This window comes from Sturnira hondurensis, unplaced genomic scaffold, assembly GCF_014824575.4.
Source record: "Sturnira hondurensis isolate 20B ecotype Veracruz unplaced genomic scaffold, ASM1482457v3 Scaffold0006413, whole genome shotgun sequence".
NCBI classification, from domain to species: domain Eukaryota; kingdom Metazoa; phylum Chordata; class Mammalia; order Chiroptera; family Phyllostomidae; genus Sturnira; species Sturnira hondurensis.
In genome coordinates, this window is record NW_028079044.1 from 39,913,673 (window position 1) to 39,985,761 (window position 72,089).

Genomic DNA, 72,089 nt, shown 5'->3' on the forward strand with positions numbered 1-72,089 from the left:
AGACGAGAGCTGGTGAGGGTGTGGAGGAAAGGAAACCCTAGCACACCGTTGGTGGGAATCTAAACTGGCACAGCCACTGTGGAAAGCAGTGTGGAGGTTCCCCAGCAAGTTAAAAATAGAACTGCAATATCACAAAAACAATTCTGGTTATTTATTCAAAGCTATTGAAATCAAGATCTTGAAAAGATTTGCACTTCCTTGTTCATTGCTGCACAGTCACAATCGCCAATATGGGAAAACGACCCAAATGTCCATCGACAGGTGAGTGGATAAAGAGCATGTAATGTATGCGTAAGATAAAATACTATGAAACCTTAAAAAGAAGAAAATTCTGCAACATGTGATAACATACATAAACCTAGAGGATGTTATACTAAGTGAAATAAGCCTATCACAGAACAGTCAGTACTTCCTGATTCTACTTATATGAGGTATCTAAAATAGCCAAGGTCATTATAGAACAGTGGTGGCCCAGGTTTGGGGAATGGGGAACAGGGAGTTGTTTGATGAGCACGAAGTCTGGGTTATACAAGATGAGTAACTTCTAGAGATCTGTTGTGCACCATTGCGTCTACGGTTCACAAGGCTGTGCTATACAGTTAGACATTTGTTAAAATGGTAGATTTCATATTAAGCGTTCTTATTTTAAAAGAGTATATGGTTGCTCTTACCAGTGTGGCTCAGTTGGCTGGGCATCGTCCTGCAAAGTGAAACGTCACGGCTCCAATTCCCAGTCAGGGCACACGTCTAGGCTGCTGGTTTGGTCGAAGTTGGGGTGTGTGCGAGAGGCAGTTAACCGATGTTTCTTTTTCACATCAGTATTTCTCTCTCTCCCTCCTTCCCTTCATTTCCTCTCTCTAAAAATAAATAAAATCTAAAACAAGAATTAAAATAAACTTAAAACATTTTTTTAAAAAGTACATTGTTCAAAGAGCTACTCCTTAGGGTGAGTGGAACTGGGTCCTGTTGGGGAAACAATGGGAGACAGCCCTGAACACACATCTCAGTTACTTAGCCGAGAGGGTGAAGTAGCGATGAACCACGAGTTCCCCAGTTACTCATTGATTGTGGGCTGATGGAGGAAAGGAGGGGACATTGGTTCCCCCAGAACTTCCAGCCTTCCCCATATTGGACCAGGAGGGGTTTCCTGGTCAGAGGAAAACCTCAGGCAATAAACCAAAGGTGCTGGCAGTTGGAAGACGGGCTGCACAGGTGAGGATGTGGTACACAGGCTGGACACCAGTGGTAACTGCCGTGTCCTAGGTATGACGCTCATTCCATTTTGTGAGACAGGAGACTGAGCAAGGAGTTGTGGAATCCTTGCCAAGTCTCTGTTTGTTTGGAGTGGAGCTTGGAATGGATTTGGGAGTAAAATCCCAGTGCGACTGAGACAATACTTATCCAATAGGGCTGTTGTGAGGAGTATTCACGCATCAAATGTACCTAACAAGTAATGAGCACTCAGTAGGTAACAGGCATTATGTAATGGCCACGTGTCCTAATCTCAGCAATGCCAGCCAACAACAATTATTTGGGCACTGCGATAAACCTTCCCGTTTCTTTGTGGTATGGTAAAAGAAAAGAGATAGGAAAAGCAACTGTCCTTCCTCTTGAAATAACATTGGAATGATATAAGGAAATACTAATCTTACTTAAAAATCTCATGAATAAGGAAAAAGTAAAAATTCTCTTATGTGATTCTTAGCATTTTTGCATCCTCTCTTCTAATCTCTTTCACAGACACATATTTCATCCGGCTGTTCCCGTCTTTTACACACATTGCTGTGTGCAACACTTTAATGCAAGTTTGAAAAACGATAGGAAAAGGCTGTCTCTCTACACCTTCGGCCGTCCAGTGCATTAGCACATTTGTAAAACCTTTTCTGTCTGACGGATGAAAGGGTACCTCAGTGTAATATCTCCTGCTAGTAAGACTGAATATCTTTGCCTATGTTTAAGGGTCATTGTTATTTTCCTTTTTTAATAACACACAGTTTTTCCACTGTGGCAGAATTCTAAGGTAAGAATTCAGCCCAGCTGAGAACTTTATTTCAGCCTAGTGAGAGCCGGAGCAAGGAACCCAGCTAAGCCATGTGGGACTCCTGGTCTACAGAATTATGGAGGAATAAATGATGTTTGAAACTGCTCAGTTTGTGGTAATTTATTACACAACAATAGGAAAGTAGTGAATCCATGTTCATTTTTAATATCATTACAGAATATGTCATTTCCGCCTGACTTACCCATTTGCTTCAAGTTGAGCATTTCGGATGCTGTGAGTTGAATACTATTATAAATACTGTGGTGATAAAAATATGCATGCACATAGCTTTACAGATTTAAACATTATTTATTGTTTATTTTATTTGCTTTTATGTTAAGTGAGTAACACATTACTTGTTTCAAAATTCAAATGTACAAAATGATTGACAACAAAGAATTTTCTTCTCAGGTCTGCGCCTTGGCCATACACTTTCCCAATCCCCAAATAATCAAAGTATTCGACTATTTTGAATTTTTCTAGATATAGTTTATGCTTAAGTGATAGCATGCCCACCATTCTGTATCTCACTTTTTCAGTAAACAATAGATCTTAAAGGTTGCTCTGCATCAGCACTTGAAAAATATCTTCTCTGTGGCCGAATAATATTCTATTGTATAAGTGTACCATGATTGATGTACATGTAAGGTTTTTCAGAATTTCATTCTTGGTCTTACGGGCAAAACTGTATGGACCAAATTCTCATTAGGACAACCAGAAAAGTTAGATAAATGTTTTTTTTAATGCCTACCTGAAGATAATACAGGGCTAAAAAGAGAGTGAGAAATTACTTGGTGAGGAGCTGAAGGGATTAGGAACCCAGGACTGTGAGCCCAGCACTAGAGGTTGCTTTTTCCCCAGGCGATGAGGAGGCCAAGAAGGTCTTTGTGACTGTCTCACAAAGTAAGAGGTGTTGTAAGCCCTGGTGACCCCCTGGATTTGGGGATGGGACTCCAAAGAGTGAAACACTGGAGTAAAATTGAGTCCCACGTGTTAGCCCCCCAAAGGGACTGATCACATTCTCTTCCTTCCTGAAATTGAATTGAGATGATCTACAATTGCTAATAGCTCTTAGTGGAAGAAAAGGTAAACCTCTGGGAGAGTTAACACACTTGACTTCATGTTATTTTAAAAAACAATTTGACAAATGCAAAGTCTCAGCCACCAAAACCAACCAAGCTGAACAACAGGCACGTGCGGAGACGTGACAATGGGAAGAGAAACTGATGGGAGCAAAGGAAAGTAGGCACTGACCTAGAGCAGTCCCAGAAATTCAAAGGTCATCCTGAAATCGCCCAAGGCAATAAAGGAAGAAAACAATTTCAGCGGAGAATTGCAAACAATATTGTTTACAATCTTTTGCTCTTACAAGTAGGGCAGCGATGAATATACTCGTGCAAATGTAGAGAGACTTTGTAGATGTGTTCTGTGATGTATAACCAATAATTCCCAGTGGCTCTTCAGAACTGTGGGACCAGTCCACATGCCTGTGGAGGAGCTTGAGAATGTTTACACCCCCCACGATCTCTACCACACTCGTGTGAAAAATCCTCTACGTGCTGATTGCTTGTGTTTTAATTTCTCCTGTGTGATGATCATTTCTATATCATTTCTATCTTCATTTTTAACATGTTATATATATAATCTTTATAAAAATATATTGGCAGGGAGATGTCTTAATGTACTACATTAGAAAGATCTGTGAGGTCTCTTCAAGCATTACAATTTTGCAACTTAAAAATTATTTCCAAAAAGATTATTTACATCAGGAGTCTCTACTTTCCGTAAGAGGAATCTACTTTTAATTTTCCCATAAGCTGCCCATCTACATAAAATGGAGACGTAGCTAAAAATCCAGGCACAAGCGAGGAGAGGGCTAAGGAGGGAGCACGGGGATCCCTTCAGAACTATGTTGACTCACTTGTTTAGTAAACAGCTCCTAAACTCATTATGTGCGGGGCACAATAACAAACGTTGATGGCACCAGGATGAGTAAGACGGTCACCTCCCTGGGAAAACACATGTGCAGTGGAGGAGAGAGGCACGTACAAACAAATGAATTGCAAGTGTAACTGCAGGGACATTAGCCAGGCACCAGGCGACACAGGTTTCTTCCATTTTATGACTCAGATGTCCCAGTGTTCATGTGTTTATTATATTCATGACAAACTCACAGAGTCATCGTAGGGGAGGAAGAAAGGAAAAACAGAGATGAATCCATTGATTGTTGGAGTCAGTCAACAAATATTTGCTGAATGACTGGTTTGGTCACTCTGCCAGGTGACTGGGACACAAAAGCAAGCAAGTGTTAAATGATCAACTTCAAAGGACAAAAGATTGCTGTTGAGTTTAAAACTCCCGAGAGCAGTAGTTGGCTATGATTCATGTAGCATAGTGACCCGAAATAGAAAACATATTCCTTAGTCATCTGTGTTGAATGTCAGAGATCATAATAAGTACATATACCTGGGAGTAAGCACTTTAGTTCTGTGGCTTTGGCTACGTGAAGCCAATTCCATCTTGTTTTGCTAAGACGGACAAAGCTGCATTAAAAGGAAGAAATGTTTACCTAAGGCAGGTGGTTCTCCTTGCATGCACAGTGACCCGGCCCTCTTCAAGGTCTCCGAAGGCAAGGATGGAGTGGACAAGGTCAATGTCTTCAGTAATCTTCCGCTGCTAGTCCGGGCAGGGGGGCATCTTCCATGTGAGGGGGCTGGGAGCACGTGACAGCAGAGCAGAGGCTGGTTATGAAGAGCCAATGAAGAACCGTAAAAGCTTGAGGTGATGTAGATTTAGTCATTTTATTCCTAAGACTATGATGGGGTCCTTTGAATCCCAGCAATTCTGGGGAAAAGCAGTTTCAGACACTACTTTCTGTAAATCCCCACAAGAAAATACATTGAATAACAAAGTTGCCTTCCATCATTTATTTCACTCTTCCCACTAAATCAAGAGGAATAATCCTATTTTTCTTACCACACTGACTAGTTCATTGGCAGCCCAAGAGGCCTGCTTGGAGGAGGAGGATTGAACTGGACTTTGAACACAAAGTACAATTTTGATATGTTCTTCACTTTTGAAACAAGCATATGCAAGGTTGGTTCAGGAACTGTGAGCAAATGTTTTTAACTAAAGCAAAATGTTATATTGTCTTTAGTTCCCAGAGTTGCCCAGGCTACTAAACTCAATTCTTGTATTCAGTAAGCAACTTCTGAACAGTACATGGTACTATACCAAGTGATAGGCTTCAAAGGAACCTGTCTTTAGGTTGAGAAACCTCACTACAAAGATACACCCATTGGCTTTAGAACTAAAAGCCCCCTAAACACAATTTGGCACAATCCATTCATTTTCAACCACAGAAATTGTGGCCCAAGTAGCTTACGTGAATGAGAGCAGCAAAGCATGCAGGGAAATGTACAAGTGGCGAGAGTTATTTAAACTTTCTTAATTTCTGTCACTGGAACAGGGGCAGTAATAGCACAGGAAGCCATTGTTGTGATTCAGGGAGAAAGCACATGGAAAGCAACACACACAAAACAGATAGTAAATGAATATTCCCTGTCATTTTCTTTCTTTCCCTTATCAACAGTAGCATAGAATCATGCAAAACAGTCAGGAATCGCTCTACCTTGATTCCAGGGAAGCTTCCTACAGGAAGCTTGATTCCAGGGAAGCAGCCCATTGTTAGAAAACCCATTAGAACAGGCAGACCACAGGGGCCTCAATTTCTCCCAAATGGAGCACGTATATCACCAATTCTTTTCTTATCTCATTGTCTTATGCAGGTACCAAGCTCATTCTCTTCTCTAGGCCTGTGAAAATTGTGATTCCTAATCCCCACTCCTGTAGGAATATCCTCCTTCTCATCCATCTGTATCTTCTCATTCACTCATTTATTCATTCAGACTGTCAGGCTGAATGGAGTCAGTCAGTTATTAAACATTTATTGAGCAGTTACTATGTGCCAGACTCTAGGAATAGAATTTAAGACTACAGCATAGCTCTGTTTTCAAGGTTCTAGCAAGAGCATAGTGTAGTCAGAGCACAGAGCTCACTCCAGGGACGTTCAGGGACGATGTTGTAGAGGTTTGGGCATGATGTCTTGGGAACATTGGATGAGGGAAGACTAGGTCTGCCTGAAAGGTCTCTGCCATTATTCTACCCCAGTTACAATCCATTTGCTCTTCTCTGCCCCCTATTATAATGTTACGTATGGGGATGGCTACACACAATTAATCCCATGAGTTTATATACAGCTTCCTAACATTGCAGTGAAGCCCAGATGTAGATAGATATAAGATATATCCAGCCAAAAAAAAAAAAAAGAGAAAACCTAGGCAACCCAATCAAGCATAATGTCAAGTAGATACCTCAAACTTTCTTGAAAAGCAATGGGTCATGTCCAAGTGTAATGAATGGATGATTCCTCTATAAACACAGAGGAATTGCAGTGCAGAGGCCCTTGTCACTAAAGACCTACTGCAATGTTTCTAAGTCTTGGTTGGACAGCAGAATTATCTGGGGCACATTTGGAAATTGCACATGCCTGGATCCTATCCTAGACTTGGGGAAGGAGGATGTTTGTAGAAGAAACACAGGCACATGAATTTCTGAATGACACATAGTTGGTCCTAATGATTACTTAGCAGAGGTTTGGAAGTGATTGCCTAGTTTGTGCCAGGCATTTGCAAAACACTGAGAATAGAGACATGGATAAAACACAACCAGTCCTATTCCTGCCTTAGAAGACACGTCTTTGTTCTAGAAACACTTACAGTGGGGGGTGGGAGGGAAAGATAGTCAAGCAAAGATTCATGCTCACTCAGATAAGATCTTTGATGGAGACAGGTGGTACAAAGTGATGCATTGGAACACAGTGATGAGAAGGCCCGGCTCCCTCTGGGGAAGGGAAAGAAGTTTTTTAGAGGATGTTGCATTTGAGGTGAGATGCAAAGAGTCTCCTGAGTGAATGGGATGAGGAAGGACATCCTGAACCTAGGACTGAACCTCCACATGGCATGGGGCTTGGCCAACAGGCCAAATGACAGGTGAGAGGAGCCTGAGTGGGAAGGGCTAGGGCATTTGCGTCCTGGGACAGGACTCACGTACGTCTGAGGTGGAGACAGTGATGCTCATGGTATCACTGATTTATAGCTGTCCCATAAGCCATTTTTATTTCCCTCAACAGGACATTTACTGGGTGTCTTTGTTCATAAGAGACCGTCCTAAACAGAATTTGCAATGGAAATTCGCTAATGGAGCAACACTTCTCCTAAAGTTGAAGCCATAGAAAAGATTGCTGAGAAAGATAATGCCGAGGGAAGTCTAAAAAATTAAATGAAGTTACCATAAAAGGGGAGAAGGGCAGAAAGGGGCAGGGTCATTCCGCAAGTGCAAAGCATGGTGATGACAGAGACACATTCGAGGAACTTCCTGTTCAGTGAGGCTGGAGCAAAGCATTGTGGGGGAGAGGGTGGGTCCAGATAAGACCAGGAGGAAGGCATGCACCAAACTGTTTAAAGGCTTCGTATGCTCTGCTGGAGTCTAGACTTCATGTTGCTGGCATCGGGGAATGCCGATTATTTTATGCGGGGCAGTGAGGGGGTCTGATTTACTCTTCTGAAAAGTCACTCTGAGCATCTGTGCATTTTCTTTCTCTAACAGAATCGTAAACATGGTCTCACCAAAGGTCATATCTCATTTTTTTTTCATCACCAATAATGTTTAGCAGAGTGAAGGACGCATACTGAGAGGCCAGTACTTAACAGATTCATTAATTAACTGAGAGACACAAACTTATACTTGAGTTAATGTCATAATATGGCTACTATAACCTGTGTGGTGCCTGATACTTAAAGATCTCAAACACTCCAGCTGTGCTTCTTAATTTTAGCATGCTCACCAATCACCTGAAGAGCTTGCTGAATGGAGATTCTGATTCATGACGTCTTGGGTGGGGCCTGAGATTCTGCCTTTCTAAAAAGTTTCGGGATGGTGCTGTCCACGATATAAAATTGCCCGTTTTGAGGGGCAGAGACCTTAAAATTCAGAGGCCTTATTTGGAAAATTTCTGGGCGCGAGGTCATCTGTGAACTGTGGGACTTTCTACAGGAGTGGAGTTAGAGAGACTTCACCAAGAGAGAATGAAGTCCCTTGGCTGAGACTCGATACAGATCCTCTGGGACGGGTTTTAAAGGCCGCGGCATGACTTTGAGGCTCCTTGGGTAGACACTGAGGTTATTCGCCCGCAGGGAATTTCTGATGTGATGCTGCTGACAGCTTCCTCCTCGGGCTGCCAAGCACTGCGCTCCACCGGAAAATTCATTAGTAACAGTGGAGCCGATAATGGAGCAGCAAATAAAGTCAGAGAGCTCTAAAAACAGCGTGATATCAGTGTGTAATTTGTTTAGGCTTTTGCAGAACCGAATCTTTTCTCGGGAATTTTCAAGTTTGAAATTTGATGATCGGCCCATTTGTAAATTCTTGATAATTTCCTCTTTTTTCTTCTCTGTTTCCTTTCATGTACTCATTGCCATATACTGGCAATCTGGATGTCCTGAGAGCCTCACCAGCTTGTACTCAGAATGACAACCACATGGGTCAGACAGCGATTTTCAACGGGCGTGCCATAAGAACTTCTAAAACATGCAATACCTGACTATTTAGTCGGGGGGCACTGACCTCTTTTTCCCTTAGACTGTCAAATAAAATACAACAACAGCCAACTCAACAATAGCCATCCAGTATAAATGAATCTATATCATACCTGTGTTTTTGTCACATGGGCAAAAAATATATTTTTTGGTGTGTCACAGAATTTAGTAATTAGCTTATGTGTGCCAGGAGATGAAGACGCTGAGAATCACTGGGTTAGGCTAAAGTCTGCTGGCTTGAGGCCACTTGTGACTATCTATGAGCAGGAGCAGGAGTGTCTTCATGTTCAGCTTCCCTGGCTCCCCAGTGGCTCTCAGAGTGGCCCCAGGCCACAGCTCCCATCAACCCCAACGTCAATCTGAGGTTTTGCTTGCATTTCTCCCATCCCTCAGTAATGGATCCAGGATGGCTTCTTTGTCTCAGACAGCTCCCCAGGACCCGCCTTTCTCCTTGGCATCCACTCCACGCCGACAGTGCCCGCTGCTTGCCTGGACCAAAACTGCTACCCCCTCGTGAGCATAAGCTGGGAGGTAGTTCAGGGCAGCAGCTCAGAGAATTGTCTATGAAGACAGAACGATACCTACCAGCTTTATGAATTGGGCTAGTTATTTAACTACACTAAACCTCAGATTCCTCACCTGTAAAATGAAGTTAACCAGAGATCTATATTCTCAAAACTGTTGAGAAAATAAGACAATCCACTTAAGCTCCTAATACTTCATTACTGACACCAGAAAATGCTTGCTAAATGTTAACCATGATTCTCACTGCTTTTCTCTTCATTGCTCTGGTCTGGGCCTGAGCAGGCTTCATTTTCATTTCCCTGCAGCACATCTGAGACCAGTGAGTTAATGAGGTTTCCATGCCATGGCTGATGGCTCCAGGATAAGAGAAAGGGGTGAAAACCACTCTTTAATAGGAAGACTCTCAGAAATAATAGGCCCGAGGGTGTTTCTGGGATCCCTTTCAGGGACTCCTCGTGTGCCTACAGGACTGCCTTTCATGTGAGAAGACATTTTCCTACATGTCACCAAATGTCCTTGAACTTGTCTGGACTTCTTTGAGTCTGGGCTCAGAGATAAAGTTTGTCCTCCTGGGGTCCATTTCCTTTTCCAGCATCAACTTCTCCTTAGGGTTATTGACAGTAGGAGTCCGCGCTCCCTTCAGAGAGCCTTCCTCCTACTCAGGGCTGTCGTCACCTTGCCCCAGAACGTCGGCCCATGTCTGGACCCCCTTCCCAGTCTTGCTCCAGGATGCACTCCCTTTCCTTTGTGGGAATTAAACGTGGGGCTCAATTCATACTCAGGCTCACACGTGTGCTAAGCTCTAATAATAACAACAATGACAATTAATTTTTCTCATTTTCCTTGCTCCACTGCTTCTAAAATAATGTAACATATGCATTTTTAGTATTTTGCTTTCTTATGAAAGCCATCCCTCCCTGCACCCCCCACCAAAAAGAAAAAAACTTTGGAGAAAAAATATTGTACTAAACTTATTTAAAAACTTTAGAGAAAAAAGTTCATTAAAGAATACAAGCGCGCCTTTGCCTGTGCTGGCCTTTCTTCCCGAGATGCCCGTCTCTCCTTTGTTTCCTCAGGGATGCCCATTCAACCTTCAGAGTCCAGTTCAAACCTCACTTCCTCTGGGGGGGTCTTTCCAGAATCTGGCTGGCACCCCGCACCCCCAGACATCAGCCATGCTCCTCCTCCAGGCCCCCATGACACTCTGCACGTGACTCCATTACATTGCACCCCACGACGATTTGCTGCCAGTTCTGTGGCCCCCCTTTGAAAGGAAAGTCCGGGACGGCACACTCCCTATCACAAGAGTGGCCAGTGAATAAACTAATGTGTCCCTTGCGTTTTCCCGAGTTCCTTTTCCCCTCTCTTTCATCTTCCTGATCCCTCCTCTAGGGGTGGGAGATACAGTGGGGCAAGAATTATGTGATCTTCAGTTGATGTCCGAGAAGAGGAGGTCCCGACAGCCAGGCGACCGGTCCTCAGACACCGGAGCGAGAGAACAGGAAAGTAAATTCAGAGTGAGCTGCCCGGGCTTCACCTCCAATACCCGCTCACACTACTCTTTATAGCATCCTTTCGACAAAACGCTAAACCCTGGTAGAGAAAAGGATAAGATCTCAAGGAAGCAGGAGACTGAAGGCCGAGGAAGACTGAGAGGGGATGGCCCCACCCGGAGAAGCCACAGCTGCAGATCACCCACGGGTCACGGGTTAGGCCACTGGACACGATGTGAACCCCGCACACCCTGTCGACTGACTTTAAGATTGAGGAAGATGCTCTTTGACTCAACCAAGGTGGATGGGAGTGGGGTAAAAAACCAAAAAACCAAAAACAAAAACAGATTCCACTTAAAATCTGGTCTCGGGCACCACCTTGCACTCGCCCTTTCCAGCAGCTCTCTGGATTGCTCTAAGTGGCCATAGATAATGTCATAAAAGCCTTGGACTGCTGTTAAGAGTCCTTTTTAAAGCTGAAAGTAAAACAAACAAGCACGAAGTTTTACAGAGCCGAGAATAAGCTGCAGAGGGAGGGAGGGCGCGGAAACAGTTACTGGGATGGAGACCGAGATCACCGTGTGCCTTGTGTCAAACCCCACAAGCGTTGTCACCTCACCCACTAGCAAGCCCTGTGAGCAGTCTGAGCTCCGCGGAGGGGGCTGGCGGGGAGACGCCGGGCTGGGAGGGCTCAGAGCTATTTCAGTCTCAAGGCCGACATCCACCAAGCCCTTTGAGTTCCGTCATCGAAACTGTCTGGACTTTATGCCCCTTATGCCAAATGCGGTTTCCAGAAAAAGGATCTGGCGCATATTTGGAAGCTCATCAACCAAAAGTCGTCTCGTCACTTTTGTGCATGCGATCTTTTCATTTGCGCAGAGTATATTATTGTGCTTAATTATGGGCTTTGAGGAGATGGCACAGGGCAGCGGAAAAAGCACGAGCTCGGAGTCAGAGAGTCCTGGGTCTGAACCATGGCTCTGCCTTCCCCGAGCTGTGGGGCGCTGGCTGGTGGGCCTCAGTCCCCTCCTCCGTGACCGCATGTTACCTTGTATAGTAGTATTTACCTGTCGTACGGCAGTTGTTAGGGGTAGATTGTGAGTGCATGTCAAGAATCTGACATTGTTCTTCTATTCAGACACTTACTAACCAGTAATTAGTATGAAAAGTGACGTTTATCACAGTAACATTTGGCAAATGAGAGTTCATTTCCACTCCAGGAGTAGTACCTGTACAGTGGAATGTTTATACATATATGTATATATTTTCTTTTTGCTTGTAAAAACTACTGTGTATGTATATTCAATTTCTACTTCCCAGTGGAACTTGCCATGATTCAGAAATGCCTTCCTAAGCTCTCCTTTCCGAGGGAGCTTTTGGATGGAGCCTTACTGGTCCCCTGTGGATGCTAATTTTCATCACCTGGGCAATTATTTTGTTTTTAAATACTTATAGTTTATTTCATAATCGTCTGTGTCATGAATTCTACTTTTGTTAAGGAAGAAGGGATCCAGAATGTGAATAAGGCCAGAAGCCTTTTTCTCTATCACTTACTCACTCACATACATGTATTGACTCTCCACCTCAGGTATGGGGAGACTATTGGACCTGTAGAACTTACCAAAGTTTTCATTTTCCATGGAAAAAAATCCAGCTAAGATCATAAGCAGGAAAAGATTTTATAAATTAAACTAGATATGTCCATGCGAGCTAGGACAACTTTTGTTATAGATCGTTCTGCCGCAGATGGGAAAGTCCTCTGTGCTGCGGCCACCTGCCCAATGCTGTTGACTGGCTGGCGTTCGGGGCCTGGGAGTCAGTCACCTTGAGGTTACTTGGAGCCTCTCTCCACCACCGGATGTCCGGAGATTGGGCAACTTTCTTGAGTAATTGTCTCCTCTGACTCATGTTCCTTGCAGTCCGCATAATGACCTGTGTACTACCCGGGGTGAGCAAGGAGTTTCCTCTCAGGAGTTGTTGAAGGAAGAGCCCCAAACTTTTAGCTTAGTCTTCTTTTATACCTCTCTGATGCTACCTACCTGAGTAGCTACAGAACAAATCTGTGCTGTTCTGGATTTAGGTTTGCCTAAAAGTATTGGGGGCAAATACTCTGGGAAGGGTGCCAAATCTCCACTCCTCTAATCAGATTATGTTCAAGGATATCCATGTCTTCTGAAAGGCCTACTGGGAATGGAAGGACATAGTTAATATACAGAGTGCCAACAAATGGTGAGGAGATACATTTTAGGTGTGTGTGACTGTCTTTCTCTGTTTCTGGTTTCTCTTTTGTTTCGAACACCTTTTTTCTTAATTTCCCTTTATTATACTCTCTTATAATAAATAGACCTGCCATGGTATTCCCACATCTAAGTCATTAGCTTCATTAGAAGTACTCAGAATGCAACACTTGTAGACATGTAGACCAGGTCTCAGGTTCTCATCCTTCGCTGTGTATTGTAATTACCTGTGGAGCTAAAGGATACTGATGCCTAGGCCCCCAGTGAGTTCATATCTCTGGGGGGCAGTCCCTGGGCCTGGTGATTTAAACATTTCTGAAACAATTCTAATTTGCCTCCAGGTTATACTGGTTAAAGATATTTGGAAAGTGAAGACATAACCAAATTCTTCTAACAATAACATGAAAAACAGATTTATGGCTCAAATAGCTGCAACCACATGGCTTGGCCAGGCTTGCTTGTTTCAAATACCAAGCATTTTGGGGGAACCACAGAAAGAGGGGTTGGTGATGCCCAGGCAAAGCTTCTAGGTGTGTTTCAAAGAGAAGGTGAACAACCATGATACTATTAGTATTGTTTGGGAGCAAACTCTGAGCCATGAGCTATACCAAACACTTTTATGTACATTATATCATGTCGTCTTCTCAACAATCTATGAGGCATTATTATTCCTCCTGGTTTACAAACAAAGATACAGAGGCACCAAATGATTGCTTAAATAGCTCAAGATTGATCATTAGTTAGAAGTGGAGCCAAGATTTGAATACAGGAAGTTAGATTCCAGTCTTCCTTTTAATCATCTTATGATACCTCCTCCCTACACTAACAGATAAGATGAAAATGCAAAAATTTAGTGGACTATTGGTTCTCAATATAGGGTACATACTAGATTCTTTGAGGGAGCTTTGTAGAAGTCCTTCGCTCAGGTCACACCCTAGACTGATTTAACCCACACCTCTCAAGGATGAGACCCAGGCATCAATATATATTTTTTAAGTTCTGTAGATGAATCCAATGTACACACAAGTTTGAAAACTACTGGATTAGAGAAAAGAAAACACTGCACGTGAGAGTTATCAGAGAAAGCTTTCTATTTAATATGTTTCCTGAACTTGGCATGAGATCGGATAATGCCCACCACCCCCACCAAAAATGGCCATATCTTATTTTCTGAGACCTCAGATATGTTGCATTATAAGACAAATGGGAAGTAGGTGTGTAGATGGAATTAAGGTTGTTCATAAGCTGATATTAAAATGGGGAATTAGCTTGGATTGTCCAGGTGGACCCAATGTAATCACATGGGTCCTTGACGGTGGAAGGAGACTGAAGAAGAAACAGAAAGATGACAGCCTGAACAGACTTGACCCAAGGTTGTTGGCTTTGAAAATGACCTCTAGAAGCTGGAAAAAACAAGGAGATAAGTTCTACCCCAAAGCACCCTGAATGAACACAGCCCTGTGACAACTTGATTTTAGCCCAGCGAGATACATTTTGGGCCTCTGTCCTCCAGAACTGTAAGAAAATAAATTTGTATTGTTTAAACTACTGTTTATATGAATATTTCAGTAGCTAGAAAGTTAAAATAATGCCTTAAAAAGGAAAAGTTTAGAGAAATGTGTGGTAAAAGTGAAAAATACCCATTTAAACTGAAGATTAGATTTTTTTGTGTGTCTAATCATCTATGTACTGAGTAACTTTCATCTCTGTCCTATGCGATGCCTCTACAGTGTAGGCATCCATAACTTGAAGTGGAACCGGGATTCAAAGCCAAGCCTTCTAGACTCTAGCTTCAACGCTCATTCCAGTTACCATACTGTGTGCTCTTCTTCAAGACCATTTGGAACTCTGGTGGTTTTCTATTCTCCCTTGAGCAAAAGGAAAGGAAGCTTGTTGTCACAGGGGACCTCATGCTAGAGAGAGAAGCTTTCTCATACCGGTTGCTTAATTACTTGGCTGTTTTATAGAAGATTGGCCTGATAGTTGCATGCGAGAAGGATTGAAGTAAATGAAGCTGGGGGCAAGAGATTAGTCAAGAAGTTGGACCAACAACCTAGGCTCTGAAGGTTGGAATTCTGGGAGCAGTGTTAATGGTGGTAGTGGACGTGAAGAGTAGAGGACGAATCCAGGAAGCCTGCAGAAGAAAATCAGGCCATCGGAAGTTATTCTACTTGAGAAGGGCAAAGGAAAGGCAGAGTCAAAGACAATTCCAGGTTTTCAGGTGTGGCTGGCTGAAGGGGTGGTTGGTGGTGCCCCTGACAGAATTGAGGATAAAAGGGGAGCAAGTTTGAGGAGTGGGTTGGGATAGAGACTAAATCCTTGGACTCTCCCAAGTGACCAAGAATATCTTTTTATGCTAATGGAATGACTCATGATAGCCCTCTAGATAAGTTTAGCATGGGAGTTAGTTACAGGAAAGACCAACTGTGTTGCTTAAAGTGTTGGGAGTTTGAGCTACCTTGCCTTGTGGGGCATGGGAGAGGACTGGAAATTGAGTTTGAACAATCATGCTCATGTAATGAAGCCCCAATAAAAATTGAACAGTGGAGCTTTCTGGTTTCTAAGCACATTATTGATGTTCTGGGAGGGTGGTGCATCTGATTGCACATGGAAAGGGCATGGAAGCTGTGTATCCGGGCCTCTTCCAGATTGTGCCCCTAGGAGTATCCTTTATAATAAACTTTATAACAAGCTTTCCTGAGCTCTAAGAGTCGTCCTCACAAAGTCTCAAATCTGAGGGTGTTGTGAGAACCCCTTTTTTGTAGCCAGTCTCTCAGAGTACAGGTGGCCTGGGGACTCCTGAAACTTGTGGCTGGCAGCTTGGCCTCTGATCTTGTGGGGGACTTTGCCTTCACCTTCCAAGGTCTGTGCTAACTCTGGCTAGTTAGTGTGAGAATTGAATTTCTGCTCGCCCACTTGGTAGTAACATGATACACTTATCTGTGGGCAAAACTCAGAACTTCATGACTTTCCCTCAACACTAGGGCAAAAGGAAAATGCAGGGAACTTAAATGCAAGTTTTGAATGCCCACTTCTTGAGTGTTAATTGACTGTCCACTGACTTCCCCAGTGTCTTCGGGCCAGTGTGATAGAATAAAATATCAGGGATTTAAAAGACAAACTGGAGCTCAAGTTCTATGTCTGTTACTTGCTATGAAATGGTAGGCATGAAGTTGTTCTCTTTGGGCCGTAGCCTTTCGTCTTTAAAATGGGAATATTAAGGCCCAAACTTGTACAGCTGTTAAAAGAATGAACATTAAAAAAGGTAACATCTTGGCACATGACAGATGCTCAGTGAATGTTATTTTCTGCTGTCCTTTAATATTATTTCCAATTGGAACGGTTCTTTCTGAGAGGTTTCTGTTTATCCCAACTCATCAAAAGAACGAGTGATTGATGTGGCTTCACTGAACACTCAACCATCTCTCTGTCTTTGGGGGGATGTGCTGATTCAACCTCTCAAATGTCAGCATCTGTTAGAGAGTTCTGTCTCCCAGAGGGTCTGACTACAGAAAATTTATGACCTCTGCTCTGTGTGTGAAGGGAGGACATTCCTACAGTGCCTGCCGCTGCTTGGTGCCCATTTGTCACAAACCATCTCTGAATGGCAGGTGCCGTGTGCACTCTGCGGAGCACCTTCTCATAGGCATGCAATAAACTTCAGTGACTTTTCCAGGGAGGCCCAGTATGTCTGGGGCCGAGAATGAAATCCAGGCCTGCAGATACCTCCTGGTTTCTTTAATTGCCTTCCCCTGACTTGCCTTTATTTCATTTTGTGGTGAAGTGGTTACTGCTCTGAACCAAAAGCCAGTGCCATTTTCTGGAGGAATGTCCCTTTATCATCTTCCTCAAAATGACCACACAAAATGGTGAAAACACCCCCTGTGTATGTTTCTCTTTTGTGAAAGAAAAGTATAAAAAAGTGATGTGCTCACTGTGTCAAGTATTGTGGTGGAGAGAAACAGGAACATCCCAATACGCTTCTAAGGTTTTTTTCTGTTGGTTATGTCAACTGGGAGGCTGAGCCCCAAAGCAATCCCACTATTTAGGAGAATAGACAGGACTGAAAGTCAGGTGTGTCTCCCTCCAAAGCTCTTTATCCTTTTAGTAAAGATTTATTGACCCATGTGGGCCTGTTTCTGAGAAAGACAGCTACTTATTCCTCGGTGGAATCTGTTCTCGTTTTCTTTTTATTCCCAGAGTCCATCAAATTTTATTCTTTTCTAGAAACTTTATTATGCTGTTTTGAAAACACGGCTTAGTCAACAAAGCCAATTTTCAGATAATTAGGAAATGATATATAGTGCCAGCTCTATCCAATTGTGGGTCTGCCAGCTTTAATGGTTTTTATATCCCCAGTCTCAACTCCACGGTTGGGGTTAAAACAGAAATTTATTCTGGAGGCTTTAGTGAAGCTTGCTTCTCTTGCCATCTCCTCTTAATAAGTGTATCCTGGCTGCTCTCCCTGCCCTAGTGCTTAATGGAAGAGTACATCTTGTCACCATCCAAAGCCCAGCCTTGAGAGTGGCATATTCTCTCAGCTGGAGGGAAACATCTGATCCAGACCCAACAGAAAGCAGATGTAATTTTCCATACAAAACCATTACTCTTGGATTCCTGGCTGGTGAACTTCTGTTTTTCAGAATTGTGACTTTTTCTGTCTTGATACTTGCTATTATCCTATTTCAGGAGTGACATTTGGCAGCTCAAGCTCAAGTCCAAATGTGTAAGCAGGAGAGATCATTGTAGGACGTACAAGACTCGGGATATCTGTGCCTGGCTCAGGCAAACGTGGTGCCCAGTCCAAGAAGGAGATAATAAGAGATCCCAGCAGAAGAATGGTGGATGTCAGGGGAAGTCATCCGCTAGGGCTGCTAACATTTAGTAACATGGTAATGACATAATAAGTTGCTTGGGGAGAGTCAGGCAACTGGGTTTTGGGGACCGAATGAGATGCTGTCTGTAATGGTCTGAAGGGTAGGGCTGTGCTCCTAGCCAGTTCCCCATAAAGGCCATTTATTGTCAGCACAGGGCTCAGTGCCGAAGCAATGGCAAATCTGAAGATAAATCAGCAACTTCCTGGTGTCTGGTTTTATGGGACATCGTTTTTTAAGAACCTAAGTGGATCCAGAATCTGGGGCAAGCGGGAAAGCATTTAGTAAATAATAATGATTATTATCATTGCTGTTGTTATTATTACCATTAGTATTGGCATCAAGGGAGATAGTTAAACAGTGAGGTGATCATTTCAATGATATATATACAGGCATAGTGAGATTAAATTACCCAGAGGAAAAGCTAGTTGTTCCCCACCTTCATGAAGAGAACAACAAAGTTACACAAGAGTCTTAGCGAGACTGAGGAGCTCTGAGCACTTCGACTGGCTGTGTGATTGAATTCCAACCAGACTCATTTAGTTCCTCAAGGGTTAGATACAATATTTCCCCAAATTGGCCATTAGGAATTCTAGCACCCTGCTCATGAGCCATGGTATTAAGAGCATCCTGAGAGGGTGCTAGGAATGTGCATTTTGAGCAAATGTCCCAGGTGATGCTTATGATAAACACTCAGAACAATGTATAAAGGCCCATTGGCTCTAAAATTCCAAGAAAGTAGGAGTTTCTATCAAAGAAGCCACTCCTGCCTAGTCTCAAGTTCACTGTGGGCACTATTACATCCTGGAATTGGGTTTATTAGCTCTGTGTGTGTTTGTGGACTTGGGGGGATTCCTATAGCAGTACAATTATTGGTAAAATGCTTGAATTTGAGGTCATCACTCTCCAGGATGATTTAGGAGTGGCTGGACCAAGGCAGGAGGCATGAACAGATGACCTCACACTGTCTCTCAGAAACCTATGATTCCACGAGAATGACACGGGTTTTATGCATGATCTACCCAGTTTACCTCCTCTTGTCTGAAGTCAGTGAGTCATGAAAAACCAAAATTGCTACAGAAATGTCAGTTTGGAAGACGTCTTTTTTTTTAGTTAGAAGAATATTTGTGGAAATATGACTTAAGCTTTTGTGTCTCAAAAGATGAGGTGGATTTCTCTGGGAAGGAAAGCTCAAGAAAACCCAAGGAAACAAGAGATTTATTTAGTATTCAATATTTGGAAAAAGACAGGAATTTCAATGCACTAGTCATAACCAAATGCCCAGTGACAGTCCTCCTCTGATGATTCTTCTGGAAAGATTAACAGTTCTTTAACATGACCTTTCCTTTCCCCTCTAGGCTCCTGCCTCCAGTCTGAGTTGTCTGTGTACCCCATGGCCAGACCATTTCAATAGGCAATTCCTCTGGGTTAGTTGACTCTAGTCTACTTCCACGCCAATCCATTCTTTACTCTTCCGCCAGAACACTCTTCTTGAAACATTGCTTTGCAAACATCAATACCTTTCTTAAATCCCCAGTGACTCCTATTGTGTTTATAGGTAAATGTAAAATGAAAGATTCTCAGGTGGTAAGGGTCTCACAATGATCAGAGTGAGCTCTTCAAATTCAAATATTTTTGTCTGATATTTAAGAGTCCATAGTCAGGACTCTTATTAATGACCGACAGAAACTGACTTGGATGAGGAAGAGAAGTCAATGGTTCACAAAAGTAAGTAACAGGAAGAAAAGATGTGGCCAGAACCAGGGGTTGAACACCACTGGGACTCTTCGCCTGTCTCTTCTTCCTATTTCTCTCTGCTTGTCTCTTCCTCTGTGGTCTCTGGAAGCTTTAGGTTTACACTTTCATAGCTTTTCACTAGAGAGAAAAAAAACCTCTAAGTAATTTCAAATGCACAGGTCTCAAAAAAGGTCTCTTATTGAATGTATTGAAGTAGCTATGGTGAAGGATTAAGATGACCAGCAAGAGAGGCTATGGGGTAGGGTGGGAGAGAGGTTTCCTAAAAGAAGGAGCTGCCTACTAAACTAAAATGAAGAGTTCTGAGTAGCCAAAGCAATTAGTCTTCCTATTACAACCCACAGTGTGTTAATAATAAATTGCTATGAGCTTATTTTATGTTACTCTTTGAATTTTTATATAAACTGCATGAGTCTAGACAGTGTTTCCTTAACATACCATGTACAGTTTAGTCTCTATGGCTTTTCCAGTGCAATTTCTTATGTCTAAAATACCCTACACATCTCTCTCTGCCTAGATGTGTCTATAAGACTCAGCCAAAGTTACTGCTTATTGGCTTGCCCTGGGCTTCAGATAGGACATTTCATGCCTGTGCTGTGTTTTTACAATTCAACTGGCACTAAGTGTGTACCATCTGGTATTAGCAATTACTCTTTCATGTGTATGTCTTCTCTCCCCAACTAGATTATAACCATCTTCAGACCAGATGTACATATTTAAACTCAGTTACAGAGATTAGTGTTGCAGGCTACTATTACTGTTAAATCCATGTTTTATAGTTTCCTAGATTTGAGGAGAAATAAATTTGGAAAATAATAGAAAGAAAGTCAAAGAATTAGAGTATAGTAATGTTTAATATCAGAAATCATAATTACACTGATTATAGCCACTGTTACAAATTTTGGTCGAGGTAAGAGAGTAGTCAAAGTTTAACCCTCAGATTGAATTTGGCCATCAATTTAAGGAGCATCTCCAAAGATGCTAAGTGCTGTCAACCTGTGCACTGGGGAGAAGAGCACAGAATTCTCTGTTGTTAGAGCCCTCCCTGTCTTCCATACTCAGCTCTACAACTTTAACATAAACACTGTTGTGTTTGACAGGGATGGTCTCACAAACAGCAAGTGAAAGCAACCTAAGATTATGCTCCTAAGAGTAGTAATGTTTTGCCACTGTATCTCTTGCTTACAACTGAGTATAAAGTGCTTTGATTTGAGTATACTGGACATTCAAAAATATTTTTTCACTGAACTAACAAATTGAATTTTCAACATGTAAATAAAATATTGGAGATGACATATTGAATAAGGTGCTTAATGGAATAGGTAGAATAGAAAAGCATGGTTATATAAATACAAAGGCTTCATAGAATACTTTTCTTGGTCTGAAGTTTTCAGTCCACAATACAAACTCATCAGAAATACTTTACAACTTGTGTAGGTTTTTTGAATGGACAAGAGGAGACAATGGGTCTGGACCCATGAGAATCATTAACTCCCATTGAATTTTTAGCAGCAAGTGTTTAAAGAACATGATTGACTGGGTTCTAGCTTCTTCCTGGGATGAACGCAGAGAGCTGGAGGATGTAGAGTTGGAATTAGTGATGCTCTCATAATTATATAACACAAAGGAAACATAATAACTAAATTCAAATTCACGAATTAAAAAAAAACCATGGATGAGTAACACCAATAGTGAACACGGATGTAAACTGTGGACTTCAGGTGATGGTGATGGGCTGATGTGGGTTTTTAAGTGTAACAAGTGCACTGCTCAGGTGCGGGACGTTGATGGTGAGAGAGGTTATTTATGTGTGGCGGCTGCATGAGAAATCTGTTCCAAGTGCCACTTACGTGAAATGCAAGCACCAAGATTCAAGTTCTGAAAGTGTTGTTGAATTTGTCTGAAAAGCGAGCCATGACAGAAGGACAGCCTGGTGTCCCAGTGAATTCATCATTCCTTTATGTTGGCTACATAGCAAAGGGGATTCTTCTTCAAGTTCTTTCTCTAATTCACAATATAAATAACTGCTTCAGAAGGAAAGGCCGTTTAGCTGTTCAGCCTACTCTCAGCTAAGGTGCACTGCTTCTCCTGTTATATGGAGAAGAATGTGCCCGGAGTATGAGAGCCTTAGTAACCATGGTTAATCACCATGATGCATATGTGAAGACAGACATAGCAGTAATGCCCAAAGTGAAACTCACAGGTCGTATTTTTCCAAAGAATAATCTAGTCTGGAAGTAACCCATGGAAACTTCTTTTTCATCTTCTTTACAAAGAAATTCTTTCAGCTGCTGAATTTAAACAGTAAATATCAGATTTCATCATTTACACAGCTATAACTCGCCATGGCCTACTGGTTTGTTTTGGACTATTTTATTGATACCAAATGAATATAACAGGTTGTTCTGAAACATATATATACATATTTTATTTTGCTATTTGCTGCTACTTGAATTATTTCCTCGACGTGAAGTGACAGGGGCCTTGTTACGTGTGAGCGACTCTTCTGCTCTTTGCTGTGATTTGTAGTTATTCACCTGAGCGAGCACTGGTATGTGACTGTTTCAGAACTGCTATGGCAATGACCTTGTTCTTTCAGTAGCAATGAGATCCTCAGCTCTGGAGGCCACCTGCCAGCCTAGCCACACTGCTTTTGGAAATCTACTATAATCATTAGAATCCATTCTGGTCAATGAAAACTGTAAACTTTTAGGAGAAATGTTCCCTAGTATTCACCTACTCCTATTCAATGTAACAGCAAGTGAAGATGCTGTGTATAAAATACTGGGATCAATCAAAATGTCCATATATTGGCAATTGGTTAAATGAGTTATTTGGTCCTAAAAGAATGAAGCAGGTCTGAATGTGGCCATGTGGAAAGACACCCATGAAACATGGATGTGTTTTTAAAATGAAAAATATTTATGCTTGCGTAGAGACAGCACACTTCTAGGATGATACCAAAACTCTTAGAAGTGGGACTGTGGAGTGCGGAAATGACTTTTTTTTATGTACACCTTCTTCTACTGTCTGAATTTTTTACCATGGCATAAATTTTATAATATTTTTTTAAACAAAAAGGAAAAGTAATACACACAAAAAAGAGTCCAGCTAGGAGAGCTGACACATTGACAAAGGCTGTCTGTGGGCTGGTGGAACAGTGTGAGACTCCTGGGTGCTGCAGAAATTGGGAGAGCCTGAGCCACTTTTGTTGGTTTGCAACCTTGGGAGATTCCCAGGTGAAATCCAAAAATGCACCCCTGCCAACAGAAGGCAAGGAGGGACCAAAGAAAGAGGCAGATCACCCCACATTGGTAAGTGGCAGTTTAATGTGTAAGGGGAATTACTGTGAGGCTTATTTTGAATGATCACGTGACAAGTCGGTCTCTGCATCTGCCCTCGAGAATCTAAAAGTTTATGAGGCCTTTATGGAATTTAGTCACGTATCCAGTCCAGTCTCAACAACACCTTCATATCTCAAGGAGTCATCCTCAAAATTGCTGCCACTGTGGTAAGGGTGCACAGAACACATGTTCCAAGGAGAGGGGAGGAGGTTTGGAGCCTCTGATTGCCTGGGTCCAGCTTGAGGGTCAAGTCATTTTGATGACCTCCTAACACCTCTGCAGGCTCTTTCTCCCTGAACCCCACTGAGCACTCACCGAGCAGATTAAGAAGAACCATAAAATATGGAGGGGAGGGGCAGCAACCATGCAGTGAGGGCTAGACATCTCATCCAAAAGGACAAAAGCATTAATCTGAGGGTAGGGGTGTGAAAGCGCTCGCTTTAAAATAATGGCAAATATTCATTGCAGCTGGGGAAAGGGAACAGGACAAAGTCCATGCCTGTGACATGGGGCGGGATTAAGTGCTGAACTCACATCTGCAGGCTGGGAAGGGGCCTGGGAACTGAGAAGGCTACATACCTGGGGGCACAGGCACACTTAAGGGACTTAATCAGAACAGAGACTGCAGCTCCCTTCCTCCGCCATGAAACTTAGAAGCTTCGAAGGACAAGCAACAGTGAAATACCGCTGGACGAAGAATGGGAGAAATCCAAGAATGTGCAAAGAGGACCCCTTTGAGGTGTAGCTCAAGGGGAAGACCTAAAACTCAGAATCAAACGGATGTTGATCTGATATACATCCACCATCCAACAAACACACTGCAGAATTTGAAACCTGTGATGTTCCGAGTATAACCACAGCAAAAACAAAGCAACAACGAAAACCAGTCCACTTACTGGCTGAATTAGTGCAGTCTCCCGTCACACTTCTAGCAGAAGGAGAGGCATGTCCCTAACCAGGTATAAAAACTGTGTACCTTAGGTTCCACTGGCCTGCACAATATATTTGACTTTTAGCCAACAGTTAGAAGTTATACAAAAAGGCAAGGGAAACACAGACACATACACACTTCCAAGTGACAGTGTAATCATCAGGAATAATTTTAAGAGTTACTATATAAGGTGACAGTAATTAAGACAATGTGGCATAGGTAACTAAGATAAATTTATTTAAAAATGGACCAGAAAAGAGTCCTGAAGTATACCCATATAAATACAACTGACTGATTTTTGACAAAGGTTTGAAGACCATTAAATGGAGAAAACTTAGTCTTTTCAACAAATCGTATTGGAATGACTAGATGGCCGTATGTTAAAAAAAAAAAAACTTCAATATATATCTCACATCTTATATATAAAAATTAACTCAATCATCAAAGTCAATATCAACAGTAATTAGCCATTCTCATATCATTTGCCCCAACAGGATGTGAGAAGGACCATCATCTATGTGATATTCTTCCGCATAACATCAGTGAATTCGTGAGAAACATCAGACAAAATCATTGAAGCATATTTTACAAAATAGTTCACTGCAGGGACTTTATGCTATCTTTTCAATGATTCTGTGCATTTAAAATTATCTCAAAATTAAAAGTTTCACAAAAGAGAAACAACCATGAACTTATGCATTTTCCATCTCCCTTGGAGGATTAGCTTCAGGTAAAACTAATCCAAAGGAGCCGCCAAGAAAACCGAGCAAATGAGCACTGGAATGATTTAGACTTGATATCATTAACTTTCAAACTTTTCTTAAACTGAACTGATGTGGGCAGGCCACTTCAACATCCATTAACAGAAATTGTGGCGGAGAAACCGGAGCTTCTGAAGGGACAATTCGGACCATTGCTCCACCCCTGTGCACCCACTTTGGGCTGCAGAACTTGTTTTTGTCCCAAGCGTTACAGCCTTGGGACTCTGGTTCTCCAGGTTGGAGGCCCTCGACAGCCCCTCTGGTTTTCATTTCCCCGGATGTATGGCTGGTGTAATATTAACCTGGCTCTGCCACCCCTGGTCTGATTTCGCAAGGTGGGGTTGGTCTGCACTGATGTTACATTCTAAGCCATGTAATGACTAGAATGAAAGAAGAATGCAGAGGGGAAAAGGATGGGATACAACGGCCCCGTTCACAGTATCTCCTTCCTGGGTGGTGCAGCTGATAAAGACAGGTCCTCACTGGCCAGGACTTTGTGCCAATGTAGGACCAGAATTTCTCTCCCGGGAATTTGAAATTTTGAACTGAAAGATACAGAAATGGAGGATTAGGAAACTGTTGGAATTCTGCCCACAATGGTGCCAGAGTGATCTTCATTTTGCTGTGTGAGCCTAGGATTACAGCCTATATTAGTTTCCCGTGGCTGTTGCAGCAAATTACCACAATCTTGGTGGCTTTGAACAACTGCAACTCATTCTCTTGCAGTTCTGGAGGCCAGAAGTCCAATGTCAGCAAGACTGCACTCCCTATAGAAGCCCCGAGGGAGAATCTTATCCTCCCCTCCCCCCTAGCTCCGTGGGCTTATGGCTACCTCACTCCCATCTCTGCCTCTGTCTTCACATTGTCTTCTTTCCTGTTCCTCCCTGCTGCCTGTCTTTTACAAAGACACTTGTCACTGGATGTAGGGCCCGCTTAAAATCCAGGATGATTTCATCATCTCAAAAGCCGTAATTTAACCACGTCTACAAAGACCCTTCTTCTAATTACGGTGACATCGACTGGTTGTGGGCATTATAAAATGAACTGATTTGGGGAAGGAGCACCATTCAACCCAGTGCACTGCCATTCTAATTTTTTTCCTAAACTAGGTAGTGCCAGTTTCTGTAACTTGCAACCAAAATAACTTACAGAATTGGCCTCTGAAGGCTAGTGTCAGCAGTTATTAATGGTTTGCACCATCTGTATGCTAATTTGACTTTAAAAGTTCTCCAGTTTTAAGGTAGAAGTGCTTTAGGAGCTTGTTAAAAAAGCAAGTTTCTGTCCTTTTCCCCAGAGTTCATCAATAAATTGGCCCAGAAATCTACAATTTTAACAATTCTTGGATGATCCTGGTGACATAAGAAAAGAGAAAATTATAAAAACTCAGACCCACCAATAGTCCATTCAAATAAAAACAAGAGGAAAAGCAATTAAAAATAATTTGAAAACTTTAATGGTATTGTTTATATAGTAAAAACATAAAATCTTTTAAATAAGATACATTCAATTTCTCAGCGCATCTAATATTCAGATAATTTATATTTCAAACACTTTCCAACATTAAACAATTGACTAAATAATGTATTTTCCATAAAGTGATATCATAGCTTATACAGGTTAAATTATATTACAAATACACTCCACATAGGAAGAATTGCAGTACCTATTAGGAAATGCTACAAACTTTCCGTTAAAAATATATTTTATCTCTCTCATTTGTCAATAATACACAGAATATATAAATTTTTCTTTCTAAAATTAAGTCTTACACAGTTTCCCTTCAGGATGATAATATGTACAAACCTTATATCTGAATGAATATAAATAGCAAATACTGTAATAGTGTTACAGATATATTAGTACTTTTACAGAGAAAAAAATGGCTTTCTAACAAAAGCCTCTGGACAGCTAAAACCTCAAAGCTATTTAAGTTAGACATTCTCATCTTTAGCAAGGCAAAATGGAGACTAGTCTCTGATTTCCAGTTGAATTACTGAAAGCAGTGATGAGGGAAAACAGGGTCAGTAGATATGGGGCCATATCTATCAGCTGGATAAACTATTTGGGGTTTCTTTCTCCACACCATAGTTTTTTTGTATGTGTGTGTGCCCTGGGGCCAAATCTAGTCCTTGGTGGTGGAAAGAAATCACTGTACCCCCTCACGGGCCTGAGAAACAGCTTAACTCATCCATCGGATCTGGTCCACGGTGAGGAAACAGCCGGATGACCATTCCTGGTTATAAGCAGCTTATTTTTACTGATTGGACCTGGTTCCCTATCATTTCTAAAAATAGCTTCTGATACAATCTGTACATGGTGAAGCTGTGAAGGAACCTGATGGTCTTTTTCAGACTCTGAGTGACCGTTTTGGGGAAGTGGTAGGTTTTCAGGTGCTTCAGTGCGTGCATCAGGCCCTTCAGAGTGTCCTGGTCGCCGTTCTTCGTTCTCCACAGGCTGAGCAGCTTCAGGACCTGCTCACTCGATTTGCACGCCTTCGTCGTTTTTTCAATGTCTTCTGGCGTGACTTTCTTTCCTGGCAAGCTCTCCATCAACCTGCGGAGCTGCTCGAAGGTCAGGTTTGCGTGGCCCATGTGCCTTTGCACGCTGTTTTCGCAGAGGTCGATATCTGCACAGAGGAAAAGCACAGAGAGAAATCCACATCACATTGGTTCTTCTAATGCCGCCCCATTAGGTACCTGAGGCAAAGGTTCTCCAAGTTTCGGAACTTGAGGGATGACCTTTGACTTCATTTGTTTGGAGGGAGGCTTAAGTGATGCCGGGTATTTCTGAGAACTACGATAAATATTACTTTGTGTTATTGTAAGATAATATGCTGTGTATTCTAGGTACCCAACAAAGCCCAGGGAGAAACCCTCATTTTGAATCTCTAGTAGAAAATTACAGGCACTTCATTCTCAGCTTTTCCAAAAACACTTTGGAGAAATTAAAACCTTAACATTTCAGAAAAACAGAAAGTATTCTAGTTAGTTATTTTGTAATATAAACTTTCATTAGTCAATATCTAACATATGTGCTATTTTACAAGAGTTAGTTGCTTCAAATGGTCTTTAATAAAGAGTACAAGAGGATTTACCACCACTGGGAAGAAAATTTAAAAACCGCATAACATGAGGCCCAGGGATGTGATGATAGACGAAGCCTAGAGAATATTTCTGTAATGAGCTAGGACATAAACATAAGAGGGAGTCACTAATGTTTCTATTAATGACATAAGTCATTTAGTATCTGAGCCCTAAGGCAAGTCAGTTCATCTTCCTGGGCTGAAATGTCCTCATTTATAAACTCAGGATTTGCTCCCTTCCGACTCCAACAGTCTCCGATTCTCTGCTTCCTTTTCTTTTGGCTTCAGGGCTAATTATACTTTCAAAGGATACATTTGCTTTGCCAAAGACAGGAGAAAAGTTTACTCCTTGCACAAGTGAATGCCTCCAGCTGCCAAAAATGTTAAGTCTCCCCAAATCTGTTGCCCTAGTTTCAGATGTTGGAGGATTTTATGGTAGTTTTAGGACTCATTTAACTCCAGTGGAGAGGAGAGTGAATTTCTCATTGACGTTGTCTGTGTTACAAAAAATCTCCCTCATTTTTTCTGGCATGTCCTCCCATTGCTAATTGACTTCAGAACTCTTTCCACTGTATAACCTAAATCTTGCAGTTCACACTGTATGGAATTTTCTTTTCCCTTTGGATTCTCTCATCATTCCCCGCCCCCCTCACACACACACACACATGCACACACACACACACTCACTTTCTAAAGGAGAATCTATAGAAAACTCTGAAACAAGAGAGTACTCAATTTTAACTAGCCTCTTTTTCTAAGAAGCTCAAACATTTTGCAGACCTTATCTCATTAATCCTTACAACATATGCTATTAAAATGGTAATTTTGAAATAGGCTGCCTTGCGAGGATTAATGAGAGGATATGTCTAAGACACTGGGAAGCTCTCCAGAGAGAACTGCCAAGTAAATACAACAGAGCTTCTTGGTGGAAATGCAAGGTAAGGTTCAAAATGGTTAAAGAACTTCTAGGAAGGCCAGAGGGGATGCTAATAAAACTGCTAAGGGATTTAGAGTCAACTTTCCTGAGGTCTACACCCTGCTCTAGAAATTCATTGTGGCTTCTATGTACACTCTGAAAAGACAGTTGGGTTGGGGGATGTGTAGGTGAAAATAGAACCCTGCATGATGGCTCTGAGAACAGCGTCCACACCACTGCTTCGTGAAAATGTTTTCATGGCAATGCTAATTCCAAACAGGAAATGTCGTCCACGCAACTAAATAAATCCATGATAAAAGGGTGTCTTTCATTTCCAACCGACTTGTCTATCTCAGGTTACCATACCTTGAATGATCTTCTTGACCATCTCCTGGTCTTTGTTTTGATGTTTCCATAACTTCAGCAGCTGAAAAGTCTGTTCCTGGGAGCTGTGTCGTCTTTTTATTCTCTCTACACTCTCTGCATTTACTTTGGTGCCAGGCAAATTGTCCACCAGGACGCTGAGCCAGTCGGGGGTAAACTTGGTAGGAACGGCAAACCTGAAGAACGCCTCCTCGCACAGGGTGACATCTAACGGAAGGTGGGAAACACCAAGATTTGCTCAACAATTGGAAGTTCACTATCCCGGCTACACACATCTTGGAGGTCTGCTGGCCAAAAGCCAAAATTTAAAGACCAACACAATTGAGCTTTCCAAGATAAGATGTGGTAAAATAAAAAATATGCATAAAACCAGGCTTCTCTTGGCTGCTCCTAGTGGTAGATTGCCAACCCAACTGGACTTCTGTCCTCTCTTATGTTCTTTTAGGGCCTTTGCGGGAGAAATTTTAATAAATATTTAATAAGAACATATTAGTGCTATAAATAAATTACAGCAAAAACTCTATGATTTAATGTAAATATTAACATTCTGTTAAAGGTATACCCGGTGCCCACAGGATACTCCAAGATCAGCGCCCAAACAGATCTAATCATTGCTTTGAAAGGAGCTTGGAGGTGCTCTGGGATAGTGTGCACTCTGGTTCACTATCCTGGGTACACACACAAACACATTGTTTACCTTTGGGAATGACAATAGATATCACTGTGTGAACATGCATTAAATGAGAAAATAGTCACACACAGGAAACATGTCATTCAGAAAAGAGGTGAGACGGCCTGCATGTCTGGGTAGGGTCAGTATATCCCAGGGAGTGAGAGTTTGTCTTTGCATTCACCAAGCCTGGCTCTGCCATTCACGCCCTTGGTTAAACTTGAGGAGCCTTAACAGTGTTTTTGTAAAGCCTATAGTAAGTGCTCAATGGATGACAAAGCCAAAATGTCACATGCATTAAAGAGAATGATAAAGTTAGAAGTTACTTTTCCTACTATCCCTTCATTTACTCCATTTTTCAGATGAGAAAGAAGAAAGGCTAAATAACCTATTTAGGATTTCAATGACACAGTGAAAAAATGTTGGGACTGGATTGGAAACTTAAATCTCCCAAATCACATTTCTAGGCTGCGTTCACGTCTGTGTAGTACAAAGAGGTGCTTGGGGAGAGTCAGGCTGGTTCACAATGCTGTTTAGCTGAATGCTAAAAGACAGACTATCGTCGGTGTGATGAGTCCTTGGTAGAAGGTGTAGGATGAGTGTCGTGGTGGAAGTGACAGGGTGAGGATCCTGATTTGATTAGTGGCCTCGCCAACATGGGATGCATTTGGATTACTTGAGCTCTAAGACAGCGACCCTTCCAGAATAAAGGGTTTAAAGCAAAAGGAACTTGGAACTCCTGTGTAATACACACAGCAATACTACAGGTAAAAAGCCAGTTTTACATTTCTAAATTGTTTTCAGTTTATGCTACTGTGCTTCTCGACACAATTTATACTTGGGTTAATAAGACAGGTATTCTTGAAAGTGATAAAGATACATAATAAAACATTTGCACTTTGGACTCTGCTAATTTGGCTTCAGACATAATCATGACACCACCCTTTTCTCCAGGAGTGAGATTTGATCCAAGTGTGAAAGGAGGAAAGTCAGAGTTTGGAGCATGACCTCTGAGAAAATGAGGGCTCTTTGAAGGACTTTGTGGCTTCAGCAGTGGTGCACAAAGAACAGTCTCAGAATGGAACGGCTGGTTAAAATCCAAGATGGGGAAAATACGAGTTTGACTCAGAAAGTGGCCAGAGGTGGCACAATTATTTGATTGATAATTACCTATTCCACATCTGTGAGTCAGTTCACTGTTTCCAGAACATTCGTTGTCATGCGTTGCATTTCCTTTCTGAGTCTGGAGGAGGCCGAACACACTGCAATTTGTGTGTTTTCTACAGGGTGCTTTTGAGGATGTCTCATTCGAGAAGAAGCCATCTGGACATCTTTTGCAAACCGTGTTTCGCTCCGGGGTCCCTACAGGAAATACCACACACTACTTAGCACGTTCTTCTGAAATGCGTTCACAGCAGAGACCCTCAACACAGTTTTAGAAAGACTTTTCACTTAGTTTTCAAGGCTGTTTTGCTACGTCTTTCCTATTGATGTTGTACCAAACTTCAGGCATTCTCATTTTTCACTTCATTAGACACAGAACAAAACTCTCCAGTTAGCCCCTTAGGCAGTCTCCCCTCCTAGCAATACGAACACAAGTTCGTTTTTTCTGTTGCCCACAAAACACTTCCAAATGCGAGAGGGAAGGAAAGAAGGGAGGGTGTTCATGAGTCCTGTGTGTGCTACAATGTCAATGGTGTTGCCACTATACCCTTCACACAATTTCCTGGAGAAGCATCAAGATCGATGTTGTGTAACTGCTGTGCTATCATTCTCCGAAGTCAGTGCGCACTGAACCGCGTCACTCAATTCTCATCCGTTCCTACTGAAGTTCTTTCTCTCCTGAATCCTACTTGTGAAGCAACTCATAAGTATGCTAACCTTGAGAGGTAAAAATTTACAGCATTACAATAAACTTTTGAAGGTGGCGATAAAATTGGCCGCTGACTCAAAAGTGTAAGCCTGCAGTTAAGCTACACAGTAAATGGAAGATGATATACCGTTTGCTTAAACTGTTGAGTTTTAAGAGTCTAGTCATTAAAATTTCAGGGAAGGGTGATTGCAAGGGCATTTATTTCATGGTGGAAAAATACTTGACAAATCTGGAGAAATCATTGGTAGACCAACTTGAACCAGACAACGACTAAAGGTGCCATTAAAAATAAATACCTTCAAACCCTGACTCTATTATTCATGGACGAATCAGATATTAGAGCACATTTGCATATGAAAATACCTCCACCTAGTGTAAGCTAGTTGAACAGATTTAGATTCCATCATTCGAAAGTAGCTTTTATAGGCCAATTCTGGTTTATGCAAGATAACAAATGCAAAGGGGACAAGTGAAAGCTACAGAAAGTTAGTAAACTTCAACTATTCAAAATGTGAACATCCCATCTCATTGTATCAAATCCAGGGGTGGGGGCGGGCGGGGAGCAAAATGGCTTGATTCTAGTTTCCTCTCCTGCTTCTTCAAAAGGGATTCTCAATGCACTGACCAGTAAAAATGAGGGAGGGCTGGCAGAAAAAAATGGGAGGTGGGCAACTCCTGGCAGGAACGCTCCGCATATTAAATGACACCTCCAGCTCTGCAGGGACTGATGTCTTAGGAACCAAATGACAAAGGGGAATATTTTTAAAAGTACTTTTTGACTAGATTCCTCTTTTTGAATGATATTCAACTCCACACCAAATCTTACAATATCCTAAGTGAAGATTCTTGGGCAGAGATTCCATGGTATTCTTTCATTGCTAATATTCTGGAAGTCAATGGACTTGAACACATGGATCCAAGTCTCCCTTTGCCAACCACCACATGTTCTGGAAAGCCAACCACACAAAGAAGAACTTGGCTTTATTCAAATGACATTGATGGATTGGGTCTTTGCATGTATCCCAATGAGAAAGTCATTGGTACAAGACATGACATTCTTTCAGGCAGCTTAGCCTTAAAAATTCTTTAACAAAAGAAATCCAAGAATGATAGAAATCAAGTTTCTTAGTGTCTTTGGAGACTTTATATAATGACTTTGCTGAGTAGGGCTTCCCTGTTTTATCATTGATAGAACTTTTTATAAAGAAAGGTTCATCCATATAAGTAAATGATTTTGCCCTATTAATATCAATGGAAACATAAAGACTATAATCTGTCAGACCACACGTTCAGTGTCATAATTATGAGAGGAATTCTGTTCTACAGTTGAGAACTTCACCATGCTAGTAGCCATAAGACAAAAGACTCTTACAACTAACAGAGTGACTAAAATATAAAGACAATCTGACTTCAAAAAAAAACAACAAAAAAGAATGATTATTAAATGCTTTTTAGAGTAACCTTGCATAGTGCTTCCTTCTCCTTGGATGAAATTCTCTTACTGTCCATGAGGAACTACCCTGTGGGTTTTCAGGGAGTGAGAGGTAAATAAACCCCACTGTGGTGCCACAAAAGGAAATATGCATCATTGTGCTGGTCCTCTGGCTACCAGGTCACTTCATTCTACAAGCAGCTTTCCATGCTTATGAGAGAAAAATCCTTGCATTTTCCATTCTTTTTCAAAACTTTCTAATCTCCAAGGAGCCTAGTCCCTTCATTAATTTTTTGCATATACAACTTACTGAATTGAATGAAGCAAATTTATTTTTGTTGGATGGGCATTTTCCTCCTACAACTTGGCTTAGCTTTTGGGTCCCAAAGTATCACCCAATAAAAACTAGGAAGTACCATCAATTTTTCCCTAACTACTCATACTCAAGGTGTTTTAAAGAACTCTCATGCAATTCGCCTCTACTGTGATTAATGTTACAAGATTCACAACGTAAGAAACAATAGATTTCAATGTTTGGATATGTTTGCTTTATACTTGTCATCTAATAATTTAGAACCCTATATATCTCAACTCCCGGAAGTTAAAATAGTTCTGAATAACTAGCATCCTCTAAACCAGCGGTTGTCAACAAGTGGCAATTGGCGATGTCTGGGGACACAGTTGGCTGTCACCACTGCAGGAGGAGCATGCAGGGGCAAGAGCAGGGAGGTTGCTAAACACTGCCCAATGCACGAGACAGCTGCCCACAAGAAGAATTATCCAGCCCCAAATGTTGGATAATTCAGGCTGAGAAATACTGCTTCAAACTGAGTAATCAGAATCTGTACTGATGACTACTTCCTCTAAAAAGCAAGTGATTTACTCTTAATTTTCCCAAGCTAAGAGACTGCATGGAAGCTTTGTGAATTTGGTAGGAAAATGTGGTTGCAGCTTTCAAAGATTCCGTGCTTACTGGCCTGAACCTATGCTGTTCAAAATGCAAAAAGAGAAAGCGCTTTGTCTGTAGACAAGTACCTATTCTTGGTTTAGCAATCTGCTTTGTCTAAGATAAAGAATAAGCTCATTGGTGAGATACTGCCATGGTCTTTATCTTTCCAGATACTAAACTCCCATGCCCAAGGAAGGATTGGCTTTATTTTTTAATAATGAAATCCATTTCCCTTAGCCATTCTCATTTTTTGAATAATTAATTATAACTGTTCATTGTTAGCACTCCAGAGTCTCATCACTATCAGCCTAATTACTCCCTTGGTATTAATTAAGATTCCTGATGTCTGTCAAAAAGGACCACAGTTTGAAGCTTTCCATGCTGAAGTGAAATATGGAGGTTTCTATCAGTTACAAACAGTGCAGCTCAGAGAGTGTCCCTTTTAAAAAAGCAATCCATCACGAATCTCATTAGAGAGCAATTTGCTGCATTTGAGATTTGTCACTAAATCACCTTAGAGCAGCAGAGTATTGCTCCGAGAAATAGTCATAAGGCCGCAATCCAGATGCACAGTATATACCTAGCAGGTTCTATTACCTTTGCAATTTGCTATTCTGTGATATCATCAGACAAAGGCTTTCCCTTAAACTTTCCCTATCACTTGACTTCCTATGATCCTAATGACTTTTGCGGCCTGTTGGAAACTGGTACATACCAGCGTGTAGCACTCCAAACCCAGGGGGACAGCTCCTGTGCTTCAGGCAGAACTCCACCTCGAGGTAGCGCCCTTCTTCACATTCACACACGCGGTTGTGGGTGCGATTGCACTCCTGCTTGACATACTGCAGCTCCTTGCACACTGGTGTGCAGTACAGACACTCATCACTGATGTGCCAGGTGTCTGTGTAGTAGTTGTCAGGACAAGGGGCACACACGGTCTTCCGCCTTGCCGTACAGTGCTGTTTTAAGTAGGTGCCAGGAGGACACTTGTCACACATCAGCTGGCGAGAGGTTTCTGGGTCACGATGAAGGTACTTCGAAGGAAATGTTTCCTGGGTGGTCCATTTAATGGTGATGTCCAGGAACTGGAAGAAGAAGGGCAATAGTGGCGTGTCAACACGGAAATAGGGTGGTTCCTCTGTGCAAAGACATCAAAGGGTCCTTTCTGAACTTCCTGCCTTCTGAGTGGCACCACAAAGGAAGTTCAGAGACTGTAGTTTTTGCCTCTATTAGCTTAATCTCAAAGACCAAGATGGTAATGGCAGTGAACCTCTATTAAGCAAATCCAGCTGAGATCACTGGAGCAGAAAGCTCCTCAGAAAAGAAATAATTATAGTTAGGTGCACCATTAAACAGCCCACATGGCCTCAAGGACACCATACCTCCCTGGACTTCAGGACTGTTTCCAGATGACTCCGTTGGGTGAGCTAGTGGTTTTCAGAAGAGCCATACCACACATTTTGATAAAAACGTAGATTCCTGCTGTCCACACCCCTAACATCCTGATTCCATAGGTATGGAATTGGGCTGGGGATTTAAGAAAAACGCTCACGGTCCATATGCAAAAATAATTGTAATGTTTATTCACTTGACAAATAGTTATTGAGCCCTTAATATGTGCCAGGTTCTGTTCTGGGCCACTGGGGGACAGTAGTGAATAAAACAGGCAAAGAACCCTTGCCTCTTATGGGGAAGTGAGAAAATAAATAACAAACTACAGGTAAATTATATGTTAGAAAAAAAGTGTTACACAAAGAAATGAGTGAGTAAAAGAGATGAAAACCATGGAGGTGCGGGGAGAGATCACAGCCCTTAAATGAGGGGGTCACAACAGCCATGATTAGGACCAGATGATTATCTCTATTACAGTCTACCCATTCTGACTTAGTAATTCCAAATGTGTAGTGAAGTCAAGATGTAGAGATGTGCGAAGTGTGATTCTATCAATAGTCACCCTGATTGTTCCAATATTCATTCTTCCCACAGATGAGCACTGTATGCCTACCAGGAATGTAGCAGGAATACACTGGCGAGTCAGGCATGATCCTTGTCTCTGTAAAGCTTGCAATCCACTGGAAAGAATCCTAGAATGCTAAGACTGATGTTTCCTTCAGAACATCACATGGCCCAGTCTTGTCTCTTATAGGTCAATGATGTCTAGAAAATTAAATGACCATCTTGCTTCAGAATAACTGGGAAAGACTTCAGAGAGCAGGCAGGGTTGAATAAGTATCCATAAATACAGCAGGAAGAAGTTTCTACAAAAACACAAAGGAGGAAGAGAAGGAGAAAAAAAAGGAAGGAGGAGAAGGAGGAGGAAGAGAAGATGGGGGGAGGGGAAGATGAAGGGGAAGGGGGAAAGGAAGAAGAAGGAGGAGGAGAAGACAGGAGATTTTGTGAGCAAGGGTGCTGCTTGGGAGGGCAGTTCTAACTAGGTATTCCATCTTGTATTCTAAATCTCAAAGGGTCTTCTATAGGGAGCATTGGAGTAGTTCTTCACACTAATTACAGGAAATACACGCTCAGAAGAAATAGTGTTATTTGTGCGTAGGGGGTGGTTTGTTTGGTTTTTATTATTTGCTTTTTGGGAAAGGGATCAGCAGTGACTATTTTCAGGCTTTGGGAAGGTGGCAGGCCAAACATAATAAATTTTTCCAAACTCTCTTCTTCGCAGAAATCAGGACATTTCACAGAAACCCCTTGACCTGGGAAAAGCATGCCAAGCTAGGAAAATAGCACTCCCTTGGCAATTAGGAGTGACAAAGGTAAAGATGGCCTTTTAAAATAAGCATTTGGGCATTTGAATCCAAGAAATTTCATTTACTTCTTATTGGAACACAGCAAGCATCAGGGCTGACTGGATCTGACGTGAGCTGGTAAACCGGGTGAAAAGGACAGAATATGCCCCATCGGGCCATGGACGTTTTATCCAAGAGAAATGTTCAGAGTGCTATGATTTGAAGGACTCCGAACCCACAAATGTAGAAGACAGGTGTTCTGGGGAAAATGTTCTTAAATTTCCCTGTGGTTCCTGATTGGATCAGTTGGACTGGGTGGACCTTAGGAGAAAGAAATGAACCAGAATTGGGTGAAAGTATCAGTTTGCTCAGAAATACATTAATCTATTCACTCAACACACATTTATTGAGTACCCACTGCTTACCAGGCACTGTAGAAGGTATTTAGCATATGGTGGTGCACAAAAAAAGATCTGTGCCTTCAAGGGCTCACCATTTAGTGAGGAGGCAGACAGCAGAAAAGAAATAAATAATTATGAGTAAAGATCAGTATTTTAAAAGAAACAAAACAAGATGAAATGATTTTCTTGCTTCTTGGTCATTTAACTATATTATGCTGTATCTTTCAAGGCCCTTTGTGTGATATTTTTTAAATCCTCAATTCTAGGAAATGAAAATTTTCCTCGTGCAATTTGCAAAGACTACGAAAGAAATGCTTTTTTCTCTTGATGTTTATTTCTGAAGGCTTTGTTGCTTTTAAGATGCTTGTCTCGCAGGCTATTGCTGAGTGAGCCCCCTCCTGGTGGGGCTAGCAGTCCCGAGACCTCCCTCAGCCCAACTTCCCATCATGCCCGCTTCCCCATTTCAGTGTGGTTCTGCCGTGTCCGATTATTTAGCATTACTCTGATCTCCCTTAGCAAGAAGTCATGAGAATGAGATGGGAAAACCCCCCACAAATACAAGATTGGACCAGAATGCTGAATCAATTTGTATTTTTCTAGGCAATTGGACATGACACTGTTGGTTTCCCGAAACCATGCTTTGGAAATTAGTTACCTTTTCTTCAAAATACAGGGAAGTTGAGGTGAAAGGCACAGAGAAAAATAAATAAATAAGGTGGACTTAAGGATTAGAGAGCAGTCATATTAGTGGAGACAATTTCTCCAAGGCCACTGCATAGAATTACCCTATATATTTAAAAAAATAGGAAAGCCTCGAGGAACTGAAGACTCATTCTCAGTAAGTTCCATTGGGCCTCTGTGTTTTATTTGAAAATTTTCCACTTTAGTGAAAGGACAGAACTCTATGTGGCCAAAATTGGATGTTTAGGTTTCAATCTCTGGTTAGCCCCAATTCCCACATAAAATTTCTGGAACCAGTTACTATACTGAGGATAGGCAAGATTAATAGAACTCTTCATCACTCTTTCTTACTTTCTTTTGCATTTCCTGGAAATTCAATAAAAAAGATGCCACAGGAAAACAGATCATCTAAAGATTGGCTTTGTCTCCTTTGCCTGCTGATAATATTTAAAACCTAATAAAAGCTCAAAACATTTCTTTCTGTGTGAATTGCATAACCACCGAGGAACATCTGCAAAAGCCAGGCCATGTGCATCGGTATGTTTGTGGAAGCGTAAAGAGGTCTTTGCAGAAGAGGGGACTGTTTTTGGTGTTTTATGCTTGACTTTAGGAGAAAACATTAAATGGAGTCTTCTCTCCAGTTTCCTTTCCTTCCCCATCCCATTCCCTACCCATCTGCCCTTGGGTGTGGACCACTTTTCCTCTAAGGGAACAGGAGTTCTCCAATCTGGTGCATCCCTCTAGTCCAGGAAGTCTTCCTGAAGCCCCCACCCCTCTTTTCTTGAAAGGACCATCAGGCTCCATCTCTAATGGTTGTGTTCTTCTTCTCTCCTTCCATGTTTAATGTTGGACAGTGTAAAAGAATTTTCTATCTCAGACCCAACCTCTTTCCTCACCTACCCAATGTCAGCAGATGACGGCAGTGTATGAAGGTGGTAGGTGGACTGAGTGAGTTATTCTCTAAAGCCTTTTCTACATCTCCCATTATCATATTCTGTGGTTTGATAGGGCTTAAGTAGTCAATGCATTTGGAAACCAATGTCTTGCTCTAGCCCCCTTCCTACCTCTTTTCTTCATTGCTTTATTTGTGAGAGTTCTTTTGATTGTGAAACTTTACCAACCTCCGCTTTTCAGATTGACCCATGCCTTTCCCGTCCTCTGTGAAGGCAGCTGATGAGACGGCGCCCTGCACTCTCGGCTCTGCCTTGTCCTCCAGCATGCTGCTCCCGTGTGCCCTCACCGCAGAGGCGGGGCAGGGCGGGGGGCGCACTTAACAAGTCCGGTGTGTGTTTGGTGCTGATTCTGCTTCTGTTCCTGGCATACATGTATCTGTAAATGCTGTAGTGTAACTATCATTAGGTAGTTCCACTAACTATTATGTAAACCACTCAACATGGGTGAAAAAAGTAACTTGTACTATATAAAATAAACAGAATGCTCTGAGGATGACTTGAGAAAGATGAGCTACAAAAATTAGAAAATATTTGTATTGAAAACCTGCCAGAAATTTGAGGGAGCTGAGACAATTATAAAAACAAAATGGCGAACACATCTAGAAAAATTATGTAGTCAATTAATTTCACAAATACCTTTAAATTCAACAAATGAATGAAGGGGCTATGCGTTGCAGATGTGGGTTTCATAAGAAAGGAGCCCCACGTTTGCAAACGCAGATTCCAAGAAAGTCCTTGGCCAGGTCTTAGCATATAGGTGATTAAGTATTTATTTAAATGTTTTAGGTCAAAATATGACATTTAAGAAATATGTGTATAACTTTTATTATTAAAAGATGTAACTAATTTTTCAGCTAATCCCCGAATTCTTCATTTTAATCATTCTGTGCCCAGCAGTAGACTAAAAAATAATCTGTATAATACTCTGCTTTGTGCCCACTTCGGGAGGTTTCACCATTATCATCCAGTCTCCACCAATTACAAAAGTGAGTCTTAGAATGACTAATTAACCATTCCAGGCCATAACATTAGTGGGGGCAGAATTCAAACCCAGAGGATGTGCCACGAAATACTATCTGTCCAAGTCCTTTAACATCTTCCAAATGCTCTCATTTCTGCTATGGCTTTCCTGCAGTCCGGAAGTAGCCCTGAAGTGCCGATTTTTCACTTAGACTCCAGAGTATAGGGTTAGGAGATCATGAAAGTTAGAAAATCAACCAAAGCCTTCTGAAGTCCAGGTGAACTGACATTGACTTCTCTTTCTTTGTGTTAAGACTGGCTCTTATCCAAAGCTACTGAGAAGGACATTTCTCAGATGAAAGGTGACTTGACTACAGCGTTCTGTTGGTGCTTGCTTCTTTCTAAAGAACAAAAGAAGAAAACACTTCCTCCAGCAAAGTTTATTTCTGCATTATGCAAAGCAGCCAGTCCCATACCGCTGGGCTTGCCCTGTGGCACGCAGAACCATGAGTGACCCAGTGGGTTTCCATTTATGGAAAATTCATTAAAAGGAGCCCACGCAAAGCTTGAAATAACTACTTGGTTTGGGAGTTCCTTTTGTGATCCTTCGTCATGATCTTTGCCGCAGAAAACTATTTGAGGACTATCCAGAATTAGGTAAGCTGGTCAGTTTGGAAACCAAGACATTTTATAGTTCATCTTGGCCAAGAAAGGAAACCTTCAGGATATATGAGTATATCAGGGCGAGTTTCCTAAAGAGCTCTTTTAGTATGAGCTAGAAAGCTTATTTTTTTAAAAAAAAATAACTTTTTCCAATAATTTTATCAAAGCCTGGTACATAATGAAATGGAACATTTTAAATAAGTTTATGAGATAAAGCAGTATTTGTTGTGAGTAGCTTTGGGCTACATCTGTAAAGCTTTATTCACTCACTCATTCATTCTTTCATTCTTCATTCATTTGAGTGTCTAACAATATAAGTCAATTCTTTTTTTCCTATGGAGGTTTGTTTATTTGATTTTTTATAGTCTTGTAGTGTTGTAGTTCCTTTGCACTTTTTTCCATTCCTTAAATAGCTCGTTTATTCATTCATCTCCAAACACTTATTGAAACAATTTCTATGCTCTGGAAACACTGCTAAGCGATGGAGTTGAATAAGTTAATGTTCCTGTTTCACATGAGCATTCATCTAAAAGCCTAGCCTGATGGAAAACAGTCATAAATCACTGCAAAACAATTGGCTGCAGAGGAAAGGAGAAAGGGAATCAAGAAAAGTCTTAACAGAGAAACAGGTCTGAAATGAGGAGAGGCTGAAGTCAGACACTAGTAGTGAGGAGAGGAAGGGGTGGATAGGATCTGTTATTGGCTGTCTGCAATGGGGGGAGGGTTAGAAAGAGCAATTGAAGAACATGCCCATGAATCCTAACTGTTAAGTATGTGGTATTGCCATTAATTAGTGACAAAAGAGAGAGGAGATGATTATGAAGAAAGACAATGAGTTTAGTTTCAAATATATCCCACCCATGAGACTCAAATGGAAATAGGTATGGGACTCAGGACAGAAAGCAGCTAAGGGTGCAGCTTTTGAGTTATATGCACATAAATGACTCCGGGAAAAAAAGAGATCAGATGGCATTCCGCAATGATATTGTACACAAGCCAAAAGTACAAAACTGTTCATCCTTGGGACTTAAAAACATTTACAGGATGGGATGAAAAGAGAAGGTTAAAAAAGTAGGAATATCACAGGGAGTTTCAAGAATACTAAATGGAAAATGAATAACTTAAAAAGTACACAGCATGGCAATTAATTAGACCAACGTGAATTGACAAGAGCACTCTCAGCGTGGCACCTGCATTTAGAATATGCAACCCAGGGATCCAAATTCAGGTGGACCTCCAGGTTAGTAACCTGGGTGACTCTCGCCGCTAAAATGAGAATATCTCACCTCTAAAGCAAGAATAATCCTCTAACAGGAGAATATCCTTGTACCAGTGTTATATTTTAGATGAGTTAAAAGACACAAGTGAACTTAAAATAAGATCCCAGACAAGTATGGAGCATTAATAGGCTAATTACACAGGATATGAGAAACAGGAGACATTTTGAATCAGACTCATTCCTGGAGATATTTTCCAGTTTCCTGCCCCATAAGATGTACCACTCCTAAAATGTGCCATAAGTGGATTATCTGCAGTGGTCTTAACTGTTTCCAGAAAAACCATCTCTGAATTGTTTTCAAAATCAGTTTCTGTGTCTCCAACTGGTGGCATTTTCTTGGTCTGGGTGAAATGTTTCAGGGTAGTTCCATGGGTTTCCTCCGCAGGCCTTAACAGAAAAGTATTTGTCTCCATAGTCCTTAAATGCTTAACATAGTGTCTTACACATAGCAAGTATTCCACGTAGCTAATTTAATTTTATTCAGTCCAATAGACATAGTGAGTGAACATCTACTATGTGTAACTGGGATTATTGATGATTATATAGATGCAGATAAATACCCACATGTAAGGGATAAGTTTGCACAGACAAGCACAAAATCTGTCATTTTCTCATCTGTAAAATGATAGTGATGACAATTTGCCTAAAGGGACATGTTTTGAAAGGCATCCTCCATTTCTGCCTGAACTGTCCTGTTTGCACTTAACCTCCATTCTGCAGGTCAGTGTGTGAAAAAAGCACACAGTCCACTGGGGAGATTCATCTGCCGCTGCCAGCTCCCTACGTGAGGGTCCACCACCCCTTCATAAATTTCACAACAGCCAGTTGTTTGGCGGAGGATCACGTCCACAGCAGAAGAATTAAATCCATCCATCTATACAGAACTGATTGGCTGCCAACCGCTTTTGCTCAGCAAACAGGGGCGAGAAAATACAAGCAATTATGATTAATTAGATGAATCACTGGGCCAAATTCTACACTATTTTGCTTCCCTTGGGGCTGAAGAACTGTCTACAAGTAAAACTTAACATTAAATGTGTTGGGGTTTTTTTTGTTTTGTTTTATTTTTTGCTTTCACTGGGCTGGTGTGGCTCTGTGGGTTGGGCAACATCCTGCAAACCAAAAGCCTGCTGGTTGGTTGAATTCCAGGTCGGGGCACATGCCTGGGCTGCAGATTGGAGCAGCCGATCGATATTTCTCTCTCACATTGACGCTCCTCTCCCCCTCTCTCTCTCTCCCTTCCCCTGTCTCTCAAAATATAATAATAATAATAAATGGATTTTTTGGGTTCCCTTCAGACTTTCCTTTAGTTGTTTGAAGGCTTTAAATTAATTAGCAGTAGCTTGTTTAATTCTGAAAACAACCAGAATTGTCAGGGCAGATTTGTTTATGATGCCTCTGGCGCTTCAAAGGAGTGTTACAGACAATTCACATTTGGCAGATTAATAAATACAGGGGAAAACAATTTCTCAAAGAAAAAACTTGTAATGCAGGTAAACGCTTAAAACTGTCCAAGGAATATACATGGAAATCTCACACATTTTGGCTCCCAGATCTTAATATTTCTTCTCTTGGGCTTCTGTTAATCCCCCGATTTGAGATATAACATCAGTTATAAAAACTGCAATGCAACAGGAGGGCTGCTTGTGATTTTCCTTATCATTGTGTCCATTCAGGCACACTTGACAGGCACACGGCAGGATCTAGTTTCTCATCTATAGACCCTGGCATTTGGGGCCCAGAATTGGCAACCCGCTTAGTATGTGGAAAGTTTTTAAGATCACTTTTTTAAATTCCATTTTATTTCTACAGTGTTTTCCTTTGAAGATAGTACATGGCTCATATCATATTAAGAATCTCATTTGGTTGCTAATGACCTGGATGAAGCTCAATCAACATATGGTCCAGGGCAGCTGGTGAAAGTTAGAAAAGAAAAACCATGGTGGTTATGAAATGGAATAGAAACTAGAAGTAGAAATGAAATAAAACAGCGTCTTAGTTGAACATGCGGACGCTTGCTATGTGCCTACAGCCTATAAAACACCGTACTAGAAACCCTGTGTGGTCTGGTAAATAATCACAGCTTAGTATATTACAATATTATTATACAGTGGATTCTAGACTAAGCTCTCTCTTTGCTTACTATTATCATCCATTCCCTCCAACCATCTTTAAGGAAATAGGATTATCCCCATTTTATAGACGAAAACATTGACTCCCAGAGAAGGTAAGTAACTTGGCACAGACCACAGAGCTAGTGCACACTCTAGCCAGGATTCAAATCCACTCCTGCGTGAATCTAAGCCTTTAACAACCGATTCTTCTTTCTAGGGACTTACAGTCTTATGACGGAGATAGGCACATAAATGATCAACTACAATCTTTCTATCTGTCTATCTGCCTAGAATAAAAAAGGGGGGTTATGTAATAAGCCAGACAAGATCAGGGGGCTACTCGGCAAACCTGATAAGCTGAGTGACCAAAAGTAACCATAAAGGATGATCTGATCATAAATTCCTGACTGGGCAGGTCATGGCGGGTAGTCACATTCCAGGCTCATAGCTTCCTTAGCAAAGGTCAGTCTTGACATTTGAGACCCTGTCCATGTTCCTATGCATCAAGGATAATGAACCATTGAAATGTCAGAGTAATTTTCTCTTCTAGATTCCTGAAAGGCACAACTGCAGACACCACAGCAAGAGACCACAGAAGCCCTCACTGTTATCGACAAGATAATGGGTACCACCTCTGTGTGCCGTGTTAATTATCACCTAGCCTGTAGCCACCTGGGTAAAAGAAGCACCTGCTTCTCCACTGCGCTCCTTGTCCAGTCCTGGAGACTTCCCTGCTTTGCTTTCCCTCGCTTCCTTAATGTATCACCAATGGATTTCACGAGTCTTCTTTTTGTTTTCCCCCTTGATTCTAAACATGTAAAAGGACTGTAAAACTTCCCTTCTCTAGAGCAGTTTCTCAGTTCTTTGAGAGTTTGCTTCTAGGCACATCCTCAAAATTTTGGCTCAGTTAAACTCTTTTCTATAGGCTAGCCGTTCTTCTAGTCACACTGTGCGTGAAGCAGCAGCTTCTCAGTAACCCACCCCCTTGAATCTGCTCCTTCCTTTTCTGCCTTACTCGTCTTTCTTGCTTCCCCTCTTGCTTCCCTAGGATTGCACTTTCTAATAACGTATTAAAATGTTAAGTGTTTGCCTCATGCTCTGTTCCCGAAGGAATCTGGCTTAAAACTCATTTCCAATAAAGAGGCCCAGGCATTTAATTTCAGCACAAACAAGAAAAAAACCATGGTGACCCCCTGGAGCCATAGGAGGGAAAGGAACAGAAATTACATTGGCTTCATCTTGCCCACAGTTTTGGCCCTCTTAATCCTGTCCTGGGGCATTCTTAACCCCAGCTGAGAGGAGAGCTCTGGGTTGAAGGAACCCACAGAGGCTTAGCTCTGATTCACGGGTATTTTTCACTGGACTCAATAACTATTAGATCTAAGCTCCTACAGGGCAGAAAAAATTTCTCAGCCAGGTAACCAACATTATGGAAAATTACTCGGTTTTCTTGTCTGTAAAATAGATACTCATCTCTGCATGATAGGATTTTTGTGCAAATTAAGTGAATCAGAGGGTGAGACTTTCATACAGAATACATACTCTAAGAATGGTGTCTTTCTGTTCTATGGTTTCCTCCTTTTGGCTTAGCTGAAGTGGGTAGGAGTTGTCTCAGTGAAAGACGAAGATGAGTCGTCCTATACAAAGGAAGGGTCCGTTGGAATCCATGAAAAGAAAAAGACACGATCCCTTGTTTGCTTACTCGCACACAATAGGGTGTTTGATGTAGAGTCGCCTGTTGCATATGTTTGCCTTCCCATTTTAAAGTCCAGCTAAGCCTCGAAGTAATCTCAAAATTTTGAATTTTCAGCATCAGAAGAGGTTCTTGTAGGGGTCCTACTAACAATGCCTGTGGCGGAAAAGGAGTTGAAATTGATAACCTGAAACCACTGATTTTGGTCATTGGTGATTTTAAGTGCGTTTGCTGTTCCTGCCCCTCAAAGAGATAGGACGGGTGTTTGGCTACTGCATTAGTCAGGACTGGCTGGGTTTTATGCTGCGCTAACAACTTCAAAATCTCAGGGGCTTCAATAGAACAAAGGTGTGCTTCTCAGTCATGCTCCATCCCTACTGGGTCCCCTGAAGGCTGTTAGCACCATCCTGTGTCCAGGACCTGGATGATATAACAACTAGTATCTGGAACATGGCTGGCTAGTTGTGGAGGCGGGAAAGAGGAACGAAATGTTGGGGGGATCATATATGGGCAATTAAATGCTCTGATCTAAAAGAGACTTGTTGGCCAGAACTATTCATACCGTACCACCCTCTACCTCCCCCAGAAGAAGGTGAGGAGGTATATATAGTCTTACCAAGTTTCTAGCAGGGAGAAGAAGTAAAGACAATTTACAAAGAGCATTAACAACTACATCACTGCTCAATGAACATCATTCCTAATTTTGATGACCTTTCTTTTAGCACATTCGGGTTGATGTTTTCCCCACTGGGCAGTAAAATCAGAGACAGGCAGCAGAGAGTGCCGGGGCGGGGGTCCTGCCTGCCAGCCAGGTGGAGTGGTCCAGGGTAGCAGTTGATGGTCATGTTAACCTGTCTGAAGGTCTGACATTTATTCTAAAGAGAGGTACACAATTGTCCAGTACTTCCTCCTCGTGAATGCAAACTCAAAAAATTCTGCTCAGTGAGAATAAGGAGATTGCTAGTGACCTTAATTACACTTTTTCAGTAAGTGCTGAGGGGAGGTCTTGGACCTGGCTTCTAACTAAATGGAATATAGAAAATAGGCACATTGATGGCTTCTCTGCCTACTAGTGAAGGACAACAAGAACTTCAGAACGGAAAAATGGTTTTTAGTTTAAAAAAATCTCTGATCTTAAAACCGACTTCTGCTACCTAAATTAGGTGACATTTCAAATGACGCTTTCTTTTGTGATCTCATTGACTTCAACAGAATTGCTTGTATGTGAAACCACCTGGGCAGAAGACACTTTGACCACTGCAATGAAATCGATTTTTTAAATTTTTTTATTTATTTATATTTAGAGGGGAAGGGAAGGAGAGAAGGAGAGAAATATCGATGTATGGCTGCCTCTCGTGAGTCCCCCACCGGGAACTGGCCTGCAACCCCAGGCATGTGCCCTGATGGAATCGAACTGAGATTGTGTGGTTTGCAGGCCCACGCTCAATCCACTGAGCTACACCAGCCAGGGCAAATAGATTTTTTTAAGAAAACATTTCTTTAGGGATAATTTTGATTTAAGTATTTATTCTAGAACATTAATATTAAATAAAGATTTAAGTATTTAAATGCAGATAGTCATTTAAATGAGTCAATTTGATTTTTGCACATTTGGAATATTAAATAGAACACAGTATAATCAATCATTTTTTAAATTCACTTTTTCAATGACAGTGCTTAAACCGGAAAAAGCCTTCCACATACACCTGTTTTAACACCCTTATTTAGAGATGAGTAACGTAAGACCACAGGAAGTGGAATCATGGACTAGACCTTAGAGTCTATAGCAAAACTGAGAAATTCTATTTCTCACCCCTTATCTGCTATTATAGAAGTCTCATTGTCAGTATGTCCCACAATTGAATATCTAAATTACATTTCTTTTGGTGGCTGTGGTGGCAATTAATGGTAGGGAGGACTTCCTAAGGAATACAGTCCTGATATCTATTTTTTCTCAGGATAAAAGAACTTTTTTTCTGGACAAAGTACCATTACTATGTGGCAAAGGAATTGAGATTTTTGGATCAAAGACCAGAGAAGAAAATTGAATTTACCAAAGGCAGTCACAAAGCTTGGATGAATTACCTTCTTGCTTTAAACCTAAATTCATCTTGACACCTGTTTTTCTATTTTAGAGTTGATTATTTAAGAGGCACTTACAGAAAATGCTTCCAAGGCACAGACTAAATTGAAGTGAAAATCCTAAGGCTATTCTTTTTACTTTTATAGAAGATGCTTCAAGGAAATTAAACAATGTTAAAACCAGTATTAAAACTATAATTTTAAAGAGAGAATTTTTTAAAATCACAATAAGAGGTAATAAATCAAGCCCATTAGGAGCAGAATACTTTTTTTTTTGGAAGAGCTTCATGAATGGCATTGCATTTTCCATCTGTGTCTTCTATCCATTTATGGTCAGGCTGATTCAAGTGCTTTTGTGAAATTGGGGTGAAAAAATTCTACCCAATACTGGGAAAGTGACGTCACCTCGTCATTGGGAACAACACATTTTAGTGTGTCTGCAAAGGCTTCTGGACTTTGAAACATTAATTTAAAGAGACCAGGTAACTGTGAGAGGGAGCAGGTACCACATAGCTTCTTACCTAATGTGTTGTAACACTATTCTTATCCCTTACAACTGTCTAAAAGAACTCTTTTTTTAGACATTCTATGCTAGTTACCCCAAAATATTCTGTGGTGGTGAGTTCCAAAAACTAATTACATGTCACACAAAAATACTGTCCTTGTATCTATTTCAAGTTGGCCATACCTCACTCTTTCTTCTTGCACAGATAGTTTACAGATGTTGCTAGGATTTCCGATCCACTAGTTCCTGCTATTGTGGGTTGCTAAGTTTTATTTTGATCTTTGTTTTCTTTTCTAAACATGGCTGCCATTATTGTTTGTTTATATTTGCATTTTGTTTACCGGACTATCAGTATCAGAAACGTGCCCTGGACCTGCTTCCTTCTCTCCTCCCTTGCCACGTGAAATCATCCTTCCCCTGATTTTAAAAACCTGCTCTATGCTGATAACCTAGATTTTTTATCTACAGCTCAGGCTCCTACTGAGCTTCAATTTTTCAGAACTCCAAATGCCTCCTGGATATCTCTATTGGCACATTTTACAAACATATAAAATGTATTAAAGCCAAAAATGAGCATGTCATACCTGAATCAACTAGGTGGGACGGTCAAAACCAAGTTCAACTGAGCTTGGGCAGCACCTCCAAGGGTCAATATATGAACCCAGTTTTTTTTCCCTTGAGAATGAGCCTTCATGAACTTAATAGAAAAAATGTACGAAAGAATATTTAAATGTTGGTCAGGCGGGTGGACTGTTATAGTCATATCTTGAAAAAGGTCAAAGCCAACATTAGAATGTTAGGTCTCTGACAATGAGCTAAATTTTGTTGGAACATCCATGGAAATTGCTGGTAGATTACACAACACACTAACCAATCTCACCATAGCTCCTTTGACTCAGCAAACACCCCTTTAGTGTCAGCCACTGTGGAGACCTGAGGGGCACAAATATGAAGAGGATGGAGACCTATCTTTGCAAAGAGCCTATATTTTGTTCGCTATGAGAATGGTGCTATCCTCTGGAAGTTCTAGAAATTTGCAGGGGATTTCTGTTGTCAGAAGGACTGTGTTCCGCTAGGTGTCCTCAATGTTCAAGAATAAGCCCATATTCTACACACTTTCAAATGTCCCGTTGACAACCGATACAAGTAAAAAGCCTATTGACCATTATCTGAACCTAAATTTTAACATTTCATATAGGCACAAAGTGGTTTGTGTGTGGTTTTTCACATACTGGATTTTTCAAGAACTCAAAAGCATAAATTTTGATAGAAGTTTGTACTTGTTTTTGTTTAAAACTTTAGCAAGATTTCTTTACCATTTCAGCAAATCATAGCACCAAAGCCCACACCGATCATACCTCTGTGCCCCAATGGGACTCACGTGCTCCAATCTTTGTTCGTAACTGTACATTCGTGACAGTCGTACGCAAAGCTGTCAACATATCACTATTTCATTGTGTGTTTTAGTGAAGCTTACTTTATTATAAATTACTATCTTTTTATTTCTCCTTTGTAACCTAGTTATACATGCATTGACTTTTTAAAAGTATGTATGTAGGTACAGTATATGGACTCTAAATTTCATTTCAGGAGCGCAAGGGAGTTGCTACAAAGGATTTACTTTACAAGTGCTCACAAGAAGTCTGATATGATTGAGAACCACTGCCCTACAAGGGAAAACACACAATTTCACTGCCAATTTGGGCATCTCTGCTCTATAGTAATAACATAAGGAACAGTCAAGCATCATTAGTCAAGGTCTTGACTAATTTTTTTTTCAATCTACTTAACAGTATTGGGGGGGGGCGGCTACAAAGAAGAAACTCAAGCTACATGAAATGCTATTGGTTAATGAGATGCTAATGGGAATAATGCTTTTCACAGAAAGCTTTCTGAAAAGGGAACATGCAGATGGAGGGCTGAGGATTGCTTAAAGCAGAAACCCAGTAGGCAGGTCAGTGACGAGGAGGGCAAGAAGACTTGGGTGTGGGTCTGGTGTCTCTTTGATAGTCACCTCCACAACCCCCCTTCTAGACTCAAGTGGACAAAACATCTGGCAAGGAAAGCCTTCTTCCCAACCCACGGGCTATGACAACTGTGTTTTAAGCCTAAGAAGTAAAATTAAAGACCACATTGAAATTCGGAATTGTGCTGAAGGTTTCTAGGCAACAGAGGCCAGGAAGGTTGCTAGGGACAGGGATCGGGCTGTTTGGGACTGTGTATATAGGTCAGATCCTTCTAGAAACTTTACAGTGATCATTCTTTTGAAATAAACAAACAAACCAAAGGGCTAGTGCAATATGCACGCTCAACCATAGGGGTTGGAGGAGGAATAAAAACCAAAGTAAACAATAAGACAACCATTCAGGCAAGTTGTTCTGAGAACAAGCACCTTCGACCCCCTACCCCTTCTCCTGCCTCCACCAAGTTCTGGTATCATAGTATCTAGTATCTAGTATCTAGTATCATAACATTAACTCAGAGCTTAGCATAGAGAAGGCCAATGGATGGCTCTGGCACTTACGATGGAAAGTTTCAGCCACCCAGTTAAAATCTAAGCCAAGGCCAGGACATTCTCAGTGTATCAGGCATTCCCTGGGGCAACCAGGAAAGAAATGACTTGCTGATGTGACTGCCTCACCTTGCTGTGGTTTATTCTATTGGTGAGCATTCCAGAAAGTCCAGAACCATGGCATCAATCTCAGGGATCACACTCCATCACTGCTTGCCCACCAGCATACCCTCTGCTCTCATAAAAGGGTCTAGAACTTTACTGCACCACTGAATTTTATTTCTCCCCCTTCTTAGGTTTCAGGACACCTTGATTTTATCTCTAACAATGAAACATTCTACTCCTCTTTCAAGGTATTAGTGAGTGGTCCTTTCTTCTTCAGAGCATCACCAGCACTTTGTATACATAATCCACTTGTTTCTAGATTATCTCACAGTTATCTGTGAGTATAATTCTAGAGGCCAGGATAAAGCTGAAACTTTATGTGGTTCTAGCGTGTGTGCATACCATTGTCTCTATTTTCGAGAAGAGAAAATGAAAACTCATAAGAGAGGTAACTTGCCCACCATACTCTATCAAATGCCCACAGATATTTTACTTTGGTCCCCCTGCTAACCACTGCACAGCAGCTTCCCTTATAAGTCCTAGAGGGCAGTGTCTTTTATATTCCCAGATCTCCCAGCACTCGCTCACTTGTTACTCTCATTACCTGTACAATCATTTGTCCACTATCTGCTTCTCCGTTAAGCTGTGAGGTCCATGGGCACATGGAATAGTGTCCATCTTGTTTTCCCCTCATCTCTACTGCCCAGTGAGAAGAAGTATTAAATACCTGTAATGCTTCCAGTTCCTAGAACTACACTTCAGTATTTGAAAAAGGACAGTTGGCTCTTTATGCGTAAGTACGCAGTGTCTATTTCCAATCATTTAGGACATAAAGTCAATCTCAGAAAGTACAGAGAGGGAAGGAGAAATCTTTTCTATTTAATTTACTATGTTTATGATGCTAAGTTTTCTCTTTTGATAATGCCATATCATCTATAATTAGTATTATCTACATAAATATCTATCTTCCTATAAAGACCATATGTCAAAGCACTTGTCTATTATTTAGAAACACATTATTAGANAAGGACAGTTGGCTCTTTATGCGTAAGTACACAGTGTCCATTTCCAATCATTTAGGACATAAAGTCAATCTCAGAAAGTACAGAGAGGGAAGGAGAAATCTTTTCTATTTAATTTACTATGTTTATGATGCTAAGTTTTCTCTTTTGATAATGCCATATCATCTATAATTAGTATTATCTACATAAATATCTATCTTCCTATAAAGACCATATGTCAAAGCACTTGTCTATTATTTAGAAACACATTATTAGATACTTATATTATTTAGTGGACATTCTGAAATTTAAGTCATTGAGAATACGCACATCATTAATTAACTCTAACAGGATATTAAAGGCTAGGAAGAATGAAAGTGTCCCATGTTACTAGCAGGGTTACTTATACCAGCCAGAAAGTAGAATAACTAAATCAATGGTGGTGTGCCCATGCAGTGGAATACTATACAGCAGTAAAAATGGACAAACTACTGTACATCCCACAATGAAAATGATCTTAACAATAAAACTAAGGGAAAATAGTGAGGCACAAAAATGTGTGTAAAATCCATTTGCACAGAGTTCAAATAAAAGCAAAATTCATGTATGGTCTTAGAAATCAATCAGAATATTGATTTCTATCAACAGAGAGAAAGACCAGGAAGCTTCTGGGGTGCTGGTAATATAGTGTTGCTTGATCAGGGTGCTGGCTCACAAGTGATCTCTTTGAAAAACTTCATTAGGTGTTATGATATTTATATCTATCTACATGGAAGTAGGTAAAATTAGCATACTTATATGTGGACTGTGGACCAACCTACCTTTTCTTTAGTGAATTTGCTATTTATTTAGTTAGTTTATGTATCCCAGAAACTAACTGGAAGACTCCTAGCCTTGCATTCACCGTGGGTTGGATATTAAAGTTCAAGCATTTACTCCAACACTTCAAAGCAATATGTGGCTTAAATATGGATTTTCCTATCCTTTTGTGAATGTCTGATCCATATCTCAATCTATTCCTCACTTTAGTGACATAAAGGAAATAAGTCACTGGTCACAGAACAATCTTCAAACTTTATTCATTTAGTTGGCCCAGTATCTGTTTTTTTAAAAGGAGCTAAACCAAATCACAGGGATTCCATTTTTCTCCAAATAATATATTAAAAAGAACTTTTAGAACTATGCAGTGCTCAGTTTCAATTATTTAAATGTATTTTAGAGCATAATTAACATTAGCCCACCGATATTTTCCCCATTTTACTGGCATTTAGAACTGGAATGAATCATCTAATAATAAAATGTTATTAAAATGTTAAATTGCACAGTTAAGAAGTGTGTGTGAGTGCATGATCTTTTTTCTCTTATGCTAATCATTCAAAATTGCCCATAACATTTGCTTAAGTGGAGAATGAGCCTAATGCTGTATCTATCATATAACTGTATCCAAAGTTTATTCTAATTATAATAGTTTTAAAAAGACTGACATCTCCTTCCCACTTACTCTGATTCTAAGGGACTACTTCATTGCTAATGATGATAATGGCCAAGTTGGCTAAGCAAAGATGGTATGAACTATATCAGGGCGTTAATTATCTGAGATGAAGAATTATCTGAGATAAAATAGAAAAAAATCATTCTCACTGGAAAGGTCTACAGCTCCTCTCTTCTGTAGAAACCCAGCAGGAACTTTCCAGTGTAAGGGGGCACCCTAGGAGAAGCAATGTAGCTTGAAAGGTCTCCTGTTCCAAACTGACCCTAAATCTCTCCAGGGAGGGGAGCGAGTTGAGCTTTGTCCCCATCCATCAGCGGGGAGGTCCGGCGGCCTCGCCCGGAGGCAGGCTGCCTCTCCAGGCGCGGGGGGCGCAAGCACCCGCTTCCCCAGGGCCAGGGACTTACCACGAGCGCGCAGCACAACACCTTGTTCATTGTGGTCCCGGGAAACCTCAGACGCTGGGAGGAGGCGGCAGCGGCGGGCGAGGGCTTCGGTGCGTCTCCGCAGCCCGTGCAGTCACCACGTTATATATAGTGTTGCAACAGGAAGTACCCGCTGCGCTTTGATCATTTATTCCCTATCTGGACCAAACTTTGCACCTTTTTTAGGAAGCTTGGGAAGGGAGTGGTGGGGGTGGGAGGTGAATACCAGTAGGAAAAGCTCCGGGATTAACTCTTTCAGAGCCAGGACAGGAAATAAAATCTGCACAGATAGACAGGGAGGGGTGGGACGGGGATGTCTGGTTTCTGGGAGTGTGTGTTGGGGCGGGGCAGGGGGGGAAGCCCTCGGGGGCTGCGGAACAAGGCACTCTTTCTCCGCTAGGCTCTGAGGTTTCCAGGCCCCTTCCTGCCAGCGGGCGGCCTCCTGGCGGCCTCCTGGCTGCCTCCCGGCTGCTGCCGCTGGCGGAGGGAGGGATGGTCGCTCCTCCACCCTGATAGCCCCATTCAGCCAAGACCCGGGCTCAGCCTGGAGTTAGTCCCAGACACTTTATGCCCCCCTTGTCCCGACCCCTTCTCCACCGGTTCGGAGAGACCTGATGACAAGACCTCTCTTTTATGCCCCTCATTGTCTCCGAGCACGAGGAGTTGGTAATCAATAATCCCCAAGGCTGCAAAGGCTGACAGAAGGCACTTCTCTAACTTTTGGTTGTAAAGCTCATGCTTTTTCCCATGCACTCCTTGTTGTCTCTGGTGATTAAAGCTAGAGAGAACCAGCCGCGGAAAAGCTTTCCGCCTGGGACAGGATAAACCTTGCAGGCTGTGGGATATCTTGGCCACTGTTTTCTCACCAACACCATAATCATCAAAGGGTTACCAGGACCTTAATGTTCTACATACTGAATTTCTAAAATCTCCTCTTCAGGGTTCTTCCTTGAAGATACACACAGAAGTTTGGTGCTTTTGTCAAGGGTGCTTGTCTTCCCCATCCACTTCCAAAATTTTGCTTTTCTGAAGTTGGACCCATTGACTTCTAAACTGTAGCCCCATTCCAGGACCTGTGGTTCACCAATTAGTTCTCGAATTTTCACCGGAACTGTCTGCTTACAGACGCTGGAAACCCGATGCAGAGCCAGCTTCCCCAACAGGGCCAAGTATTCAGCTATATGTCTCTTGAAAAGGGCAAGTTCTGCTCTTCACCAAGTTCAAGGATTAAAAGGTGAAGAATCAAGGGAGGGCCAATAGGGGTCAGAGCTTCTGCCTCTGCAAATGGGCATAATTCCACTAGGAGTTCAGAGTGGATCCATAAAGCAATAAGAAAATATTTAGAGGACTCTGGCTGGTGTAGCTCAGTGAATTGAGCGCGGGCCTGTGAGCCACACAATCGTGGTTCGATTCCCAGTCAGGGCACATGCCTGGGTTGCAGGCCAGTTCCCAACAGGGGATGCATGAGAGGCAACCATACATTGATATTTCTCTCCTTCTCTCTTTCCCTTCCTCTCTAAAGATAAATAAATAAAATCTTTTAAAAAAGAAAATATTTAGAGGAAAAGAATATTTGCTTCCTCTGCTGTAATCGTGAATTAAAAATGACAGAAGGTCTTATTCGTCTTCATCTCTCCAATGCCAGAACATACCAGCATGCTAGTTTCTTCAGCAAACTAGTGAATGAATGAAGGTCAGTCAGTGGGGACAGCATTGTACCTCTCCAGATCTGCCCCTCAACTTTTGAACTTCAGTTTTGAATTTCAGGTCTACACCCTGCCCTATTAACACTTAGACTCCACACGAGACAAGTAAACTCAAATGTTAGCTGTGAAACACTATATAAATGGCAGTATTACTGTTTTCAGTAGGGTCATGTTTGTCTAGGATCTTTGGTGAAGGCATTCTTCTTGACATATAATATTGTTAATGTGAGAAACATCCAAACATGTGGAGAATTTTTATGAATTTATCTGAGCCAAACTGACAACAATTGCCAGGAAGCAAAATCTCAATGGGTTGAAACAAATTCTCCAGAGAGGCAGTTTTGCAGCTTATTTTGTACATTAGAATCAAAGGAGGGTTACATGAAATCCACTGATGTGGGGTTAAGGGGGGCGGAGAAGGCAACATGGGGAAATCTGTAGGACTGGATAAAATGTAAACGAGACGCGTACTTCTTTTACATTGGTGGGTACAGGACAGTGAACGTGTACGGCAGGTAGAGATGGGAAGTCAGGGGCAAGAAACCACGAGGGGTCCTATGGTCTGCTGCGCTGGTGGCTGTGCTCCGAGGGGCCTGGGAAAGAAGATCGCTCTGATATTGCAAAGGTACACTACTTAAGATGCAGCAGGCCACAGACAGGCCACTAAGGCACACTTGACCTTTGTCAAGGAAGCTATGGGCCCAGGACTTGACTACCGCATGACTCACTTTTAGTTACAAAGTTTAAGTTCAGATCACTTTAGGCTCTGAGTGTGTAAGGCCTTCCTTCCCTGTGGCCTCCCTGAGTGTGTCAGGTTGAAGATTCGGCCTCTTTTTCATCCCCAATGTAATGCCAATACACAGGAGTCGAACTCAGAGAAGACTGACCAAGGGGTGAATTTTTCAGTACTAGCCCTGGAAGAATTTCATGTCTCCCCAAGCCTCAGTTTCTTTATCCTTTAGACAAGAATAACACTGATGTTACAGCAAGGTGGGAGACAGCAAGTGAAAGCATTTGTACCTAAGGTGAATCGTATCTGTGAGCATTAAATAAACTAATGCATGGAAGGGAACTTAGCACAGTGCTGGTCTTTGGACATATTTACTACATTGTATCTACGATTGTCTAGGGTGGCAATTTTCAACCGGTATGCCACACCAATTTAAAAAACATGCAATACCTCGACTGTTCAGTCAGGGACACTGACCTCTTAGATTGCCAAAGAAAATGACAACAGCCAACAGTATGACAGCAATAGCTATCCAGTGTGAATGAATCAAAATCATGCCAATTTTTGTCATATCAGCAAACCATATTTTTTTGGTGTGCCACAGAGTTTTAGAGACTAGTTTATGAGTGCCGTGTGATACAAAAGGTTGGGGATTGCTGGTTTAGGGGAGAATGTAAGGTGCTGGTCTTTGGAACTAGATACATGGATTTGAACCCCAGATCCGCCATGTCCTCACTCGGTGACCTCCGGCAAGTTTCAGCTAACCTGTTCATATTTCTGTTTGCTTTCTTTGCCTGTATACCACGTAAAAAAAATTACACCTACCTCAGAGGATTATGAAGGTTATTATGAGGACTAAATGGGATAAAATACATAAAGCACTTAAAATAGTGTCTTCCACGTAGTAAGTGCTCATTAACTTAGTTATAAGAATAATAATATTGAACCTTAAGGACATGTATATGAGCACAAGGTAAAATCTAGATTCTAAGCTCCTGAGAGCAGGAACCACGTGCTTTCCTTGATCTTCCAGCTCAACGCCTGGCTCCTGGCTCCTACTCCGTAAGTACTAATAGTCACAGTGGTGGTTGGTGCCTGGGTGTGTGGAAGGGGAATTGGCTGTAATCTGGAGAAAAGCTGAGACACCATTTATCTGGAGTCACAACATAGACTGTGTATTGACTCTGTATTTCAGGGACTGGCTGCGGGAGGTTTATTTATCACCCATTGACAGGAAACAGACACACACTATGAGTTATCGGTCATCTCGTTTCCTGGAGCAATCTGGCGGAGTCCCCTGGGTCCTCCCAGGTGACACACGGCTGTGGGCTGGAGACCCTGGACACTCCGAAGCTGGAGGTCGTCTCAGGCTGAATTGGAAGGGCACCCAGGGACTCCTGACTGAATCCACAGGGGGACGTTTCCACACTAACTTGGCAGACTACATTCATCTTCCTGTGACAGAGCCCTCATTGGCAGAGGCCATCGGTGACATTAGAGTGTCTCATCAACTTAGCCTTCTGTTTCTGGGCACTGGCTCTGTGTGATGCTGACTTTCCAGGTGACACCTCATCAGATAACCCCCATCTTCTCTTCCTTTAACTCTTCTGAGGTAGGCCTTCTGGCGAACATATGTTCCCTTGCCAGTGTTTCTGATTGAACTTGACCCCATTTCAGCCACTTGTGAGGCTTGAAGAAATGGCGTCTGGATATAGGGAGCTCCCACGAGGAAGCATTTTATCCTTATAGCGTGGCAGCGAAGCTCCTGATACAGAAGGGCATTTAGAATCATCATCCTAATGGAAATGCCTGAACCCCAGGACAGGAGTTGATTTAGGTCATCTGGGAGACAAGGCACGCTATGGGCTCTGAAGTGGCTGACCGAGGGTTGAGAACATCAGTCACCTCAGTTCCATCCCCTAAAACTGAAGATACAAGCTCTGAGGGTACAAATGTAAAAGGCTATTAACTTGAAGAGCAAGAGCCTATTCTTTGTTATTATGCTGTATTAAAATGATGCTGTTTCTGATTTCACATGAGAAGGGACAGAGGAAGAGGAAAACATTATGCAGTATAATAATTTCCATTTATTAGACTAATGTTTGCCAGTTTCTTCATTAGCAAACACAATTTTAACTGTATTAACATTTTAGACAAAAGCTATTCCACTTAAAAGGTGGGATAGACTATGTACAGAAATGGACACGTACTTGCTTAAAAAATATAATGTATAGAAAGGCAGGGTTGTATAGCCGAAGCACATCCTGGTTGCGTAGGTCACCAGTCAGTGTCAGACCAGGGGACAGTAGGTGCTAGTTAGGGGTCCCCATACAACAGTAGTGTGACTCTAGCATTGTCACCAAAATAAGCATTGACAACTGGCATTAATCGAACAATCACACAACTATATTGTTTGTAAACAGGACTGTGCTCCTTGGGAAGAAATGAGTTGGAGTAAGGGTACCCGACCGAGTGTGATTTGAAATCAGGCCTCCTTAAAATGCGTGTGTTAACCAGAGGTGAGAAGACAATAAGGGAGCCACTGGCAGGTGGTCAGCACAAGAGGGACACGACCATTTTAACTTCTGTTGGGTGGAAGCTCTGAGACCTTTACCCTGCCAATCTCTCAGGATCAGAGGTTCCAATACAGACATGCAAGAGAAAACCTTCTGAACCTAAATATCACAGCATACATTGGAAAGTACTTTTGTTACCTTAACTAGGTTTAAACTATTTTTAAATGCCTGCTTATGGTAAAAAAAACAACATTCAAATGGTATTAACACATATACTCTGGAGGGTCAGCCTGTGTTTCACATCAGACCTCCATTTTGCCATCGACAAAAGCCACTACGGCTAAGGATTCTTGCACGGTCTCTCACATCATGTACAAATGCACGCCTAGGGACAGATATCGTGTTGTTCCATGCAAAAACGGATCTCAAATACAGTGTTCCAAAGGTTGTTTCGCCATTCCACACTGTTTCCATGTCGTAGCAGCATGTATCTGAGATCTTCAAAAGAGAGAACTTAACACATGGCATTGGTTACATAGGTTACGGAATTCCTACCGTCCAATGGAGGATGGGGAGGGAACCGAGAGATAAGCAAAAGGGTGAAGAACCTATTACCTCCTCTCACTGCAATGAGGGAGAGACCTGGCTCGCCTACAGCAAGCTGGAACCACCCGGGCTCTGTCCGGAGGGTCTCAGCTCTGAACAGACAGAGTTACTGTCACAGAGATTGCCTCTCGAGTTCCTGCCAGAGTTTTCTATGGGCCACACGCAGACAGGAGACGGCAGACGCAGGAGCCTGCAGTACTACCTGGGTTGGTGGGCTCTCCTGTGACACAGGGAACAGGGGTACAAGAGGTGGATCTGTAGGGGCCAACACGTAGAAATATGTGATTGCTTTTCACTGAAGCGCAAGATTCTAGTGTATGGATGTATCACGCTTTATTTACCCCGTGCTCTGCTGATGGAGAATTTGACTGCTTCCAGTATTTTTTCTGTCGTAAATGATGTGGCAGTGAGCAGGCTTAGGCCCACGTCCTTGCACATGTACGTGGATCTTTTTTAGGTTAAATTTTTTGAAATGCATTTGAGACAAAGGTACAGGTAGTTTACCTTTTGATAGTTTTTGTCAAATTGTTTTTCAAATACCTTACATTCTTAATACGAATCTTACCACTTTGGGGAAGATAACTAAAGTAAGTTAATACTACACCTTGTCACCCATGTCACATAACACTGAGAGAAGCACTGCATTTTTTTTTTTAAAGTAAAGTCTGGTTCTTCAAGTTGAGATCTGTAAAGAACACTGCCTAGCAAATTCAAGGCTTAGCGACTGCTGTCAGCCCAAGAGAAGGGGAGGGTGGGAATACGTCTTAGTCAGCTTGGGCCGCAATATCAACATAGCACTGCCTGGACGGTTTAAAGGACAGACAACTATTTTCTCACAGTTTTGGAGGCTGGAAGTCCGAGACCAGCGTGCCAGCTTCGGGTGAGTCCTCGCTGGCTTGTAGGCAAATACCATCTAGCTGCGTGTTCCCATGACCTCTTCTCTGTGTGTCTGGAGAGGGAATTCTTTCTCTCCTGCTCTTCTTCTTAAGGCGACGATGCCTGTGGAATCTGGACTCCTATCCTTGTGACCTCATTAAACCTTAACTCCACCTCCCAACAGCCTTATCTCCTAGTGCGGTCACACAAGGAATTAGGATTTAAACCTACGGGTTGGCGTCAGGGACCATTTAACTCTGTAGTAGCAGCTTCGTTCTGCCCTCGTCTCTCAGGACTGGGACTCTCATGCTTTGTTTTCAAGGGAACGTGGGCTTTTGAAATACTACTTGCTTCGTAATGCTCACTAAATGTTATGTGTGTGTAATTGTAATGTCACACTTTTTCTCTTCCTCAAATTTCCTTTCTTCTCCTTTTCTGAACTCTTCAATGTAACCAAAAAAGCCTCCATAACTCACCCTGGCTGGTGTGGCTCAGTGGATCAGTGGCTTGAGCGCCAGCCAGCAAACCAAAGGGTCGCCAGTTTGATTCCCAGCCAGGGTACATGGCTGGGTCGTGGGCCAGGCCCCCAGTAGTGATGGGGGGCATGTGAGAGGCAACCACATATTGCTGTTTCTCTCCCTTTCTTTCTTCCTCCCTTCCCCTCTAAAATAAATAAATAAAATCGTTTTAGAAAAACCTCCATAGTTCAAGCAGTTATGATTTATGCTAAGCTTCTAAAATGCGAATTTACAGATTCTGGCTTCTTTGACTATTTGAAGTTGGCCAGCTACCAGTAGGGAGGAAATCCTGATCATTCCTTGGTGAAGTCTTTTTTAAAAAGTATTTATTTTATTTTATTTATTTATCTTTGGAGGGGGGAGGGAAGGAGAGAAATATCAATGTATGGTTGCCTCTCGTGAGTCCCCCGCTGGGAACTGGCCTGCAACCCAGGCACATGCCCTGACTGGGAATCGAACCTCGATCATGTGGTTTGCATGCCCGAGCTCAATCCACTGAGCTACACCAGCCAGGGCTGGTGAAGTCTTTTGATAGAAGAGTTCTGTTACATCCAATGGCTTGGTGTGCCCTGTCTGCTCGAGCAGAGGAAAACTCAGGGGAAGCCTTTCTGCACAGGCAACATACATCACAGTGCTCTCTTTGAAATTTCTGCTCAGGACTGTGCCAAATTCATGATACTGCTGGGAGGGGAAGTTGGGAAAAGGGAGTAACATTTCAGTAGGCCATCATAAAGTTTCTGCTGTTCTCTGCAGCCAGAGGAAGAGATACAGACCCTGCTTAAACACCTCGACCTCATCTGCCAATTGCTGTGGTCACTTCAACCGGGGTTCCCAGAAACGCAGATACCCATCTAGTGCTACTCAACCCCAAGAAATCGGCTCCTGGATTAAACAGGGATGCACATCCCAAACAGCCACTAGTCTGGAGGCTCCTGAGCAAATACAAGCTGAGATGAGAAAAATGTGAGAGAGTACTGCCTACCCACTGAGAACTCCTCTTCAAAAACCCTTCAGGCAATGTGTTCCTCTCTAGTGTCAATTCAAAGATTCTCTCATTTCTGATGTCAATTCAAGCATTTTGCTCCTCTTCCAACCCCTGAGCAATTTGTCTGCCCCTGTCTAATGAAAATGTGACAGATAAGGTCCCTAAGAACTATTCTCTTGGTAGCCAATCAGGTGCTTCCAATCTGGGAAACTCCCCTCCTTTAACTAAAACAAACCCTTAGAAACAAAGGTTTCAATGAGATAGTTTTCAGAGAAACTAGCCAATTGCTAGTTGGAAACTAGCCATTGCTTCCTGGAATACAAATTTGCCTACAAAAGTCTGAGCTTAAAAGAACACCTTTAGGTGAATATTAAGCTAAAGAGTGGAGTGAAAATTTATTAATGTTCAGCTGAACCATCAACAAAACCAGGAAAGAAAACCTGTTTCAGTTCAAATAGAGTAACTTATTATTCATTTATTCAACAAACATTTATTTGGTACATGGTGGCAGATACTGTGCCCCTGATACAGACATAAATAGTCCCCACGCTTCTGAAACTCACAGTCTGAGGGGGAGAGAGTAACCAAGTAAATCTACAAATAAACTCTTCAGATGGTAATAAGCCAATTTCAGAGAGTGATAAGGAAGTTAAAGTCCCAGCATAAGGTAGTATAACAGTGTGTGACTGAGAAGTAGCTCCTTTTCGCTGAGCTTCTTAGGGAAGGGCCCTCTGAAGAAGTGACTTCTGATGGGACAATGGAATGATGAGAATGCTGCCCATTGGGAGGTGTGGTCAGAGCTTTCCAGGAAGAGGGATTAAATGTCAGCAAGGGTAGAGCTAAGAGAAGAAGAGGGAGATTTAAATCTGGCCAGGGAGGTGGGCAAGGCCAGACCATGTGGTGTCTAGAGGGTCAGGGTAAGGGTTTGGCGCTGTAATTCTAGGACAGTGAGAAGCCATTGCCATGTCTTAAGATGTGAATGAAAGGATTTGACATATATGCAAATAGATGAGTTAGGGTGGTGGTGATGTGGGTAGAGCAGGAAGGTAATTGTCAGCAGGACAATCATCATCGAACCCTAGGTCCTAAGAAGCAGAAGAGTGAGCCTTAGTATCACCATTCATATCCAAGTGACTTTGGTCAAGTCCCTAGTGTCCCTGAGACTCCTGAGTCTCATTGTCTGTGAAATGCATGTTCTAGTTACCTAATGAAGCCATAAGTACTTCATAAAGATACGAGGAGAATCAGATGACATACGTGAAGAGTTCATTAGCCCTAAGGTGCTGTGTGAGAAGGGATATTTCCTTGGATCTCAAATAGACAGATATATAAAAGAAACATTTGTGCTAAGCATATATGAACTTTTATATTTCTTTAGTTTCTACCTATTTTTCTAGATACTTGACATTTAATTGTTATTGAGAATAATGATGGCAATAATAATCACAACATTTTCAAATGCCTACAATGTCTCAGATACTGAGCTTGGATACTGTACATTTATTAACTTCCGTGATGTAGATACTATTATTTTTCCCATCTTACTAAAAAGAGGATGGGACTCAGAGAGGTTAAGTAAGTTGTGCAAGACCAGTAACTAGTGAATGAATTTGAGTCCTGACAGTCTCGTTCCAGATTCTATACTCTTAACTACCAGCTCTGCTGCTTATAATGATATGAAGAATTTCCTAAACGCAGAAGTCAATTTTGTCCTGTTGAATGATTAGGTATTTGGTATATCTTGGGAGCAGCCAATAGTTAAAAATAGATGAGGGTTTACTTCTAGATCAAAATCTATTATAGGCACAGATATTTATTAGCAAGCAGACCCCAGATGGTCACATGATGTGGTGAAGTCCCAGCTCTTATTACAGCTTTGGCCTTCCACACACAGTGTGCACTGGGGGCCGACCTGACGCTATGTGGTGACAACACCCAGGGGCAGGATGCAGCAGCAATGCCTCCTTCAGGCAAGCAATATTCCTAGGACCAGAAGTAGAACACAGGACAGTTCAGGGATCAAACCCAGGGCACTGGTCCTAAAACATTTTTATTCCTACATATTTTGTTGTTTTCAATGCTATTGTAAAGGTGGTTGTTTTCTTCATTTCCCTTTCCAGTAGTTTATTGTTAGTGTACGGAAATGCAACTGATTTTTGTGTGTCAACTTTGTATCTTGCAACGTTACTGAATTTATTTATTAGTTCCAATGGATTTTTACTAGTATCTTTAGGATTTTTTATATATAAGCTCATGACATCCTCAAACAGAGATCATTTTACTTCTTATTTTTTTCTTGCCTAATTGTTGTGGCCAGGACTTCCAGTACTATGTCGAACACAAGTAGCGAGAGTGGGCATCCTTGTCTTGTTCCTGATCTTAGAAGAAAGACTTTTAACTTTTCACCATTAAGTATGACATCTGATAGCACAGAAATATAAAAAATCATAAGAAGTTATTATAAACAGCTACATGCCAATAAACTGGACAACACAGAAGAAATGATAAAATTATTAGAAACATAATTAGGAAGAAATAGGAACTTTGAACAGGCCAGTTACTAGTAAGGAGATTGAATCAGTAATCAACAGTCTCCCAGCAAATAAAAGCCCAGGACCAGATAGCTTTATAGGAAAATTCTACAGAACACTTAAAGGAGAATTAATAACGACCCATCTCAAACTCTTCTAAAGAATTTTATCAGACTTTTTTATCATCACCGATTTAATTTTATCATCACCCCAATGCTAAAGCCAGACAAGGATACTTACAAGAAAAAATACAGACTAATAACTTTGATGAACACTAATGCAAAAATCCTCAACAAAAGCTTAGCAAACCACATTAAAAGGATCATACACCATGATCAAGTGAGATTTTCCCCTAGGATGTAAGGATGACTCAACGTATGTAAATCAATGATGTGATACACATTAACAGAATAAAGAATAAAATATATGATTACTTCAGTAGATGTTGAAAAAGCATTTGACAAAATTCAACATCATTTCATTAAAACTCTCAACAAATTAGGTATAGAAAGGCTGTATGTAACAAGGCACAGCTAACATACTCACCAATTTTAAAAATAAAAGCACAAAGAATTGGCTACATTCTGTATTCCTACAAGAGTGTAGAGGATGTTAAAATCCTTTAGCACTGTACTCCCCTACTTTTTATTCTTTATTGCCTTCACAGGAGAAAATTTTAAGTTAATTTAACTTAATTTAAGGAGAGAAATTAAATATTCAAGTGTAAGTTATTTCCAGGTAGGGTTGTGGACCACAAAACCCTTATAAAAGCTCAGACTTTTTTTTTTAGCCCACGCCTCCCCAAACTAGTTTTGCCCACTTACAGGGGATGCCCCACTGGCACTGAGAATGCATGCTTTGCCCAATTCCATGCTGTGAATACCCATAACTTCACCAGTGAGAGCCCATTTCGCCATATGTATGCTAGATTACAAAGTCCCTAGTGTTGCCGGGAGATGAGCAGGGCCAATGCCCTGAAATGTGGACCTTCTGATGAAATGCAAATCTCTTCCTGGGCAATGGGAATCTTGGCTAAGGTGACCGACTGCCTGCTAGTGGGGGGTGAATTAACTTGAGTCATGTGTGTATAAGAAAATGCTTGGCTGAACTGTTAAAATAAATTGTGCAAACAAGAATTCAGAGCGAGGAAGTAGACAGAGAGAAAGAGTTCTGTACAGGGCAATAGCCTAAGCTACAGAGGAAGGATGAGAACGAGGACGGGGTTTGGCTCTGGAGGAATATGAACACTGTGCAAAGCAGCCCAGATTCTGCCACTGCAGCTCGTCCCCGGGCACATGAATTGGCCTTTGAAGCTTCCTATTTCTGTAGGCACCACATGCAGTCAGTGAGAACTGAACAGGCGAGAGCAGTGGAACTTGAGAATAGCCAAGGTCACCTTTTGGGTCCTCATAGGGAGGACACTATTGTGCTACGATGACACATTGCTCCTGCTGGGAGGAGTTCCTGTGGAGGCAAAGACACGCCTGCACTTCTGAACCAGACCAGCTGGGAGGGTTTTGCACAGGGAGACCAAAGGCTAGGCCTGGCAAGGATGATTTAGTGGTTCTAATTCCAGGCAGTATCTATCAGGAACATTTTCTTTTCTTTTTTTTCCCCTAATACTATTTATTTTTTCATGAGAAATTTAAATAGCAATTTTATTTTTTGCTTTTTTTAATTTTAATTGTTGTTCCAGTACAGTTTTCTCTCTTTTCCTTCCATCCCAGCCCACCCCCCAGCCCTCCCCACCTCCCTCCCATTTCCACCCCACCTAATTTTTGTCCATGTGTCCTTTATACTTGTTCCTGCAAACCCTTCCCCTTTTCCCCTGAAATTTCCTCCCCTCTCCCCTCTGGTCACTGTCTGCCTGTTCTCAATTTCAGTGTTTTTGGTTATATTTTGCTTGTTTGTTTGTTTTGTTGATTAGTATCAGGAACACTTTTTCGGCATGAGAAAGCCTCATGGCTGGGACATTCAAGTTCATGAAAGGTGCAGGTCTTCTGCCCAGCAAACTGTACTTCAGCGCACATAAATTTTGCATTCAATTTTGGAAGGTTCGTGGCCTATGACTTCACTAGAGAAATGGATTTGACATATGATGAGGCATTTGCTGCTCAGTTTTAAAGTGATATTTGCACTTTGGTTAATAATAGTATTGGCGTATCCTCATTTGTCATATTTCCATATTTATATCCCTGGGTTCTGGTCCGGGATACCATCCTGAATTTTCAACGTTACATAAACAGGAATTGTTTTCTCCTCACTGATGCATCATTGTACGAACCAAGTCTACAAACGGCCTCGCCCTTTGAAACTGTGCACTCTCACAGCAGCCGGGATCTCGGGGCAGCTGGTTCTTGCTCGCAGGTGTGGGATGTGTGATTGAGTCACTCCAGAATCTCAAAGAGGTGTTTGTTAGAGGGAGCGACAAACAGTGGCTGATTCAGGAGCTCCTTGGGTTCTGAGCACCCTGGTACTTACCACAATTTACATTGGAAGGAGGCTCTGCCGCTTCCTTAGTGGCTGTTAGATGCGGAGGAGATGAAAGGGCCACAAAAGCAGAAGTCCCTCCAGCAGGCACAGTGGGAAGTGGGGAAGGGGGGGGTTTCCTGTGGCCTTTTTAAAAAAACTCCACCGAAGATAGGGCTTAGGTAGTATAGGATGAAGTTCTGGCGGCTGGGTAGTCAACGCGGTCCAGTCATCAGACTAAAAGCTACAGAGCAGGCATAGCTCTGGCTCTGAAGCTGGACCCCTTACACTCAAATCCTCGCTGCCTTGCCCTCTGCCCTGTCATTTCTCCGAGTCTCAGTCTCTCCATCTACACAATGAAGGAGCTAATACTATGATTCTCTTCTTAGGCCGTTCCAAGTATTGAAGGGAAAAATATGTGCAAGGTGCAGAGAGCAACGCTCTCCACAAGCATCAGGGCCTGTTTGCAGTCAAGTTCACTGATGTGATTGTACCCTGGGCTGTGTGGACTCGCTGGCTAGGCCATTGAATGAAGCGATTTTATAGTTTCAAAGAATGTTCACACTACAGTTACTACTTATTTAAAAGTATGAACCAGATATTCCAAGCAGAAAATCTCCTGGCAGCCATGGTGGGCAAGTCAGCTGGGACCTGGGTGTCCAGGAGTGGATCGCCTGCAATGGATCCTGGTGCTGTGGAAATGTTGCGGGAATGGTCAGGGACCTCCAGGCTCTTGACTTGCGCAGGAAAGAATTCAAGAATGAGTCGGAATGAGAACGAAAGAATGTTTTGTTTTGTTTTGTTTTGTTTTGCTTTGCTTTGTTTTGCTTTGTTTTGTTTTCGGGGAGAAAAAAGTTGGCCAAGACACGGGGGCTGCCACCACCCGCAGTGAAAGAAGCAAAAGTGTGCACCCAGGCAGATGTGGGCCAACTCGTGATGGTCACATCGTCAGTCACTTCATGGGATTTTAGGTATTTCCAAAGGTGGGTTGTCTCTAAGTTCTGTGGTGTCAAATTCTGACTCTGACTTCCGGTTGGGTGGGGAGGGGGTTCTTTTACTGGTGGGGTTCATTCCCCCCTTCTACCTGTGGTGTCCATTTTCATTATAATGATGATATTACGAACTTTGGAATTGTTTTCTGATCAATTTTCCTCCATCATGCAATGATCTGTTTTTAGCCAGTCCCTGTGTTAGCTGACTTCTGCGACCACCGCAGGGGTTTCCCACCATGAACTGTTTCCCTTTGATCGCGCACAGAGGTGAGGCCTAGCGGCTCATCCACCTGTGATGCCGGCTCCTACTTTTCCTAACTTCTTGCTACCCTGCTCAGACACCTAGGAGAGGTGGGTGTCCATGTGTGTCTTCCTTGCCTTTGGAGAGATTATTATCCCATTTCTTAACCAGAGCTTGGCCTATTCTGTTTCACAAAAATATTATAAAAGAGGAAAGAGGCAGGAGGTCAGAAGGCATAATGATGCAAGTGCGGGATGAACTCTTCAGGAGTTTATGGGGTCAGAAGGATGCATTTGAAGTGGGATTGGTGACAGGTAGTATCTGGCCAGGCTTCCTGAAAGACAGGTGCCGTGAAAAACTGGCAGGCCTTTGAGAGGCCGATGTGAGAAGGAAATGGGTTCCAGGAAGGAAAAACGAGGCTACTGATGGCCCAGGGGACAGTGGAGGTGTGGAGGTGCTGGTGCCAATGGTGGGGGCAGCATGGGCGAGGCAGGGTGCACGGGGCCAGCAGAGGGGAGAGAGCAGCACAGGTGAGAGAGGTCTTATCATTGGTGCTGCAGCTGCAGAAAAGGAAGGAGCTTCGGGAAAGGCGTGGATGATCTTGAACGCCAGGTGCTGCTGTTGTCTGAGGGACGAGGGAACTCTAACGGTCGTGAAATGTGACCACAGCACCACTGGTAAACCACTCAGCTCTTGCTGAAGTACTTCTCCACACTTTATTTTCTGTCCACAGAGCAAGACAATGTGCTACCTAAAGAAGTCATCATTTGTCTCATTTTTACCTCATTTTTGCATAGCCATGCCATACACATTTCAAATAAAGCAGGAAGATCAATAGATTATCCTGTTCACACTCAAATAAGGATAGGGAGAGGGGACTGGGATGCTATAGTCCACCTGTGGACTCGTGGGCAAAGCTGCCTCTTTGGAAACAGAACCTTCCTTTGTTTTAAACGGTGTCCACAGTTTAAATAAAAATGATGTCCTCATTCATAAAGTGGATCTTTATTGCCGTGATACCTTCAATACCTTTCTAAAATGCCTATCATTTTGCAATTTAAGTGATAAGACAAAATCCAACATTCCTGTAATACTTTTAAAGCTACAAAATAGCATTTGATTATGTAGTCATTTGACCTCCCCAGCAACTGACAGGTAGGTAGGTTAACACATGATTGATATTTCCGTTGTGAAAAAACTAGCACTCCGAGAAGACCAGTGACCAGTGTAAGGCAGCGCTGTTAACAAGAGATGAACTCAAAGTCAAAGCAAGACCTTGAACTCTGGATCCTTTCAGAACTGCCCTAGCCCATCACATTTCACTAGCTCTTTCTGCTTACCTCAATTAAAGCCATATCCATCCTTTGACGATAAGCTTCTTCGGGCCAAAGGGTTCTTTGTACTATTATTAGAATCCTTTCTGGCCCGATTATTTGAGGACTGTGGGTGGGTGCCAAGATGGAAGACTACAGTGACTCATCCGATACGGGGCTGGCGCCCTGTTCATGGTGCAGAAACTAGTCCACAGCATTAAGAGACTCTGCCATGGCAAAGTGGCTGGGCTAGGAGACAGGGTGCAGTTTGTGGATTTTGGGGGCCTGCTTTCCTGTGCTCCATCTTCCACTCCCTTCACTCTCGGGCCAGAGTCACAGAGTCTATACTAGAGCTCTGCCTTTTCTAGCTGGTTATCCGTCTGCATCAAAGTGCAGTTAGGTAGCTTTGGTGCCCAGGGGGCTGGACTCAAGCCCGCCCTTAGGCAGATGGAATGAATTTTTTCTAATGGGTTCTTAACCTGTAAAGCCAGAAGAAGGCTGTTTTTTGCCTAGAGAGACCTCACCTCAAGATTTTAATGAGGATCTTGGTTCTGGACTCAGTTCTTAATAAGTAAAAAGAGGCAGGAGATCTTCAAAGAAATGACTTTGCAGGTTGGCATGTCAGCTAGTGGGCCTAGAGTAGACACTCCCAACAGCACACTGGTCTAAATGAGGCAGGGAAAACCATCAGCCCCCTGTCAGTCTGAAGTACCTGAAAGCCAACCCTCGCATGGGGCAGTCAGTGGTGGAGGTAAATTCTGGCACCGGTACAAAAATGTGAGACACGTTCTCATTCTCTTTAGAACTTTGTACAGCTGAGCAGCTTACCATGGGAAGGGACTGTGGGGCCAGCACATCCAAAGCAAACTGAAAGTAGCAACCGCCTGTGGTGGAGATTAACTAGTTTGATGGGGAATGTCCCAGATGAGTGCCGACCTATGAATTCCATGGGCTGTTTCTGTGTATTTCAAAAACCTGGGTGTCAAGCACCGCACTACGTATATGATGGATGGGACAAATTCAGGATTCACATGCTCAAGGAATTCATAATCTAGTAAGAGAGACAGATGAGTGACAAGTTGAAAGAGATGGTGCAAAAGACAAATACAGGGGGTGGTTGGAGTTCACAGAGGAGTGGGAAGAAGCCCAGAACTGGCCGGTCAAGGTGATGGTCCAACAGTTAAACAAGCAAAGAATAAATAGGAAATCAACTAAAATTTAATTTAGGAGTTGCTGAATAAAATAATAAAGGTAACAAAAACTAGCATTTAGTTGGTATCCATTAATTTCAGGGGTCCTTTATATACAGTATCTTAAATATCACATTTCATAATATTCATTTTTGAAATTAAGAATCTAAGACTCCAAAACTGCTTGAGCCCACCCAACAAATGACTGTCAGGCTAGGGTTAGGCATTATCTGTCATCAAACTTAGTAAATATTATGTGACTACAAGGCTTGTTCTTGATTAACACATCAATTCTTCACAACTCCCCATGTCTCTGATATTCCTCATCTCTCCATACGTGATTCAAACACGATTCATTCATCAATCCAAGGAACTCTCTCTTAACACTTCTTCTATATTTTTATTTTTCACTAAAACATTTGTCCTTATCTAGCATACAATATACTGTATTTCTTCAATTCTAAAATGCTCTTTTATTCCTATTTTTATATCTGAGAATTTAAGATACATAGAAACATTAATGGCATGGCAAAGTTTCCGACCTCTCTTTCTTCGTACAGAAGAGTAATAGTACATCTTCACATTGACGACGTCTGAAATTCCTTAAACATACAATATTTTGCTCTACCATATTGCTTATTTTCTTTTTCCCTCAGTAGATGATAAGCTCCAGGAGAGCACAGCTTTTGTTCACCTTTTTCATTTTTGTAGCCCCACCACTTGGGATGTCCTTGAACACATGAAGCACTGACTGGATGGGGATTGCTTACCATGTGTCAGTAGCTGTGGGAGGTACTGGGTGTAGAGTGAGGAAGAGAATAGACATGGTCTTTGCCCCTCCTGGAAAAGGTGCAAATTAATAAACACAAACACATCAATACATGTGCAAAGTTAGATGGGAAGTTGGGAGAGGTGAAAATATTGAAGATGCTGTGGAGAGAATAAATGAGGAGGTTTGCTAATTTAGATTAGAAAGTCATAGAGGACCTCTCCAGTCTGATATCAGAACGGTAATGTCAACCAGTCCACGAATCCAGACGATTGTGCTGCCTGGCAGATATAATAGTCAACCTTGACCATCCTAGTCCAAATCGAGTTCTCCCCTCTTGCAACAATGCATGGCACTTACTGTATCTGCATGCATTTTTAGTTACATTTTTTTCAGATGTCTTTTTTGATATCTTTAATCCCCACCTAGATTACAAATGCATTCATACTTCTCGTAGAATAGAAACGATGCTGGGTTAGGAGACTGCAGGCCTGGGTGGTAGTTCTAGCGTTGCCTCTCTTTTCCAAATTGCAAAGGTTATATAAACTTGCCAGTCCTCATCATCTTTGCCTGTAAAGTTAGAACCTTATATCAGAGACTCTCTAAGGGCTCATTGAGCTTTAACATTTATATTCTATATCTATCAGCCCACTTAGCCAAGCTGCTAAACTTTCTGCAAGGCCCGGAGGAATTAAGATGTAAGAAAAGAAGACGACACCATATGTTCATTCAAGGCGTTTATGATCTTGAGGGGGAGAATGATTCATTAATGGCTTTAACATATCACAGCATAGAATTCCCCTTGCTTTTGAACTTTCAACTACTATCCTTGTTTTTCCTAAGTGAGAACAAGGTCCCCCTTTAGTTTAAAGGCATTGAACTCTCCCTGCCACCAACAGATGAGGAAGGTGGTCACATCAACTAGACACTGTTGCTTGGATTTGAGAGCTCATGGGTGAGAGGGAGCTTTGAGAATCCAAGTTGTTTCTAGGAAAGCGAGCATCTATATGCTGTAACATGGGAATTGAAAGGAAGAGTCCCTTTGTCCCACCTGGGTGGGGATCAAAGTGGAGGTGCTGGTGGCATGGGTCAAGATGCTGTTTTGGACATTGATGTCTCATCT

General features: G+C 41.9%; 1 protein-coding gene across 1 annotated transcript; it reads right to left on the bottom strand.

Moving 5' to 3' along the window:
• Positions 1–26,602: 26,602 nt before the first annotated feature.
• On the bottom strand, positions 26,603–53,817 carry TNFRSF11B (TNF receptor superfamily member 11b). Its single transcript, XM_037048437.1, has 5 exons — positions 53,507–53,817; positions 34,639–35,008; positions 30,840–31,031; positions 28,982–29,206; positions 26,603–27,243 (listed from the first exon to the last, which is right to left on the bottom strand). Exons 1-5 carry the CDS (start codon positions 53,534–53,536, stop codon positions 26,855–26,857), a joined length of 1,206 nt encoding a protein of 401 aa, XP_036904332.1. The 5' UTR covers positions 53,537–53,817; the 3' UTR covers positions 26,603–26,854.
• Positions 53,818–72,089: the final 18,272 nt, after the last annotated feature.

Excerpts from the sequence above, each read along its gene's own strand:
- TNFRSF11B (XM_037048437.1), bottom strand. The coding sequence starts at position 53,536 with ATGAACAAGGTGTTGTGCTGCGCGCTCGTG. Across the intron at positions 35,009-53,506 it reads TGTTGTGCTGCGCGCTCGTG|TTCCTGGACATCACCATTAA; the intron begins GTAAGTCCCTGG and ends TTCTTCTTCCAG. Across the intron at positions 31,032-34,638 it reads GTTTGGAGTGCTACACGCTG|GGACCCCGGAGCGAAACACG; the intron begins GTATGTACCAGT and ends TATTTCCTGTAG.